This window comes from Amphiprion ocellaris, chromosome 20 (genome assembly GCF_022539595.1).
Source record: "Amphiprion ocellaris isolate individual 3 ecotype Okinawa chromosome 20, ASM2253959v1, whole genome shotgun sequence".
Lineage (NCBI taxonomy): Eukaryota > Metazoa > Chordata > Actinopteri > Pomacentridae > Amphiprion > Amphiprion ocellaris.
Genome location: NC_072785.1, coordinates 11,548,207 through 11,610,406, shown reverse-complemented (window position 1 = coordinate 11,610,406; position 62,200 = coordinate 11,548,207). Strand labels below are relative to the sequence as shown.

Here is a 62,200-nt window from a genome sequence, read left to right as displayed (position 1 = left end):
TGTTTGCTTCTTTACATCACTGTTAGCAGTTTAGGCTGTTAGATTGTTCCAGATAAGACAAGCACAAGATACTTCAGAGCCGTTCTACCACGAGCCTGACAGGAAGAACTCCAACAGCTACTGAATGTTCCTGTGGTTCCCTCAAGGCTACAGGAGGAGTCCTACGAGGACGAGCCGGTCCACCTGATGTCGGCCAGTCGCTGTGGTTCAAAGCCAACACCGACTACGTGGACTTCTACTGGACCACATGGAGGCCTTCAAACCAGACCAACAAGTTCACCGACTCCCCGACTTGTGGGTCTGAGGACGCCGCCGAGCCTCGGCCCAGCCGGCCACCTGTCTGTGGGTGTTTGAGTGCTGAGAGGTTTGTGGATGCATGTGAACGTGTCTGTGTTGAAACGGCAGCTTTTGATTCAGTAACGCTGGTAAAAACCAAGAGCTCCTTTATTTGTGACTTCCACTAAAAAACTGATGAAAATAAGTTTGCCAGGGTTCTGACTGATGACAGATTATTAAATAATGAAAATAATCGTTTAAATATTCCTTTAAACAATCCTTTTAGGTCTACATTTCCTTTACACTGATTCCTTGGTATATGTACAAGTATTTTGGGTGGAATATACCATTAAGCCCAATGTTCAAGGGTTCTTCTGGGAATATACCATTAAACCAGCCTTTTAGGTAAATGTTCCAGGATGTTGGGTAGAATATACCATCAGATCAACCTTTTAGGTCTACATTAGAAGATTTTACAGTAGAATATTACTCCAAACCATCCTTTAGGTCTACATTTAAGGTGGAATATTCCTTTTAACCAGCCCCTCAGGTCTCTGAGGATTTTGGATGGAATACTCAGTTAAAGCAACATTTTAGGTGCATGTCCAAGGATTTTTGGTGGAATGTTCCTTTAAGGTGGATGTTTGAGGACCTTGTAGGTGGAATACTTCCTGAAACCAACCTTTTAGGTCAACATTCAAAGATTTAAGGTGGAATATTCCTTTAAACCAACCTAAATTTCATGTTTTGATCATTATCAAGTGAGAAACCTCAATCCAGACTCCTCATAATGACATTTGAGATTTATGCTGCTGTTATTTGTTTAGTCCAGACTAAATGACAGAAATCCACAACTGTAATTTTATTTCAGGACTCGGTTATTAAATGTCAAAACAATCCATGTGACTCTAAAAACTCAACAGCTTTACAAACTCTAAGATTAAGCTCTCCACAAGGATCCAAAATAAGTTGGACTTCTACATGAGAGCTTTAATTATTCTTCATCTACTTCCTGAAAAGTTTGGTCAATAAAAAAGACAAAATCTAATATTTTCAGCTGAACTAAAGACAGACTTTGTGATTTTTCTGCTCACGTGTTATGTTGTTGTAAACTTACTCTTTCAAATAAATAGCCGCCTAACCCCCTGGAAACCAGCGTTTGTCCTGTTTTTGTGTTGCTCCTTGGCGACCCTAGACAGCCAGGTCGTAATGTTTTTTGAGCAACACACCATACTATGACATTTTTACAATGATGGTTCTACTATGAAACCAGTTTGACATGTTCAGGTGTTCTTTGTGTGAAAACTCAGAGATTTCAGGTATCAGAAGGTGGTTTTCAACTTTGTTAACTTTCTGCCTCAACTTTAAACTAAATTTCCTTCACTAACCCAGCCCTCTGGACTTCCAGTAAGCTGTGTTCCTATTGGCTGTCCAGGTGGCTGCTTGGTGTTATCAGGAACACCTGAGCAGCTCAGTGTCTTCCTGCTTTATTTAGCTGCAGACAAACATTTCCTCAACTTCTCTGCACCACTGAACTGGGTTTGGCTCCATTGCTTTAGTTTGTTCTTTAGGCGTTGGCTTGCAGCTTCCAGCCGTAAAATCGTCTTTAATATGTTTCTTGGTGTGTTTTAGGGCTTTGTACTGGATAGTTGTCTTGGTAAATGTGGTTCTTTAGCCACAGTTAGCACATGGTGCCAATGTGTGCAATAATTAGTGGATTTGGTGCAGCTGAGTTGTGTCTTTGTCTTGGCTGTAGTGAGTCTTCAGAGGTTTTTGGTCAGACACATTCTGTATTCTTGTTTGAGAACCAACGTTGGTTGTCTAGAAGGTAAGAGTTCCTGTCCTGATTCTCTGTTCTCAGAGGTTCTCTGGTAGGCTGCAGGAGACTTTAGCGTTTGGGTTGTGCTACTTTGGTTTTTTTATGGTTTCATTTGGACGACTATCTTGAGGCCCCTCCATGTGGTTTAGTGAGGTTTTCTGCAACAGTTCTACAAAGCAATCTGCAGCAGAAGAGACTTTGAGAGTTTTTAGGAAGTTGTGGAGACCAGACTTTAGAGCAGCAGAAACATTTGTCAGCAGTTTGAGCAGGAGAAGGTGAGCTTCAGAGTAGAAATGAGATGGAAACCTTCTTGACCTGTGTGGTGAGGTCCTGTACCAAGAGTTTGAGCAGGTTGTGAAGAGTCTGTAGTTCTTTGGTCTGAAAGCACAAAAAGAGTCGACTCTTTAAAGGAGAAAACGGGAGATATTGTTGGTTCTTCTGTCGCTCTGCAGTTTCCTTAGACTGAATATCAAGTTTATATTTTAAATGATTTACCATGTGAGCCCAAGAAGACTTCAATAAACTCCCTCCATCCTCTGGACACAATATATTTTACCATGTTAAATCTTTTTTTTGAAATGTTTTTGAGTTTTAATCATAGTTTTAGCATAGTTTTTTTTCTCTTTGCTTGTTTAGTTTTGTCATCTGTGCAAAAGGTGCTAAACAAATAAAGTTGAATTGATAAACTGAATAACTGACTAACTCATGATTGTGACAACAGAAGTATTTTCATTGTGATTTAAGGGTTTATTTCATTTTTAAGGTTGGGGTTAATATCTAGACAGAAAAAGAAGATTAAAGAAATAAACTGCGTAACAAAAAGCAATTAAATCAAAGGAAAAAAATTAATACAATAAAACTTTTACAAAGTTTTATTATTAAAAAGTATTTTTTAAATGTTTAATATTCTTCTTATTTAATTGTATTTTTTAAATGTTTAATTATCGAAAATATTTTATCTGTAATTTTTAATGTGTTTTAAAAATTTTGTTTAATTTCATAATTACATGTATTGTATCTTGTTTAATTATCTGATTCAATATTTTGTCTGTTTAATATAGTTAAACATTAAATACAATTAAATGATATTAAACGGACAAAATACTGAATCAGATAATTAAACAAGATACAATACATGTAATTATGAAATTAAACAAAATTTCTAAAATACAAATATTAAAAATTACAGATTAAATATTTTTGATAATTAAACATTTAAAAAATACAATCAAACAAGAAGAACATTAAACATTTAAAAAATATAATTAAACAAGAATAATATTAAACATTAAAAAAATACAAAAAATTAATTAGATTATTAAACCTTTAAAAAGACAAAACATTTAATTAAAAAATTTAATGTTTAATTAGAAAATTACATCTTAAAGACAATAAAACTTCAAATAGGAATTAAACAGAAAATACAATGAAGCATTTAAAAAGAAAATTAAACATTAAAAGGTGGTAAAACATTTAAAAAGAAAAACTTTAAAGATTTCATCGAAAAAGTAAATATTGGGAAAGAAAAAAAATTCAATCAAGCCAATAAAACATTTGAAAAAACAACAATTAAACATTAAAAAGTCAAAACATTTCAAAATCAAATCAGACATTAGAAAAGAATAAAAGGTGAGAAAAGAGCAAAACTAAATGTTTAAGAAGAATCAAACTAAAGACAAAACATTTGAAAAGACACCAGTTAGACTTTAGAAGATCAAATTAAACAGAAGAGACAATAAAACGATCAAAAAGAGCAAAACCAGATAAAGATCTTCAAGCGTTTTCTAGTCTGGAACGAAAACATCAAGTTGTTTCTTCGAACATTTCCTCTTTCTATGTTCTTGGTTTGATTGTGGATAGATTTACTAAGAACTCATTTCAGAAATCTGCTTTCCAGATAAAGTCTACTAGTAGTTGAAGGCATTGATCAAACTAATGTTACCTTCTGATCTCCACAAACTTTACTGTTCAGTGAAGAGAATCAAAGTTTGTTGAGGATTTCTAAAAAACCCACAGGTGAAGGTCTGAGAAGAACTCAGATGGATGGTCTAAATGTGAAATCAAGACTCATGGTCACAAGTTTTAAGGCTTCTGTTAACCAGAAAGTTCAAACTAACAGAGAAGTACTGAGAAACTTTTAAAACTTCAGTCGTCAGACTGTCTGAAGGTTCAAACTAACAGAGAACTACTCAAGAACTTTTAAGATTTCAGTCCTCAGACTGTGGAAAGGTTCAAACTAACAGAGAAGTACTCAGGAACTTCGAAGATATCAGTCCTTGGACTGTCTGAAAGTTAAATCTAACAGAGAACTACTGTGGGACTTAGAAAATTTCAGCCCTCAGACTGTGTGAAAGCTCAGGTCCTGAGGACTCGGGAGGTCTGGAGGCTTGGAAAGTCTTGGAACTGAGGGTTCCACCCTCCAGCACAAAGGCTGAAGTCCAACCTCCTGAGAAAAACGGTCGAGTCGAGACTCAAGTTAAAAAAAAAAAATCAAAAATGGCAAAAAATAGATGATAAATGCGCAAAAAAAAGAAATTTTAGTATCTGAGCGAGTAGCTCAGGGGGATAAGAAGATGGACTACCAAGCGGAGGGTCGCAGGTTCAAGACCCACCACCGGCATTTTTCTTTGTTTGTCTTTGTCACACTTTTGAGAAAATTTAAGAAGGGTCTGGTCTTGAACCAGCGACCTGCAGCTCCATAGGCAAATCCTTAACTCACTGAGCTACAGATCAGATGAAAAGACATGATTTCGTCGTCCCTTTGACATCGTAGTTTCCGAAGTGACCACATGGGCGGAGCCAAGGCGGAGTCTGGGTGGAGTCAGGGCGGAGAGTAGGCGGGGAGGTGGGTGGCGGCCTCCCCCCTCTACTCCCCCACCTCCCCCCACCACCCACCACACCTTCCCCCGCCCCACGAGTTCTTCGAGTCTCCACTAGTTCTTCGAGTCTCCATGGGTTTTCCCGAGTTTCTGGAGTTTCCACGAGGTCGGAGGCAGAACAAGTTGTCATGAAGAGGTGTTGAAGTCGGCCAGGATGGACTGACTTTTTACAGCGACTAGAAGGACGACGACTAGAAGAGCAGGTCTTTAACCACCATCCATAAAATCCATGGAGTCAGCTCCAGAGAAATGAAAGAAGGTCAACTTTTATCAACCTCCATCCAGATGTTCAACTTGATATCTTTACTTTGAGATTTTTAGCACCACAAACCTTTAGTATCACACTTTATTATCATTTATTAGGACTTTAATGGAATCCACAAGCAGATTTAGTTTTTGTTGACAAACTATTCTTGTCATCGTGGGACTGCAGTATTTAAAACTGTTCCTTCTATTTGTCCTCATGTTTATTAGTTTTAGTGGAGAAAGTTATTTTAGTTGTCGAGTAGTCTCTTAAAAACCAAATAATAAATTGGATTAGTCAAGAGGTTTAAATTTCTTACTTTGTCATATTTTAAATATGACAAAAAATATAAAAATAAAGTGTCTTGAAACAATTTGACCTGTACTTGGCGTTATACGAATAAAATTGAATTCAAATTGTATGTATCTTGTAATGTTGGAGAAATTCAGCCATATATGTTGGAAAACACATTTTCTTTGTCCATTAATCTGTTGATTGTTTTCTCCAATAATTAATTTGTTTTGGTTTATAAAATGTCAAACCCAAATATATTCAGTTTACTGTCATAAAAACCAAAAAGATTTCCATTCATGATGCAGGAATCAGGCAGTTTTTCACTTTTTATCTTAGTCAGAAAGATAGTTGATAATGTGTGAATTGTTGCAGCTTGTGAGCCATAGAAGGTTGTAATCCTTGGGTCCGAGTGTCAAAAAACATTTAGAAACAAACATCAGCAAAGTACTCAAAGATTTGAACATCATTTGCATGACAATGTCAAATTAAAGGACATTTATTTCCAACGTAAATGTGTGATATTCATCCTCTGGAGCTTTCTCTTCACATCGTCTTCCACCTGGACTGGTTTGGTCAGGAGCATGTGCAACAAACATTTGAAAAACTGCACTTTAACATCAATGAATGACACTGAAGTTTAATCTCTACATAAATGAGACTGAGTCTGGATGTGCTGCTCTGTCATTAACTCTTAAGTTTAGGGAAAGTTAAAACAAAAGAGGACAGTTCAGATAAGACTTGAGAATGAGCTTATTTTGAACAAACATCTCAGACTTTCTGAGCTTCAGCACCTATAGCAAGATATTTTAACCACAAGCAACTCGAGATCCAGAAGTTGGAGAGAGTTAGCTTTAGCTGAGCCAAAGAACATGTGGGATGCTAACCTAGCAAACATTTCAGACTTTTCTCTGTGAATTCTGAGAAATAATTTCCTATTTAATGACAGAGCTACACATCTTAACTCAGTCTCATTAAAACAGACTCTAATTCAGCATCATCCATCCATATTAAAGTGCAGTTACCCAAAATGTTTGTTGCATGAGCTCCAACAAAACCTGTCCAGGTTGAAGGCCACTTTGACAAACAGGAAGTGGAAGATTCCAAGCAGATTTATAGAAGTGGGAACCGGACTGTACTAAGTGTAGTCAAGTATAGAGGGGTGTTTTGTGGGTTTTTAAGGCTGATGATTATTAGTGAGACACTTGGAGTAGATATTCATTTGCAGTAAATTAAAGTATTTAAAATCTTGGAGTTAAACTTAGAAGAACACAAACTCTAACAGAAAACTTTGAGACGTTGTTTTGTTTACAGATGTTAAGTTAAAGGAGTTTTATTCGTGACTTATAACCAATCAAATCACTCCAGAAGACAGAGCGACCACAGGTAGATTAAGGTTCAGAGCCAAAGTAGCGCCATTCTTAAATTTATTTATTACCGTAAATCGGTAAATAATAAAATACTGATAATCAGTAAGTCAGCCCACAATTACTACAATTCTACAATGTATGTCTCTTTCCTTTGACTTGTTATTTGTACAACATACGATGTATATGATGCCGTTTTTTCATACCAAAGGCTATACGATGATGTTTTCTAAGAGACATACCATGCTACTCTGTTTGTTTTGCCACTAGGCCGCTGCACTCCTCCTCTGTTGTTTTCTGGATTGTACTCAGCTGCATGCCTTCGTCCACCCGGCCTTCGTTGACTCGTCCCGCCTGCCGTCTCTGGAGCTGAAGTTGGATTGGAACAGACCAAAGTACAGTCCAATCACGATGCCAGCTGCCTCTCAAAAGGCTCCTTCATCTGGCAGGTGGCAGCACTTCTTCTGAGGGGAAGCTGAGCTGGCCCGGCAGAACTTTGGAGATGTGTTCCAGTGGTTGGTGGATGTGTAGGGAGACATAGAGGGACCTTTGACTTGTTCAGAAAGGAAAACAGGGAATCCATTGGTAGTTTTAGTTTAGGGTGCTACTGCGGTGTGTTTTTGGGTTGTAAGAGGTGAACAGGAAGAGTTTTTTTTTTTGGATTGATTATCTTTGACTTTGTTCCTGGTTGGAATGCCCATCAATGTAACCGCGAAGTTCATTTTTAGTTCTGATTATTTATTTTTATTTTACTAACACCAATTTGCTTTTAACCACCTCACATTTTGTGTTGTTGTAAACTTATTCTTTCAAATAAATACTCGTCTAACCCTCTGGAAACCAGCATTTGGACTGTTTTTGTGTTGCTCCTCACCTACTTCAGACAGCCGGGACATAACGTTTTGTGGACTAAAGGCTATACTATGACATTTTTAGAGCAACAATGCTATACTGTGATGTTTTTTGAGCGACATGCTATACTATGCCGTTTTTTGAGCGACATGCGATACTATGACGTTTTTTGGGTGACATGCTAAACTATGATGTTTTTTGGACCAAAGGCTATACCATGACATGTTAAGAGTGACATGCTATACTATGACGCTTTTTGGGCGACATGCTATATTATGACGTTTTTAGAGCGACACCTTTCTGGAGTGTTTTTCACGGCTCACTTTACATTATTTCATCATATGGCACGTTTTTACAAGTTGAAAAATCGCATTTTTTTTGACATAGCATACTATGGCGTTTTTTTGCGCCAAAATTCATGATGATTTTTTTGTCAAAGAAAACCTTTCTGGAGTGTTTTTCACGGCCTCCTTTACATTATTTCATCATATGGCACAGTTTTTACAACATGTTGAAAAATCGCATTTTTTTTTCGACATAGTATACTATGGCGTTTTTTTGCGCCAAAATTCATGATTTTTTTTTTTCAAAGAAAACCTTTCTGGAGTGTTTTTCACGACCTGCATTACATTATTTCATCATATGGCATGTTTTTACAACATGTTGAAAAATCGCATTTTTTTTTCGACATAGTATACTATGGCGTTTTTTTGCGCCAAAATTCATGATGATTTTTTTTTTCAAAGAAAACCTTTCTGGAGTGTTTTTCACGGCCTCCTTTACATTATTTCATCATATGGCACGTTTTTACAACATGTTGAAAAATCGCATTTTTTTTCGACATAGTATACTATGGCGTTTTTTTGCGCCAAAATTCATGATGATTTTTTTTTCAAAGAAAACCTTTCTGGAGTGTTTTTCACGGCCTCCTTTACATTATTTCATCATATGGCACGTTTTTACAACATGTTGAAAAATCACATTTTTTTTCGACATAGTATACTATGGCGTTTTTTTGCGCCAAAATTCATGATGATTTTTTTTTCAAAGAAAACCTTTCTGGAGTGTTTTTCACGGCCTCCTTTACATTATTTCATCATATGGCACGTTTTTACAACATGTTGAAAAATCGCATTTTTTTTTCGACATAGTATACTATGGCGTTTTTTTGCGCCAAAATTCATGATGATATTTTTTTTCAAAGAAAACCTTTCTGGAGTGTTTTTCACGGCCTCCTTTACATTATTTCATCATATGGCACGTTTTGTACAACACGTTGGAAAATCACATTTTTTTTCGCCATTGTATACTATGGCGTTTTTTTGCGCCAAAATTCATGATGATTTTTTTTCAAAGAAAACCTTTCTGGAGTGTTTTTCACAGCCTCCTTTACATTATTTCTTCAGATGGCACGTTTTTACAACATGCTGAAAAATCACATTTTTTTTTCGACATAGTATACTATGGCGTTTTTTTGCGCCAAAATTCATGATGATTTTTTTTTTCAAAGAAAACCTTTCTGGAGTGTTTTTCACAGCCTCCTTTACATTATTTCTTCAGATGGCACGTTTTTACAACATGCTGAAAAATCGCATTTTTTTTTCGACATAGTATACTATGGCGTTTTTTTGCGCCAAAATTCATGATGATTTTTTTTTTCAAAGAAAACCTTTCTGGAGTGTTTCCCAAGGCCTCCTTTACATTATTTCATCATTTGGCATGTTTTTACAAGTTGAAAAATCACATTTTTTTTCGAAATAGTATACTATGGCATTTTTTTGCACCAAAATTCATGATGATTTTTTTTTCAAAGAAAACCTTTCTAGAGTGTTTTTCACGGCCTGCATTACATTATTTCATCATATGGCACGTTTTTACAACATGTTGAAAAATCGCGTTTTTTTTCGGCATAGTATACGATGGCGTTTTTTTGCGCCAAAATTCACGATGATTTTTTTTGTCAAAGAAAACCTTTCTGGAGTGTTTTTCACGGCCTCCTTTACATTATTTCATCATATGGCACGTTTTTACAACATGCTGAAAAATCGCATTTTTTTTCGACATAGTTTTCTATGGTGTCTTTTTGCGCCAAAATTCATGATGATATTTTTTTGTCAAAGAAAACCTTTCTGGAGTGTTTTTTACGGCCCACTTTACATTATTTCATCATATGGCACGTTTTTACAACATGCTGAAAAATCGAATTTTTTTTCGACATAGTATACTATGGCATTTTTTTGCACCAAAATTCGTGATGATTTTTTTTTCAAAGAAAACCTTTCTGGAGTGTTTTTCACGGCCCACTTTACATTATTTAATCATATGGCACGTTTTTACAACATGTTGAAAAATCAAATTTTTTTCGACGTATATGTTGGAGCCAAAATATTTGGGCGACATGCTATACTATGACGTTTTTAGAGCGACATGCTATACTATGACATTTTTAGAGCGACATGCCATACTATGATGTTCTTTGGACGACATGCTATACTATGACATTTTTTGGACCAAAGGCTATACTATGACATTTTTTGAGCGACATGCTATACAATGACGTTTTTTGAGCGACATGCTATACTATGACGTTTTTAGACCAAAGGTTATACTATGACGTTTTTAGAGTGACATGCAATACTATGATGTTTTGTTGAACGACATGCTATACTATGACGTTTGTTGGACCAAAAGCTATACTATGACGTTTTTAGAGCGACATGCTATACTATAATGTTTTTAGAGTGACATGCTATACTGTGACGTTTTTTGAGCCACATGCTATACTATGACGTTTTTTGGACCAAAGGCTATAGTATGACATTTTTAGAGCGCCATGCTATACTATGACGCTTTGTGGGCGACATGCTATACTATGATGTTTTTTGGGCGACATGCTATATTATGAAGTTTTCAGAGCGACATGCTAAACTATGACGTTTTTAGAGCGACATGCTATACTATGATGTTTTTAGAGCGACATGCTACACTATGACGTTTTTAGACCAAAGGCTATACTATGACATTTTTTGGACGACATGCTATACTGTGACAATTTTAAAGAGACATGCTATACTATGATGTTGTTTGGACGACATACTATACTATGATTTTTTTTTGGACGACATGCTATGCTGTGACGTTTTTTGGACCAAAGGCTATACAATGACATTTTTAGAGCGACATGCTATACAATGACATTTTTTGAGCGACATGCTATACAATGACGTTTTTTGAGCGACATGCTATACTATGACGTTTTTAGACCAAAGGTTATACTATGACGTTTTTAGAGTGACATGCAATACTATGATGTTTTGTTGAACGACATGCTATACTATGACGTTTGTTGGACCAAAAGCTATACTATGACGTTTTTAGAGCGACATGCTATACTATAATGTTTTTAGAGTGACATGCTATACCATGATGTTTTTTGGATGACATACTATGCTATGATGTTTTTTGGACCAAAGGATATACTGTGTTTTCAGAGCGACATGCTATACCATGATGTTTTTAGAGCGCCATGCTATACTATGACGTTTTTAGAGCGACATGCTAACTATGACGTTTTTTGGACCAAAGGCCATACTATGACGTTTTTAGAGCATCATGCTATACGATGACGTTTGTTGGGCGACACTCTATACTATAGGATTTTTAAATTGACATATTACTATGAGGTTTTTTTGTTTTAGTCCTTTTTGTTTTTTAGCAACATACAAGAATTTGAACAGTTTTAAAAATTACTATACTTTCACTTGTGCAATGAAATATTATTCTATGGCATTTTTTAGACGACATATACTCTGATGTTTTCTTGAAAACATACTATTTTGACAATATACTGCACTATGACATTTTTTGAACCACATATCATACATGACAATTTTAGGCAACATCCTATCATTTTGCACTTTTTGAACCATATAATAATCAGTTGGGTTTTTTTGCGGACATGCTATACTATGAACTACAGGCCATACCATGTTATTCTTTAAAAGTATACTATGACATTTTCTGAACTACATCCTATACTATGGCATTATACACAGAGTGCTTTGGTTACATGTTGATTTATAATCTAGATTTTTTTCTGTTTTGTTTTTTGACGGGATTACCACAGACCTGACCGTGAACACCGTTGACACCCACCCGAGGGAGTCGCTGCCTAAGATCTCAAGGCTGCTTGGTCATGGTCTTTCTGGCCCTGCTCCAGAATGCCTTCATCAACTAAATCTTCTTTTGAAGAGGCCCTCAGATGCTGCAATCTCTGACCTTAAGGAGGAACTGCTGCTTTCACTCTGTAACGAGACGGCGGTTATTTTAATGACCCAGCTCCTGTCGGCTTTGAAAGAAAGACAATTTAATACCCATCAAAACAGAACTACAGACAGTTAAATCTGAGCTGTCGGTCAGTATTTCAAACATCAAGTCTGACCTGGCTGCCCTAAAGCACACTGTGGGTGAAACGGAAACTTCACTCTCCACATCACCGACGACATCGTCACACTCCAAAGCAGAGCACCTGTCTGCTGAACTTTTAAAAGTGGACTATAAATGTGAAGAATGTGAGCAGCAGCAGCCTGTGAGCAGCAGAACAGATGTGATCAGAAAAAAGTTTTCTTTTTCATTTTCTTTTTTATTTTCTTTCTGGTTGACTTGATGCTGTCAGATGCAGATGTTGGAGCTGATTCTGATCTTTCAGGATAAAAAAGCTGCTTTTCCTTCACAGACTTTTCAGGAAATTATTCTCTCAGGTTTTCTCTGCGATTTATATTTTTATTATCTGTGATTATTTCATTATTTCTTTATTGTAAAAATAAAGTTTGAGGTATAAAGACTCATTTAGTCATTTTAATCCTGAAATCTTTGATGTAGCAGAACTAAACTTCCATTTTTCTTCTTGTACTTCTGATACTAGAACTAAACGTATCTTCAACACGGATCATCTGCTTTTAATGAATCAGCAGCAACATCACAACAAATGAGACAATTTTCAACAAATTAATGAAACTGATGTCATTTAAAACTATCAGAGTCTGTTTTAGTGTCAAATTAAAGCTGATTACTGACAACTAGAACATTAACGTTACTGTTTTAATCACATTTAAGTTTCCTGAACGTTACATTAATGTCAACCAGCCACAGTTTTATGAACTAAATGAACCACATTACAGGAACACAACACACTTCAGCTGTTTACATGAAACTCAACACATTAGCTTGATGCTACGTTAGCTTTAATCAGGCTACGACTGAACTGCTAGCTCGGTTAGCATCGCTAACATTAAAGCTAATATTTACTATGCTAACTTTCTTCTCTGGTCAACACACACTGAAACAAACTCCACCAACATCTGGAATGCAAGGCACACATTACATCTGACACTAAAGCTGCATATAAAGTGCATTAAAAGCGGCACCGATACGAAAATAAACATTTACTTACCGAACTATTAGAGTCCTTTCATTGTCTGCTGGTAGAATCAGCCGAAGGTAGAAAACTGGTTAAAACAAGCCAACGGGCAGGAAAACTCTCTGTGGAAAATGTTGTGCCGCTCCACCGATAAATAAACCAACAGTTATTATATCAGAATTAATCCGAGGAGAGCAGAGTCTCTGCTGCCTCCTCCATAGGACCTGTCAATCATTCCAGACCAGACTGTCAATCAAGTAACCCCGCCCCCTGGCTTCGCAAAACTTTAACGCTCTATAAAAAAAAAATCAATATTGATTTATTTTAAGCTCGGCCACCTGATCTCTCATTTTGACGATGAAAACTCACGAAAATAATTTATATACAGTCTATGCACCGTACTCTGTTTGGCTCCACACTTGCTGATGACCACTTCCGATCTCAGAAAATGAAAAAACTGACCTTTTTTCGTTTCTGTCTCTTACTGATTTTACTTTCTTGTTATTCTAAATATAAAACAAAAATCAAAGCATTTAAAAAAAAAATCGTATATCCCTTTTTGATCACGAAAAGGAAAAACGCCTTGTATTTAAATTTAAATTTTTGTATTTTAAAACGAAAATCAAATAACCACTCGTTTTTTGTTTTTCAATACCCGTTTCAGAACGGAAAATCCAATTATCAGATCCGTACACGGACCCTTTAGTCCTCACTTGTTTATCCATTTTTATTAACAAATCAATTTATAGTCCATCTCTTGACAATATGAAGGCAAAAGAAAATCACAATTTGGCACGCTGTAATAAGTGCATTTTTATACAAATATACTCTGCTACTCCACTACTTTATACTCCGCAGTATACCCTTTTTGTTTTCTAGGGAGTTTGTGCAAATGAGAGTATAAAAAAGGTCAGAAAGTTCAGTAGCTACAAAGTATAAAACCTTTATTATTCATTACAAAACACAAACACCGATACATACAACGGTGTGAGTACTACTCAGTTTTCAACATCCAGTATTATACAAAGGCAATGTACAAAGCAAATGAAAAAATATCTTGAAAATCCAAGTTTTTCTTTACAGGCCTTGAAGTTTGCTGTGAAGACACACGAACAACAGTTTAGTATGAAAATAATAACTGTTTATAGATCAGTTATTAGTACCCAGTAACCCAAATAGAAAAAATGAAACTTCAAAAATGTGTCCCACCTGTCCTCAATAGTTCGGTTGGATGGATAATACACCTTGAAAGTGAAGCCACTTCTTGGGAATGATCCCTGCAGAAATAAAAGAATAACAAGTTATTAATAAATGCCACAGGTGCAGCTGCAAAGCCATTGTTTATCTATCAAAGAATAATTTGAGCCATTGATTGAGATTTCTTCTGTTGCATACCGGATTGACTGTAAGGCAGTCAGTGTTTGAGATGTTAAAGGGGTCGTATTTGTCTGCAAAGACGATGACATCGGGTACTGGGTACACACGTAGGGAGTAGTCATATGCCCAGAAAACAGGACTGACGTACAGAGGCAGCGGAGTCAAGTGACCCTGTGATAGGATGGTCTTCACAAACTGGGGGAGAGGAAGAGAAGACGGTTTATTTACAGAAATAATACATTTTAACATTGTGTTTTATCAGAAATATAACCACTCATTTTTGTAACAACATTTACAAAGAATTACTGACACAACACTGTGTCGGAGTGCAAGTCAACCTCTGACAACACAGCAAATTACTACTGTGCATCTCTTTCTTGAGAGGACTTTCACTTAGGTGTGAACAGGTTTTTCAGAAACACTGAAACTCACATGGTTTGGAATGTCAAGATTGTTATTTGGCAATCGGACGCAGTTCCTGCACATCTTGTTGACCAGGTCCTCCCTGAAGACAACGATCTCCTGGGTGCAGTACTGGATCCTGACAGGGAAAAATGTACAGTCCAGTAGTGACAGTGACAAGTCTGGACACAATTTCCACTAAGTTTGAAAACTAAACGCGGTGTCTATTTGCATGTAAAACTATTTCATATTACACTGAAACCCTGATCAACCAATTTAAAAGCCACATGTTTGTTTCACCTGCATGGGTTTGTTGTGAACACCGAAAATGGCACCCTCTGTCTGAACTCCTCCGTAATGTGGTCGGCCAAGGGAGGCCTGAAGGAAACATATTTATCCACATTTGTCCACATCTCTGAGTGAATATCACAGAATGATGTTAAAAGCCAGATGTCTCTGAAGGATTACCTTGGCAGGATGCTGCCTGGACCAGGGTCTTCAGGTCCAGGAACAAACACGAAGCGACTACTGCAGGTTTAGGATGAACATATTTATGTCAAACACACTGAAGTTGAAATAGTTATGAACAATCTTGAGCAGAACCAAATGAGAAATCTAGTGAATCCTACCTGCTGTGGATGCTGGGGTACGAACATATCGCATCAGCAAGAGCCTTCAGTGATTCTAAAAAAGAAAAATATGTATTTTTATTCATCCTGGCAGATTTTAGCCTGAACAATCACTAATCTGGCTCTCTCACAACTGGGTGGATTTCTGGCAAGTTAAAAACTTTAGCTGGCTGTTATGTAGTATGATTAATTCCACAGTCTAAAGTCCCCCATGGTTGCCCTCATAGCCACTATAAATTTATCAATGTAGTAGTAATAAACATGACGAAAAGTGTATTGTGCATTAGTGAAGCTAAACTTCTTCAACCCTCCACAACGCAATGTAATTTTCGTCGTCTTACTTTCTGTTCATATTAGTTGCACCAAGTAATGTTGTGTTCAGCTGTGAGATTACATCCTTTATTCATTACCTACTTCCTATTGCTTTTGTATTTGAAGTGCATTGAATCGTAGGATTGTTAGCAGAAAGCCGTGGAAATCTCATTGGTACTGATTTTTTCATTCAATCGAGGCATTTTTGAGGATGCTAGTAAGTGATGATTTAACACACCAGGATTGAAACACTAAAATAAAAGTAGACAGTGGATGGGGTGAACTATGTGGATAATCTGTCCAACTTTACGGACCAATTTACAAGTCTGTTATGATAGATTAGGGTCCAAAAGACTCACCTTTGAGTGATTTAATCTGTGTTTTCCCATATGGGGCAGAAGAGAAGTTTCCACAGAAAATGAAACAGGTGGGAGGCATGGCAGCATACCCTGTACGGAAAGACAGACTGACAATGTAATTGTTGTCTCAGAAAGTGTGTATTCTTGACTTGTAAACTGTGCAATATAAGACCTGAGAACATGATGTTGAGCTTTTCCATCACTTCGACACTGTCCAGCCAGACGTCAGAGATTATTACAAACATGGCGTCTTCATTCTCCTCTTCCAGCTGCTTCAGCTTTGAAGAAGCTTTCACTGAAGTGGTGGATGGACCCCCGAAGAAGTTCAAGTTGCCGTAGTATGCCCTGGAATTTACACAAGGATCGTATTGTGAGGAAGCAGAAATACATTCCAGTGGGACTGAACAGCTCATTCAAACATTGTTAAAGAAACAGCATTCAGATTGTGGGAGCAGCATTTTTTTGATAAAGGCAAAATGTATCACAACATACCATTATAATACTGCAAAGGTGCCCTGACCCCAAACATGCTAGTTTGGGACAAGCAGCGGCAAAAATTAATCACTTTCATATTATTTTTCCAGTGTCAAAGATATCTAAAAATTCTTTCTAAAATTGTGACTCATATCACATTGCACATCTGTCAAGAATAATAACATTTTAAGATCTTTTTGCATATCGTTCAGTCCTACTTAGTCCAGAAAATAAGGTTGGATTAACCTGAAGACTGAAAATTAAGTCAAAGAATTCATCCCTTAGTAAACTGAAAAAAAATGTGTGAATAACTTAATGCTTAAAGCTGAATTAGTATAACACTTTTTTAGTTGCATATTAAACTGCAATTGTAGTTATTCTTCACAGTCTGCTACTGAGGAGTGTTGATCATGTTGTCAGATTATGTCTGTGTGGTTCACACATATATCATTAACAAGAATCTCTGACTTTATAATGGAAGTACATATAGAGTTTTTACCTTCATTGACATCATCAATATATCCATGACATATTTACTGCATATCAAGAAGAACAAGGTAAAACGACTTCATGGATGTGACACTGGATACTCCTTTCTCTGTAGCCTGAACATGCTCACCTACACAGACCAGACTAGGCTTGACTCACATCTCATTTCAATCTGTAATGTCAGGTTGCACATCTTGTTACATTGACTAAAAGTTTGTTTAATCACTATTTAACCCACTGACCTTGTAGCTGACGAAGGCTCTGTTGGTGGGAACCCAAAACCATTGACGTGGAACACAGAATCCTCATACCAACCTATAGGATGGAGGGTAAAACTCCACCTCAACAACAGACGTGTAGCATGTGGCTCCCTATTTAATTTTACTAAGTATTTTTATTTTCTTTACTACAGCTGTAGAAGTAGTTGAAATGAATTTTACCTTCTGCCAGCACAAAGCAGGATTCTGTGTACAGCCCGTTGTGAAACTGGTGAGAATGGAGCTAAGGAATGTATTATTTTTTTAAAAGCCATAAAAAGCACTTTTTGTTTATGGGCTGCCTAACAGATGAAAGGATATTGCTTTAGACATGTCCAGTTGTATTGTTCCACTTGGGTCCTCCAGGTAAAATTTACCCTGAAAAAGGTTTAGAAATGTTTTCAAGAGCAAATGGAGAACAAAAGGTTTTCAGACAAACTGAAGAGAAAGATACAAGTTTCACCACTTTTAAAGAAACTGGTAAAATTGTGAACTCACCTCTTTCAGTTGTGTGATCATCCCAAGTACAATCACCTCTCCTAGTTTAGCTGTGCTACCGAGCAAAGCTTCAATTGTCTTCAACTAGAAAAGACATAACAGCATAAGTGGTCGGCCAAATGCAAAAACAGTAAAGCAAGTGTGCAAATAACTACATTAAACACACACTTTATGCAGAAGCCCTAACACTGGTCTCAGATTCTGTACCTGAAATTTGTTCTGACCCTCTTCAACAGCGGCCCCTATCGCCGGAGGGGTGAAGAGCTCATGTCGATGTGTACGCTACAAAAAAATGATGTCTGTGTGAATACAACATTCAAACCACACTTAGTAGAAACAGCAGCAAAGAGAGGAGGTAAATTCCTCTGTGGTGGAATAATGAGTCAGATCTTACTGACCTGTTGTAAGATTGTGTAGCGTTCCCTAAAGAGCTCAGCTTTATCTTTGGCCACACCACACAGACTGGGGGCTGGATGGCTGGTCATACTGATGCTGAACGAAGAGGGCAAGAAAAAACTTTTAAAACTTAGCCTACAATCGTAGGTACCGAGGAGGCAAATGGTTGTACTTCTGTATCATTGAAGTGATCATTTTTGACACAAAAGAGAAACAATCCTTTACTCACGGTACAAATTTCTTCTTCTCCACATTGTAAATGTATCTGGGCACATCAAAGGCTCCAATGATGTTGAAAACATTATCTCTGGAAGAAAGGTCACAGAAGTCAATTTTAGTCTGCTGCACAAAAAAGCTGATTATATTATATTCTACTTCAATCTGTAGGTGTCATGTCATGATTGCATTATTATAATATAACACAGATTTGCGTTTGGTCCATGTAAATCCTACAAGCAACTCTAACTGGAATGATTTCTAGTTCAAACACTCTTGTCTGTGCACTTTCTAATCCACCTCCTATCATTACTGCCTTAACATTTGTTGTTCTTGAAAAAGCCCAGTGGATATATCATCAAGTAACTTTTGTCCATATAGAATTAGTAAAAAATATCAAGTCAACAGAACTAATATAATGATGTAAGAGGGTGGACTAAAATGTTTAACTTATCTATCAAATTCTGAAAGTCAATTAATCACTACTGCATTTATCAGTATAATTATTGTTAATTAGAATTAGAATAGAACAACAGAGAATACAACTTAACAAAGAAGAATATTGTCTTGAACTCATTTACATAAGTTAATTAAATCATAAGCGCACTGCACATGACGAGACTGATAATGTGAGTATCCTAAGTAATAGGACAACATCACACAATAAATAAAATAATCAATTAACCAAAACACAACAGACTTATGAATAAAGAAAAAACTGCAAGCCTCACTTACATGGTTTCATCACAAGACTGAGTGCAGTCCTGTACGGCAACTTCCACCACGGACAGCTCGATCATACTACAGGACACTATTAGAAAACACACAACACTCAAAACCTGAAAACACTTCAGACAAATACAAAAACGCACACAGCAGACTGTGTACTGAACACATGGTACCTTGTAGAGAACAGCTGTAATGTACTTACATGGCTGCTTTTCCACCGCATCCAGGACCCGTTCAATAACATCATCGAGTTCAGTGTGACTGACGGACTCCAGCACTTCTACCAGGTACCTGCTGGCTTCACTGGAACAAAACACAAGAAGGAAACATGGCAATCTAGACAAACAACAGCCTAGTCAAGTTAAATCATCCCTATTTATGTACTTAAAAAAAGAGCCATTGAGCGAAAACACAAAGTAAAAGTGAGTGAGTTTACAAAACTAAATACATTATTTAAATATCAATATTAGGATCTCACTGTGCTATTGACAATGCAGGTTTACCTATCATGCAGTTCTCCACTTGTCAGAGCAATGAATGTAGCTCCTACATTATGTCAGAAATGTTGCTAATGCATGACACGTGATTTCATACACCAGGGTTATATTTTAAAGTTTCCAACCCCAGGATACTTGCAAAATACAAAATATATTTAATTTACGTACTAAACCCATCCGTAGTTCATGTTAATTACAAGTGCAGTTTTCTAACGTAAACAAGGATATTAGAAATGCTTAACAAATACAGCCTAAACATCAGACACAACAGTGCATTAATGCCTGTAATTCTAGAAAAAAATAACCAGTAACGATCATGTCTGATCACGCTGTAAACTCCAAACATTTCTTTTGTCTAAATTATTCGATTCTACAAATTAAAATCCCAGGCATACCTTTGCAATCACAACAGATACTAACTTCTGTGTATTTGCGCATTATGACTGTAACTCAGATAAAAGCAGCTGTCCATGTATCTAAACCGGGCTATTAGTTTTTGACAGAAAATTACCTTTTTTGGCACAACATATGGCCTAAGCAGAGCATATAGTATGTAAATAAACTACACAACAGCATAACACCTATTGTTTGTAACTAAATAGTGTAAATTAAAGACGGTTTTGACCGCGGTCAGCTCGTTGCTGCCTATTGAAGTGTCAGAAAAGACGCTGCTGTTTTCTCGAAAGCTTCCGACATCAGCAAAAACAACTTTAGCAAAACAGCCGTGATAGAATTTAATATTTACGGTCGCAGTATAAGTCCTCTCATCTTGAAGCCAGCGGACACTTTGGCCTTTATTTTCCGAGCCACCTCCATAGTTCATGCCGTCTCCACTTCTTCTTCTTTCTGCGCTCAAGCTTTGGCGCTAAATGTCAACTTCCGCATATGTGTCGTCACTTCTGTTGTCGCCATAGATACAACCAGACAGTGTATGGATACGTAGCCTGTCTGTTTCCTAAAATTAAAACTAAGCTAAGCTAAGTTAAAATAAAATAAAATAAATAAAATTAAATAAAATTAAATTAAAAACTGTAAATACGAAAACTACTTTTAAAATATGCAAGACTGTTAAAGTAAATTAACTGTCAGTGCATTTTTATTGAATTGACCACCTGAACTGCCTCACAATACTTTTTTCAAAGCTCACCACCTGATGTTTATTCATATAACGTTATACACTATACACACTATCACAGTTTGTTCTAATGTGTGTGTATATATATATATATATATTTTTTTAAAAATTTTATTTATTTATTTTTTTTAATTTAATTTAATTTATTTATTTATTTATTTTTTTTTAAAGTGGATGCTACTTTGACTACCTAAACTCCATTGCACACCACAAACACCCCTTAATGGCAGCAGCATTCTGTCATGGCAGTGACTTCTTTCAGCCAAATGATTTGTCCTGCCTCACTGTGAAAACAGTTAATGGAGGCCTGCAAGTTTTAGTAGTTCTACACAGTACTGCATTCTTCTGGACAACAACTCAAGATGTTGTACATGGAATCTGTAGTATGGGGTCTCAAAGCCTATAATAACCCTTTTGTTTACAACCGCTGTGAAGTTCACCTTTGAAATATGTTAATCTTCTTGTGCTTCTTCTTCCTGATGTTGCTGTCAGCTGTTACAACTGTCCTCTTCTGCTCCTTGTCGACCACCATTACGTCAGATTGGTTAGCCAGCAGCTGCTTGTCAATGTGAAGCTTGAAGTCCCACAGGATCGTAGCTCTGCTGTTATAAATCGCTTTCATTGGTGTGTCCCATTGGGACTTTGGGACTTCTGACACACACTCAGCACAGATGTTCCTGTACACTACCTCAGCCTCTCAGTATCCACTGTCCCAGCTTGCATCGTAAATAAACTACATTTCACTGATCTCAAAACAATCCAAATGGCTTAATTTGTCTATTAACAGGACGGATCTGGCAACTATTGCTGGCATCTGTTCAAGTCAGTGTTATACTTTTGAAATTTAATCAGGTAAATGCAAAGGAGTAGAGCGCATCTGATTAATTCCAACACAAACAATATTAAATTAATTCAGCAAAGCCTGCATAAATACAATCAATAAATCTTTTTGTTATTCTCCTTCGAGAAAAGTAACCCTGGCTTTCTGCAAACTGCTGCATTCCCAAAGGCCAGCTGTAGTCTCCATCTGCATATAAACAATTAAGCCTCATGGCTGGGATGGATTTCAACATGTAAACAACCACAATGGATGGCACATCTGCTGTGTTAAAACTTCAGTGTAACTCAACATCAGAATTAAAAATCACTGTATGAACTGCCTTAGATGGTTTGAGCTCAAGCAAAAAAAATTGTGCTGTTATGGGTAAACACACATCCTACATGATTTATATTTAATTAATTTAGAAACTCTGTCACATGGACTGTAAAACCTCATGAAGGAATGGAATCAGGTCAACTCACCTTTTCCAGCCGACTTAATGTACATATAAGTTTTGTTCATTTCTCGTTCATTTTCTGACCCACTTTGGCGTCATTATAACTTGAGATTTCATGAGTTCACCTTAATCATTATTTTACATTTATATGACAAAAACTAGCAAATAAGTAAACTTCCCAGAATGTATTGTTAGAGAGATCAAACTCCTCAGATTCTTGTTTTTTGTAGTTTGAGAGGACAGAAGTGGTAGAAACTTGCTGCGTGTCTTTAAAACAAGTTAAATTAGGTTATGGTTTAAATGATGTAATTATTTCATAATAATTAAAAATATCCTAACCTTTAATTTAGTCTCTACAGCCACAGACTTCAAATTCGTCTCACTGTTACTGGGAGAAACATTGTTTGTTGCTGTTGTTTTTGTATTCACTGTGGTAATAAATAAATAAACAAACAAATTCATAAATAGTTTTTATTAGTTATTTTAACTGAATTATTTCTGCATTTTCATAAAAAGACTAAGTTCAGTGAATGGCAATTATTAGGGCAAAAACTCACAATTATAAGCTGAATGAATTAGTTTGTAAGACTTTTTATTTTTCTAAGTGTTTTACTACAGCTCACATTTGGAGACCCAGGGTATAAAAGTAAGTTCATTAAGGAAATATTATTTCATCCCGTTTTATTTCACAATAACAGACTTTCAAACTACAGTCTTCGTCTATCTGTCAAATCATAATAAAATAAAAAAATCTACAATTAACTTTTTGTTGTTGAGTTTAAATGTGGTGACATAATCAAAAAATAATGGGCAAAGTTTAAAAGTTATATATTTTCATTTGCAGCATTCTGACTCTATTCTGAAAAACGGCTGTTACCGGAAATAGTCTTTTATTTTGTAGTCGTGTTTACACAGCTGATGACAGGTTTGTTCTGTTTTTACGTAAAAGGTTTAGGTTTTCACAACATGGGAAAAAAATCAGACGGCAACTAAGAGTGTCCTGTAGCCGGTGAGTATGTTTTTAAAATATATTTGTTGAAACGTTTGTTTTAAACGTCTATTCAATGTGGACGCAGTTTGTTCACGATCTTATCTGCTTATAACGTTCAGAAGAACAGCGGGTTTGTACAAATATTTCATAATTTACTGTTTTTATCTTAAACCTATGACAACAATATGAAAGCTGGTCTTACGTGTTTCACAGTTTATGCTTCAGTCGTGTTGTATGTGTTATTATTATATTATCTGTGTTATGATGAGATTCTAACCGCAGCTGAGGGTGTCGGGGACATTTTTAGACACATTTTTATAATTTTAGGTTCAAAGCCATGCCTTCTTTTTTCTTATTTATAGCAGAGCGTCATGGATCCAGCCTTTGAGAGGCACTACTCGGAGCTGGTGGCCCGGGAGAGGAGCGGACACACGGCTGTGGTGGAGGGGAACCTGCTGTATGTGTGGGGAGGATACATGGTGAGAAAACACCACCACCAAAAGCCATGTTTAAGCTTATTTAAAGGCATTTCAGTGTCATACACAGTAAGAAAAATAGGTAAATTCCCTCCAGTACCGTGCTTGAGTTGTGCTGATTCTTGTACTTGAGTATTTTCCATTTCATACCATCTTATAATACTTAATTACATGTCAGAGGGCAGTATTGCAGTTTTTTCTCTGCTGCAGTCAGATGTTGTTAAAGAGAAGACACTCCAATATCACATGATGTTGTTAGACCCAACTGTAGATAGATAGATAATAAAATAAGATTGATCGATTCTTTATTCATCCCCTTGGACAAATTCCAAGTATCCAGTAGCTCACACATGTTACATACAAGACAGACATGGAAACAATGTACAATAGAAAACGCAATTAACATGCAAATTGTGTTGGTAGAACAAATAGCAATAAGGTCCCAGGAATGCTGGTGTTTCCAACAAAGGTACAAAAACTGCTGGTACTTACAATAATGTGCAAAATTGCTGCTACATAGAGTAAAATAAAATATTAAATACAATAAAATAGAGAATTATAAAAGCACAAAAGAGGTGCAATGTGAAAATAGAACTGACTGTAGTGAGGGGTCCTGGTGGTCCAGGATTATTGGTTTATTCACTGAAAGTCAACTCGGTGAGTGGTGTTGCATTTATAGCAAGAAAAGCACAAGAAAAGGCTGCTCAATTGTTGTATTATTTCCAATGGATAAATCTGATAAGCCAGCAGCAGTGGATTTGTAGTAGGATCGCAGTCATGTGATCATCGGCAGGCAGCTGACGTAACATTCACTTGTCATGGTTGCAGTGATGATACAGAAATCTTTAACAAATCCATGGATCCAGACTATAAGCCGCATCACTGTCAAAATCTAATCAGTTGGTCCTTGTTTCATTTCTGACCTTCCCTGAAAATTTCATCCAAATCTGTTCTTCCATTTTTGAGTTTAAATAGACAAACTTCCGCCGATCACCACATAAATCTGCCGCTTTCCTTGATGGAGTAATGATAATATAATAATAATAATAATAATAATAATAATATAACAATAGGGTAAACTGAGGTAAGAACCCCCCCTACATAATTCCCCTCCTCACCAATTAGATACAGTCAATTTTCATTTCAGCTCTTTTCTTGGATGATCATGGCTACCATTAAAATCATTTTACTGTTCTGATAAAGACTATACACGTAGGTCTGAGGCTTCTTAACATTTTGACAGTACAACATATGCCTCTATGTTTTTAAGGAAAGTACCCACCATTAACATAAGAGTCATACAGAGGGATCCTTTAGTTAAAAAAAAAAATGAATTCATTAAAAATATATTTAAATGTAACAAAGAATATGTTGGGTAAGAAATTCACTGTGCTTAAATTGTGTTGAGGTTTGCACTTGAGCATTTTCCATTTTATACTTTATTCACACTTCATTACATCTTAGAGGGCAGGATTGCACTTTTTGCTCTGCTGCATTTCTGTGACAGCATTTTCCTTTCTGATCTATGATCCACTGTTAAAGAGAAGACAACCCAACATTAGATGAAGTGGCCAAACATCACTCGATCAATAGTAATGCATAAATAACAATTTAATAAATGGCTAAACTGACCATTTAGATACAGTCAATTTTCATTTCAGCTCTCTTCTTGGATGATAGTGAATTAATTCCAAATAGCATAAAAATCATTTTACTGGTCTGAGGAAAGCTAAAGAAGTGAGGTTCCGTAACATTTTGATAGTACAAAATTCAATTGTGTTTTTTGTAAGAATATACAAACATTTTTTTAAACATTAGAGTCATTCAGAGGCTTATCCTTTGGTTTAAAACAAAAAAACATAATGTTACGGGGGGAGCTGGAGAACCCAGGCGCAGACACAGAGAGACTGGCAGACAGGTGAATTAAGGAAAGAATTTTATTAAACCAGAAAACTAAAACAATACATAAATGGAGAACTGAACTGGGAGGAAACAAAGCTAAACCAAACTACTACTAACAAACACTATGAATTCAAAAACGGAAGAGCACTAAACTGAACTGAAATAACAAAACTAAGCTAAAGAGGGGTACTTACAAGATGGAGGAACTGACAACAGAAGGGGCAGGGAAGCAGGCTCAGGAAAGCTGGGGCGAACGGAGATGAGACTGGAGTTACTGGCTGGAGACAAAAGCAGGGCTAGCGAGAATCCGAAAGAAGAACTGAGTCCAAGTGAGGGAAATCCAGAGGAGGGGAAAACAGAGTCCGAAAACAGAGTCCACGAAGGTATGTGGGTCAATGATCCAGCGGGGAGTGAATGACAGCACAGAGCTTAAATAGCTGGAGGTGAGGTGGAGAACAGGTGAGTTGAGTGAGCTGATTGTCACAGCTGACTTTCATCTCAGCAATCAGCAGTTCAGGCAGTGAGAGCAGGAGAGCGAGTGAGTGAGAGAGAGAGAGAGAGAGAGAGAGAGAGAGAGAGAGAGAGAGAGAGAGAGAGAGAGAGAGAGAGAGAGAGAGAGAGGGGCGACAGAGACAGGGAGAGAGAGATGACAGATGCAGAGGAAGACAGACAGGTCAAAATAGATGCAGAAAACAAGGAGGAAGAAAGAAAGAGGGAGAAAGAGGGAGAAGGAACAGGGACAGGAGCAGAATCATAACAATTAAAACCAAAAACTTATTTAAATGTAACTGGAAAGAAAAAAATTGGCCCTGAAAGATACATTTACTTTATTGTTTATTGTAATGAACAGTTATTTATTTATTTATTTATTTTTTAAAATCATCATTATAATAATTTACAATGATAAATTGTATTAACTTTTGTATTTTACTTGTGTTTTCTCTTCAGTCTGTTGCTGATGATGAAGTTTTCCTACCCAATGATGAAATCTGGGCCTATGATCTAGAAGGAGGTATATGGTAAGAAGACTACATAAATTCCAAATATGTCTGTTTGCAGTCAAAACAATGAATAGTAGTGCGTGTTTACTCGTGACAGTCACTCTGCCTTCTGGCGATTGTCATCAACTCATATAACCTCCCTGCTGTGTTTGGATTGACAAATACTGTCCTGGAGTTGTCTGCTGTTACATCTGTGGCACTAAAAATGTGTTTTGACGTGCGTGAATGTGAGTAGTTTATCTACATTCTTTCTTCTTACTGTTTTGAAGGAAAGTGTTTCACATGTCAGGGGAAGTCCCGCCTTCCATGTCAGGGACCTGTTCCTGCTCCCTGAATGGACACATGTACATATTTGGAGGTTGTGATGACAATGGACAAACCAATCAGGTGAGATGGAGACTAGGACTGACTTAAATAAGATAGAATAAGACAACATAACATTAAATATCATAAGATAACATAAGATAAGATAAACTTTACTGATCCCTCACCGGGGAATCAGTAAAGCTTTACACAGATGAGGCATTGAAGAAGCAGGACAAGACTTACAAAAGTACAATGGGGCAAAAAATAAAGATCTAACAAAGACCTCATAAAGACAATGTACAAGGCATGATGAATTTTACATAGGGATATATCCCGACATCAATGTTTACTTCACATAAACTACATGCCTTTTGTCCCTGTGAGGCTTTTATTTTATCTGTAAGAGTATGGGCACAATGCTACATGTCAAATTGACAGTAATTCGATAATTAGTTTGTCTCTTTTCTTAATATTTATTGTTCACATAGCAGCACTGCTGGTAAAAAGTTAACTCTTCCACCAGCAAATGTTGTCAAATCTGAAATGTTTTGAATTACTCCCATTTAGTAGAATTAAAGGTGCCCTGAAGCGTTTTCTAACAGACATTCAATAGTCATAAAACATTTGCAGTTTTTAAAAATGATATTTAAAAATGTTAAACCCTGCTTTGTTAACATGCATATTTGTTAGCTTGCAGTCTGTGTCACAAACATTTATCTGCAGTGCTGCTAGGGGTTGAAATCTTCACATGGGTCCTTTAAATCTATCAGAAGCAGATGCATTATCAGCCCCTAAAATATTGATGAGCGTTCCTTATTGGAAAAGAGTTAGTAAATATGCATGAATAGACCGAGAGGGTCAACGTGGCCTCAGTCAAAGGTCACTGTTTGAACTGAAAAAAAAATTACCTTGAAGCGGTGATCACTGTTTGACTTCCAACAGATGTACTGTGTCGACCTGACAGACGGCAAATATATGTGGAAGAAGATCATACATGAGTTTGGCTCTGCTCCTTCACCTCGAGACAAACTGTCCTGCTGGGTTTATAATGGAAGGTAAGATTTGTGAATTGTGAAGGCTTTTCCACAGACTGTAAATAGAAATCAATATATTTATATTTTTATATATCATCTATGGGCTGTCGCCACACGGAAATCTTCAAGTGGTTTGTTGCGTAAAGACCATGCGAGTCTAAACGCTGCACTAGAAAGTATTTTTTCTTTTGTTGCAACTTTCTGTCCTGCACCGGTACCCACCTACCCAAACCATTCACCCTTTATGAGATTGTTTCCATATTACATACTGTGCTGTCACTCTTCCTTAGGAACCTGGAAACCATAGTATTCAAATGTTTATATTCTTACTGCTCTTCTTATACCATTTGACGCGGCGACGACTGAACATCAACCTGCATGACAGCAATTGTGAGCATTTCTGTTTAACGTTCTCCAGGATCATCTACTTTGGAGGATACGGCCACAAACTGCTGACTGATGTTGACAGCAGGAACAGAAGCTTCATTGTAGATGAAACATCATGGGTAACATGTTTTATTGATTTTATTGATTTTATCTGTCTGAAAAGTTTGGCTTTTCCAGCAGGCATTAAAGACAGTTTTAAAAATGACACGTGGTTGATACTGGTATGTTTTAATTTGTATTTATTCAAGGTTTTGTTTAGAAATTTCAACATCTGGTGACACGATTTTCTTTTCCCCTGTTTTGTTGTTTTCAGGTGGAAGATGTCTTTTGGGGATGGAACAATGAGGTCCATATATTTGACCCCATTCAATCCAGCTGGAGTGAACCACAGACCCAAGTAAGTCAGTTAGAGTTTAGTTAAGCTAGCCAGTACGTATTTTATATATATGTTTATATCACGACATTTCAAAATAATGTTATATTGGTAAAAAGTAAAGAAAGCCAATGCTTCACTGTGACATTTCTCGTTTGCAGGGCCGAGCTCCTGCCCCGAGGGCAGCTCACGCCAGCGCCACACTTGGCTGTCGAGGATACGTTTGTGGAGGAAGAGTCATGGTGAGAGTCCTGGATGGATTTCAGTGCTACTCTTCTGTCATACTGATTAAAGACAGCCATACATTACTTGTTCTCTTGTTTTTAAATGCAGGAAACTAGGACGAGTGACATTCATTGTTTAGACCTTGAATCGTGGACGTGGTCAGAAATGTAGGTACCCATACACGGAATGTACCATTTCAGCCAGTATGTGGTGTAAAATATGTATGACCAAACCTGCACTTAAAGTAATATTATATGAAGAGCTATGAGGTTATTGCTGTGTTTGTTTTTAATAGTATTACACTAAATATGTTTTCCAGACTCCCGGTGTCCACAGCTCCAGTGGGCAGGTCATGGCACACGCTCACGGCTGTAACAGACAACGCATTGTTCCTGTTCGGAGGTCTCAGCGTGGACTGCAAACCAATGAGTAAGAAAATGTGTTCACTTTTATGTCCTACTTCCTTTCGTCACGTTATGTCTTCAAAGTGTTTTTCAATATTACATGTTTTCATCAATTAGGTGACGGATGGCTGCTTGACATTGAAACAAAGAAATGGAGAGAAGTGGAGCATCCCTTTAAGAATAAACCAAGGTAGCAAGTTATGAATATTTCACATTTATTACTTTGTACAGGAAAGTGTTACTATATATACTGAGCAGTTTCTTTAATCCCCTGTCTAAGGTTGTGGCACACAGCGTGTCCAAGCAAAGACTGTGATGTGATTGTGTTTGGCGGAAGTTGTGACTACATTCTGCTTGTCGACACAGTAAGTCACAGAGAAGCCGCTGTGGAGGCTGAAAAACAGATGTGACATTATTCTATTTTTACAAAACCTTGTGCATCATCACATGACAAATAAAATCCTGAAAACAACTGATGAAGTTTTGTAAATGGGCATTGACGCAGGCACGACTCTGAAACCATGTGGAGAGACATAGACATATGTGGCATGTAAAATTTATATGGGGGTAAACTGAGATGACAGGATGAACCTTGAAATTTATGCATTCAGAATAGAAGTTAATTTTCAACCACCCCTATACATAACGTAGAATGTTTTCATGTTTAAGAACTGTGCTCCAAAGCTGTAACTTCTAAGTTACCCTTTAAATATTTGTGGATAAAAAGATTCTGTGTCTATGGGCGCTACAGTTGACAGATGGAGCATGTATAATAAAGAAAAAATACATAGAATGTGTACTTGTAGAAGAAACTGCTATGTGATGAACATATAGTCCTGTAAATTATTCACGACTGCAAATGGACTCAGAATGGACCTGAACAGGCCTTTCATATCTCTTTTCAGGGTCACTGCAATGATGCACTTGTCTTCCAGATGCAGCCATATCCCCTGTTCAGGTAAAAAGCCACTCTATTGTATCAATATCTAGGACATGATTTTATAAAAAAAATAACTGCAGAAGGTAAACACAAATAATATGACATGACAGAAGTGAAATAATAATAATGATTAACAGATGACTATGGAGCATTTATGCAGAGGAACAGCTCTCATTAATAATATTAGTTTCACTTCTGCTATGACAAGTAAAAATACTGTCACTTTGTAGGTCATGTTACTTAAGATATGTATTTTCTCCCAAAATAGAAATGAGAAATGACAGATTTTTTTCCACCCTCCTGACAGGATTTGTCAGGATTACATTGCAAAGAATGTGAGGACCTCCGAGATGCTCAGAAATCAGCTTCCTCTCCTTCCTCCCAAACTCCTGAAGTCCGTACAGAGGAGGATATCGTTCTACAGGCCTTCAAAGAAGCAAAATACTACCTAATAAACATGTTAAATGCCAACGAGAATGCAATAACCTACAAGATTTTTCGAAAGTACTGTACTCCCCTTAGTGTGAACTTCACACAAGGCAGATTTTATTTGTTAAATACACGGTGCAAAATATTTTATGGTGTTTTATGTTATTGTTTTACAAATGAATATTTTATTTTGTACAGTCATCCTGCTGAAACGCTCCCAAACTGTCCCTGTGATGATTAAATGACGCATTGAAATGTTTTTGCCTCGTGTGGATTATAAGCCAACACTCGTGAGTCAAATGATGAAATGACAAAACACACACAGTTTTCTTTCAGAATATATTTTTACTTGCAATACAAAACTTAAAAAAAAATTCTCCTCCATTTCTGATTAAAAACCATCTTTCCTCAGATGATGACAAGAACAGTTTACAGCTGACGTACATCGTTCACTTAAGTGTTCAAGTTTGTGTTCTACTGTGCTCCACCACTAAGTGGCAGCAGGCTTTTATGTTGAAATGGAGCTGAATTGTGTCCGCAGTAACACAGCTGGGTCCAACTGAAAGTCTCTGTGGTGCTACATTCCTCCCTTAAAAGGGTGGGAAAGTGCAGGAACTGTGGTCAGGAAGGAAACCTTAAATAAACATTCCCTGCTCATACCTTTGCAGGGTTGCCACATATGAAAAGCTATAGTGTTCTGAAACTGAACTGTTTATCTTTACATACAGCTTTGCCCAGTAGGCCACAGGAATGCAACTGCTGCAGAAATTTACAAAACTGCTGAACTTAATCAGCCAGAAAATGTCTGCGTTCTCTCATTTACCTATTAACAGACAGGTTAAAAGAGTGTAAGTAATAGGTAACAGTGCAGGCTCGGTGGGAGGCCTGGCCGGACTGATGGGATGACAGTGACACCCTGCTGCCGCTGCAGAAAACAGACGGAGGAGGCCTCTGTCAGTTAACAGGCTCCGGCCAGCATGAGCAGAACCTCCTGGCAGCTGTTCAAGTCAGTGCTATAACTCTGCAATTACAGTGCTTCACGTTGTTAAATAAGACTTGGGTAAACGCAAAGGGCCAGGAGTGAAGCTGTTTAAGTTCAAACCAAACAGTGTTAAATTTATCCACCCTGCATAAATACAGATCACGAATCCTTCCCAGGAAATTTGTCAAAAGCAACCCTGGTTCTCTTTATAAATGTCGTATACTAACTTTACCCTATGAAGGCCGCTGCAGAGGACAGTGCTGCTGCATTATCCTCAGCTGGAGGTCAGCTAAATTCCCTCTCAATGGTGTCCATCAGCTCCTCTTCTGATCCATCGTACAGGATGACTGGCATGGTGAGAGAGGAGCTATGGCAGCTGCCAAAAGTCCTGGGAGACAGGAGGAAACACGTCACCGGGATGCTGATTAAAAACAGAAAATCTATGAGCCACACCATGTTTTAACTTGAAGTTTTTCCCTGCCACATGCATCATTTTTTTCTGAGAAAACCAACCCACAGCAACATCTAACATTCAACTGCCAGTGGAGATGCCCAACTGTGAAAAGGCCACTGGCATAAGATTTATTTTTGTTAGTTTTGTTTAAGGCTGCAGTGGAAATATTGATGTTGTGTTTCTTCACACCCACTTTAAACAAAGCAGCAACAACAGACACTTGTTTGTTTCTGCTCAGCCTCTGACAAATCTGATCTGCACTGAGAATAATGGGGTTGGTATTTCGATCCCTTTAAGGTGAATTTGATCTGGCAGTGGTCTTTTTTCTTTACTCCACTGAGCTCGGAAATCAATTATTTATTCGAGTTGTCTACTTACGATTGTTTTTCTGATGTGGAAACAGCTTCCAACAAAGGCCCTCTTGTCAGGAAGCCCTGTGAGGAGGACTGGCATTAGGCAGAGAGGGAAGAATGGATATTATATGTTTTCTGCTCAACACTGGACAACAGTTCAGACTAATTGTTATTCTAAAATCATCCTGCTGGTCATCATCTATAATAAACGGGTTTGCATAATTAAAAAACAATCAGAAAAATCTATCTGCTTAAACATATATAGAAATATAATGGTCCTTACGCTGTGCTGAGTGGGGCACCCAGATGTGTGTTTTTTAACGTGTGTGAAGGCAGAGTTGCTCCTCTTGTTTACATCTCTTGACGCACCGTGAGAGACACGTGGCTCCTCGACTCTTCCCGACAACTCTTCCTCTGCGTCCTCCTGGCTAAAATGGCACAGTCCGTATGTTTTGGATCGGATGAAAGTCTTCTTCGCGGGAGTTTTCTTCCCAGAGTCCCTCTGTCGCTCCTCATAATCGGCCAGAACCGTGTCCAGTTCTCCGTCAATATCATCCTCCTCTCCAGAAAAGTTCGAGTCGTGCCCCGCGCTGTGGCAGTCCGGTTGCGCACGGTTACGCGCGCTGCGTAAAATCGTATGGATTTTGAGCGGCTTGAATGGGTGGCTGTCCTGTTTGGATGAAGTGACGCCAGAGCCCGTTTTGGTCACGTTCACCTCGCTGACACACGCAGGTGCGACTCTCTTCCCTCGACTCGTACCGGTGCCCATGTCCGTGCGTCTGGCTGTTTTGGAAATCTAAAGTCTCATTTCCAAATTCCCCTTCAGGCCCAGCAACAACTTCCAGAGTTGAATATTAACCAACAAAGGCTTGATCCTTGGCAGTGTTTAAGGTCAGTTTTCAATTAGGTTTACGATTGGAAGACAGTTCTTTGGCTCAATATCAGCTCTCAAGGCTGGTTTTCCTTCAAATGTTTCGCTCCAGGTCCTGCCGAAATCATCACATATGTCACTGGAACGGAGCTCAGTCAGTCTGTAAACTTTGGAGTAACTCCACATCAGGATGAGAAACAGTGTATCCGTTACATAACACAGTTTGGCTCAGGACCCCAGGGAGAAAACTCCGCCTTCTTATAGAGGGGAAAACACACCCTTTATGTTGCTATTATTTCTACTAGACTAAAATAACCTTCACTTTTACTTTAGAATCTCTCCTTCTGCCTGTGTTTTCTCATTTATTATACAATTTAAGCAAACTTTTAAACAAATTACAACGTTTTTTGCCATACAATGAAGCCATTAGCTTGACTGAGAAAGACATTACATAAGACAGTATGAACAAGCAAAGGCTAACAAGGGTAATTAGTTTGATTTATCTGCACCACATCAGCGACATGACCACCTTATTGCCCTTCTATGTTCAGCTAATAGATTTTATTGAGGTAAGTGAGGTCAAGAGTGAGTGAGTTCCTGTCAGCCTGACGCTGGAGGCTCCCCAGTGACTGACTGGACCACGAGAGAGGGGGCATTCCTTTCCAACAGCTTGGGCTTCCCAGAGATTCCTCAATAAGCTTTTGTTTGGTCCACTTGCACATACAAAAGACACAGCGGGGGCACCTCAATGCCAGAGCTGTCCAACAAGAACCCGGAGTCCACCCGAGAAAAAAAAAGAAAGAAAATGTTGTTTGCCATCTTTCATTAAGTGCCTCTTTCGTTTTTCTTGCTTGTATGTACATGTGTGTGTGTGTGCCAGACAGCTGTGCAACCCTTTTCTGTCTGGAGGACGACCAAGTCAAAGACACCTGTTGTTTAAGCAACTGAATGTAAAAGTGGGAGAAAAAAACTGAGCCCTGCAAGTCCCAGATGTCTCATCGACAAAATTCCTGCTTTACTGTGGGAGAATTCCTTCTATGTTGCTGAAAAAAAGCATGCTTAAGATGTAAACAGTGAACAATGAAATAATTATAAGATTTCTTTTGCAGAACACTCTAAGTTGCAGTTGTTTAGCTACATTTGATGGCCTCCATTTCAGTATGACGAACCAGTCACTCTGCATTTAAGTGACGCTATCCAAAGATGTGATTACTTTCATGAAAAAGTTTTCTCAGAGTTCGCCTTATAGGGAAACAAGCTTCATAAACAAAACTGCAAAACCAAAACATCCTTCTGACTGTGCAATAATTGCATAATTGTACGTTACAGTTTTTGTCTCTCCACAAGTCCAAAATGTCATTAAAACCTACGTAAGTTAATGCAGGAGTCTTATTTTTAGATATTAACCAGAAGTAAAAGTACACGAACAAGCTTTCTTTCCAACCCTGCTTCTCACGGACTCTTGTTTGTGTTATTTTCAACCCCCATTTGTGTTACTCTCCTGGCCCGCACTAGTGTATCATTAAAGACATCAGACGGCCACATCTGGAGAAAAATTCAACAGCTTCCAGACGAGGGGGAGGATCCGCTGCAAGATGGAGGCCACAGCCCAGCTCGCTACATAACTGTGGTTTCTCTGACTTCCTCTAGTTTCAAGAGTATTTCTCCACCATGGACGGAGACTTGAAAGACTGCAAAAAGTGTCTATGAAACTCTAGTTGTGGATTCTGTACAGCTTTGCATATCATATCCTTCTCAAACTCTCACTATAGTCTGTCTTTTTGTTCCGTTCTAACAGCAGGATGGCCTACGTGAGAAACTTTAATGACAATGACTCAGCTGCTCCATTTGAGAGGAAACAAATAACAGTATTGTTCTCATGTTTAAGCTTAAAAATGATGCCACATGTCTGTAAAGAGTAAATCTCTGGAGAGTATTTAACAGGCCAGCTTCCTGCTGATAGGTATTCCAGTAAAAATGTCTGGGCCTCTTAGCCAACCAGGTAGAAAAACAGGAACATGACAGGATCAAAAAGAACAACGCTTCACTATATACAAACATGCTTTCTTTGCTTAAATCATTTACAAACCTTATTAACTTCGAGACTATCCTTAAATATAAAAGCATCAGTAGTTCCCTGCAAAGAAACATACACAAAAACATATTTTTTTTCAAAGGGCTCTATCTTATTATATACTGATTCATTATTGTAGACAATTTAAAAACTTTTTATGACTAAAGCTGCTCTCACAATGATCAGATTCAGTTTTTAAGTAATCCAAGCGTGACGTATAACTTCATCCGTTGAAACTGGCTCTTGTTTCAACGGATGTAACATCAGGAAAATAATGTTACACCAGTGTTATGTTGGTGTAAGATTGTACCATTTTATCAGATCTGCTGTTTCTCTGTTTAATCCTGGAACCATGGGGTTATTTTGCCATTATTATGTATATAATTTCAGTGCTATTTTATATTTTTGCGTTCAGTTATATAGATTTTTAAGGTGGTAAAGGACACAATAATGTCACATCAAAACTACCATTAAATAAATTTAAAAATACAGCATTAAATATCTGAAGAAATACCTAAATAATTGCATAGGTGTATGCATTTTCTTCTGCAATGTATGATTATTTTATATGTGTTATAGAGTTTTGCATGTGTGTGAGTAAGAGGGGAACAGGGGGTCTAATTTTTTATTTCTCTTTTATCTTCTCTCTTTTCTCACGCTTTACAACTCCAATTTATTAACATCTAGTGTACATAACTGATTTTGTACAAGGTCAGAAAGCAAAGTTTGGAATCAAATAAAAGCTCCATTGAGACGCTGCACAGACGTAATCAACTGAACAGATGAGCAGAGCCGGGACAGGCGGATATTGTAGCTCGGACACAGTGACACGAGGTTGTCAGGGCAACAGGCGGTGCAGCCAAGAGGAGTTGAACTGTTGTAAAAGAATGAGGGGCATCTCTATTTATCTTTGAGCGATCCCTATTGATCTGCCAGATTACTAAGCGTTAAAAAGGTTTTTGTGTCGACGTCAAAAGTACGTCACAGAGATGAAGGTATGATTTCTGGTAAAAGTTCAAGGGGTAACATTTCCTGTCTCCTCTGCAAACCTTTTATTTTCATTCAAAGACAGTCTTCTTAAGAAATATTTCTTCATCAGGTTACGGTACGAGACAAGGTTTTGTTTCGCCTCCTGATTTCATTTATGCTCCTCATGTGGTAGGACACATTTTAAAATGACTGTTAGGATTATAAACAGCAGATGGAGCTAGCATTCAAGAAAAGGAAATTACACAGTTTCTTCTATATTGACTCTTACTGGTCTAGAAGGTCCTTGTACAGTAAAATGGTAACTCGCACCACATTGTCAACAACATCTTTCCTTCCTAGGATAAATATGTGAAGAAGAATCTGCTGAGCTCACTGAGGAAAAGTGGACACAAAAAGGCACCTTGTGTGTGGGTTCACCATATATACAGTACAGTGTTGATGTCTTTTTCAGTATTTTCAATAGTTATATAAGAGAAACAACATGTGAAACACTTTGCAATCATTCTTGACTGGATTTCGAAAAAGTGAAGATCTAATTTTGAACAGTAATGACTTAAAAGGAAGCATATTTAATCATTAAAGTTACTAAATATTGCCAAGACAAGGAAAAAAATATGGAAATAAAAGCACCATTAATGAATGGCAGAATGTGAAGTCAAATGATTAATTATATCAATTACAGGAAAAGGTGTTGTAACAGTTACAGAAGTAGAGATTACTGTTCTGCAGCAATATAACACTATTATTAACAGTCATTTTAGCACCATAAGCTAAAGGTCAAACTAGAGCAAGCAAGGCTGTGGCAGTAAAACCTGTGAACTGAGCAAGAGTGTGTTTTACTGCTTATGAATCCAATTTTAATGTGGATAATGAATTGGTATGTTCCTTTTTCCAGTAGTACTTTCACATAAAAGAAAAATGTTTCACACAAATACAGCCAACCATTTTCAGCTACGCATGTTTCACCACATCTTCAGGATCCTCTCTCTTCCCCACACTTTGCTCTGCTTCTGTAATTGTTGTAATCATGTGCTGGAAGGTCTTCTCAGCCAAATCTGTGGTCACTACTGCAGTGACCCATTTTTCTGTCAAAAGGCCATGCAATCAACAGAAAACAATTACTGCCTCTCTCTGGCGCTCAAAGCACTCAATACCAGCATCTGCTCACTTCCTAATTACCTACTAGGTAAGAGACTTCACTGGGAGAGAAACTCACAGCAATCAATCCTTGCATTATACTTGGCTTGTTTATCAGCATCCTAATGTGTCAGATGGAAACTATTTCAGTTTTGTTTGATTAGCCTCTTCTTTATATATGTAAGTAGATTTTGGTTTCGCTTTTGCTCATCGGCCGGCGCTAACCTGGTTCTGCCTCCCCAGCACAGGTTTTAAATGCCTCTTCTTTGTTTAGTGCTGTCAGACAGTGTGTCATGGTGATTAGAGTAAGTTTATGTGAGGCATTGCTTCAGTCGGGTCCCGGCTCCAACATTAACGTGGAAAGAATACACCAAGGTAAAGCCATGGTACACTGTTCCTCAGAAATCCCTCATGTTCTCATTGGCTACATTGTGTGTCTTTGTGTAGTTTTGGTGGTGTGTTGGAAACACTCGAGTCAAAATGAAACTTTTAAATGGTGGAAATGAAAAGTTTAAAAGGCTTAGAGAAGAGTTTAAATGCTTTGAAATTCATTTGTGTTCTCTAGAGGATATATCCTAATGACTCTCGTGATCCCCTTGTTTTCCTGCATTATCACCTACAAATAAAGTTTCTACTTGACATATTACGATCAGATTTTGTAGGACATACATGGTCTTCATAGTTAATCCTAATGAGTAAGGCTATTTTCTAGTATCAGCTACAGATATTCCATCCAAAAGCAACCTTTTAATAACTGAAAACTGTTCATGTGATTATCAATAAATGTAACTCCTTTAACAATACCGACACTGCTAAAACACTGTTTCCACCCTGACAAAGGCATCTGCTGAACAGCACCTCAGACAGTTTTTTGTCAGTGATTTCCTGTCTTTTCTCTTCTACTCTCTGTCAAAACAACACAGAGAATATGAAAGTTGATCTGATTCCTTCCCTCGGTATTTCTGTTCCAAAAAACATTTTGAAGGTAGAGGAAAAAGCAGAGGAAGCAACATGAATTTGATGCTGTCCATGGTCCTGACAGGCCCCAGATGGTACTGAACGGACAGCTGAGCTAAAAACCTTACTATTTAATTGATAAAGGCCAGAGGGTAAACAGCTATGACGCAGCTTTTGTGACTTAGAAGAAGCCCACAAACCTTCGTAGTTTCCAAAGTCCTTTAAAATTGATGTAGATCACAGTAATGTCACACATTTCTCGCAACTTTTCAAGGTTTTCTATGAAACAAAAGTCTTTCTTTTTAACTGATCGTCCATAAGAAAGCATCTGCAGGTGGCTGAACAGTAAAGTCAGATCCATGTTTGGCTTTGTTGCAGAGTTGCCAGACAACAAGAGCATGTGGTGGGTTGCTTTTCACAGTGTAGTATGGGATGCACCGTACAGTAACACAGCTCAGTGTTTACTGTGTATGTGAAGGCTTGTACCCGTCCTCAAACAAGGCTGCCAGAGACGGGTTAAAAAAGTGTAGTGTGCTGCTGAAGAAAGTGTCATGCATGTGCACCTGCCTCCTCCCGTTTTCTTGTTACATAATGGGACTGGCATCATTATATGGCCTGTCTATGCCAGTCTAAAAATACGGTTCAGGACTCCCAACAGTATGTGGCATTTATGTAAGTGAAGAGAACAGGAGAGGGGTTTGGATCACGAGCTGTTTCTATGACAGTCCAGAGTCAGTGTGACAGAGAGGGCGAGCGAGCAGGAAAGATCCAGACTGGAGTGAAAAGCGAGCGGGAGGGAGTTATGGGTGAGTGTGGGGGAGTGTTGAGGCAGAGAGAGCGGCGGTGGGGGTGTGGAGGCAGCCGAGGTAGCTCAGCTCTATTATCATGCAGACCTCCCTGCGAAGAAACTTTCACTCATCTGCGGCGAATTTCCTCCAACTGTGGTTTATCTTCCACCGGTGCAACAGTGTGTTACATAAACAACCTTCTGCTGTTTAATTTTATAACCCTTAAAGGTATTATCCCAGTAAAGTGCACTGCAAACGAACAGTACTCTCAAGTGGACCGAGAGAGGAATTTAAATCAATTTTTGGCTAAACTAGTGATGTAATTCATCCACCAATGAATGTTTAGCAACATTTAAATCATGTATTCACAGTTGTGCCACTTCAGTCAGTAATCATATTTTAGCAAAGCAATTTTGGCAAAGGGTTAGAGAGTTTTTATGTAACATCTAATACTTAAGACATAACTGAGAGTTCCCTAAACCCCACATCCTGAACACTATCAGATGAGCCTGGCATGGTGAATAATAAATGCTAAATGGTCTGCACTTTTCTACCTTACACTGTGAAAAAAAATTAATTATCTTTATTTGCATCATATTGGTGAAATTAGGTAGGATTTTTGACTGTATTTTAACTGTCTTTTGATGTATAAAAAAAAGAAAAAATCTTCCAAAAAAATTTGTTCATACTTGCAGATTTTTTTATATTAATCAGAATATTAACATTAATCAATAATAATATCACTTTACAGTCGACAGGTCTAGTTTAGTCTTTTTTGTGTATTTTAAAAATATGGAAAGGAATCCATAAAATTAAAAGGAAAAGTTCTGTAAAATTACAGATTTTTTGAAGTACTAAAAGCACTTTACAATGTCTCCCATTCACCCATCCACACACTCTCACCTACTGATGGTGATGGCCATTGAGAGAAACTTTAGGTTCAGTGCCTTGCTCAGGGACACTTCAGCATTATAGGGGCCAGATATCAAACTGCCAACCTTGCACGTAGTGGAGACGAGACTTTCGAGAGCGGTGGCTTTTCTTTACCCTTTCTAAATGCAAGAACACCAGAGCAGAAGTGTAAGAAATGGATAAAAGCTTATGTTTGCCTGCCCTAAGGCAAAGTATAATTACTACCTGCATTACAGTACTAACTTAGCATTACTTCTGAAGCCAAAGAGCATATCATTTGCTTACTCCCTTGTTTTGTTGCTTCACATGTTAGGCTGGAAAAAGCCCCATTCAGGGGAAATTCAATGTCAGTTTTGCTGTTCAAGAAGGATTTTGATTCGATGTAAACAAGACACACTTCAAAAGTTCACAAAATCTAAGCTTGTATTTTCACATATTCCTGTGGATCAAGTTATTGATAAGAACCTCAGCGAGGAATCTCACATTGTTTTGCTGCTAACATCCCACATAAACCTTTACTGTCAGGTAGCAGCATGTGAATGCTCCTTGTTTATTAGAGTGACACTCTCCTGTGCTCCCACTGCTGCGTCTCGTGCTTACAGATCAGACTCCGGGGAGGGAATCTACTCAAGTGTGATTACAGCAGCATTATTGGCTAAACGTTTCCTCTAATTAACATGCAGTTAAAGCCAACTGCTAAGGCCTTACTGTCATTTGCAGCATCTATAAGCCATGTTGATTCTTTAAGATTCTAATATCCATAACATGCTGGCATACTGACAAAGAAAATATCTTTAGATATAGGCATGTCATACAGGCATGAATTGCTCCTTTGTGCACAAGCTGCAAAAGTGGTTTCGGATACTAATTAAGGATGACTCACCTCCCAAGTGACCTCTTGATCAACTCGTACTGCGAAGAGTATTTCAGTGCTATTTATAGTACAAGAAATGATACATAGTTACATATGACCTCACTTTTTGTTTTGAATCATGATAATAAACTTGCCAACAATGATCTTATTGAATTTTATTTGCTTTGTAAAGTACAATATCCAATATTATCTGCAAACTTTGCCATTTGATATATTGTACGAGCCTCATTCTATTTATTTTTTCTCTGCAGTCCCTTGGCAGGCAGTGAAGGAAGAAGAAGGGCCATTGCTTAAGTAAAAAAAAAAAATATAAATAGTACATTTTAAAAATAGACACAAGTTCTGCAAAATTGTACTCAAGTAAAATGTTATTAGAGAAAAATGTAATTAAAGTAAATGTACCATTTTACAGGTAGCAGGGCACATGTCAGAGCATATTAATATTAGAGGTGAAGCATAACTCATTCAGGCTGAGTAAAAAGTAGAATAAAATTGAAAATGTCACAGAAAGTACAAGTAAAATACCTGTTTGAGTAAATACACATGATTCCTTCACAGATTACAGTGTAAACATTTGGATTTGTGTATAAAATCATGAAACTAACACAAGCTTTATGATATTAAAACACTAAATACAGGCGTCCTGCGATGGTTCTAAGTGAGCCACTTTCCACTGTCTTGTCTTGCTTTCGATAACATCTAATCTGTGACCTGATGCACTGATGCCAAACTGAACACTAAACCTTAATTCCTGTCGTGAGCTCCTGAAACAGAAGGGTGCACTCTGTGTGCAATAGAGTTACCCATTCTTGACAAATTACACCTGGTAAGCAAGTCTGAAACACGTTACCTCAGTGTTTGTAAGATTTATGAGCACGTCTGCATCCACATCTAAATCACTTGGATCTGGCAGACACGGCAGAAAGTCCCTGAAAGGAAAGAAGAAAAAAAAGGAGGTTTTCTCAACAGTTTTTTGTGAAGACGTATGCACTTCCCCCATCGTTCAAAAGAGGTTGTAAAAGTTAACAACCTCTGCATATAATGAGAATGCAGTAAACACACTCTGACATATGGCAGGTTATGCTGATCAAAGCCTTACGATGGGTTTAGATGGGGGCCATGCAGGAGGCGACTTAAGCATTTCTTCACTTTATGACATTTTCTTGTCTAAAAATCAGGAGCAAGGCTTGTAAAGTCACACTAGTTATACTATACATGTTGAGAAATATGTTGGCATAGAGATGTAAATTTGAGCTTCTCTTCATTTTTGAAGGAGAGGACAGCTTCTCGTGTGAAAATGCACAGCAAGTCAAGACATTCCTGTCTTCCTTCTCTGACTCCAAGGTATTGTTCATATGTACTGATTTGGTTCTCCGGCTGTCTTGCACAGAGCTCATACGATGCAGTTGTTCTGCTTGTGTTATCAGAGCTCAGCGGACCGAGCTGAATTATTCAATGCTCCCAGCAGCATCTCTCACACACCGACCTGGTTTACATCAGGAGTTTACAGGTTGGACAGGGGGCTGGAGACTTGCAGCCCTGTAGCCTTGGCTATCAACCCAGGTCAGGAAGAAACTTCTATACACAAGATTGGCATTTGACAGCCTTGGAAATTTCAAGTACAGTGTAGCTTTAAATTGAATTGAATGTGTCTATGTCACACTGAGGCTTTCTAAATGTACATTTTTAGCGTTCTCTTTCACCAGATTTGATACAAAAATGACAGTTACTGTGACACCAGTCAAACAGATTGCAGGACTTAACTTTGAGCTCCATCCAGAAGCACAGTGCTAGTTCTCCCACCTGCCAGGCTGACAGAGGAGAAACGTTATGCCTGTTAAACAGACCACCAACATCCGAAAGCTCAGCTCAGTGACAAGCCTGATGGTGCTCATAGCTCTGTTTTGACCTGCCAACACTGTTGAGCCCAAATGAGCTTAAAACGCAGCATGAAACACAAGCTGTCGACACTCATCTGCGAGTGGGAGTCGGCTCGCCACAAGCTCTGGATTCAGGAGTTGTTGAGAGGTGACTGTACAGATCTGTTATGTTTGAAAAGTCGTATTTTGGAGCACGAAGTTTTTCAGAATTGTAAATGTAAATTTAACATCTTCACATCCCCCTGAGCCCTGACTGAGTGCAGTGCACAACAGTTTAGGGGAAAAAAAATAAGCCGACTTTAACCATGCTTTTCTTTAGTTTTTTCCCTCTTGTAACTAAACTATAGGTGGAACAACAGATGCCAAGCACTGGAATAAAGAGTTCATGAAATTTCCCCCTGGGGGGGGATGAAAATCCAACAAAGAAAAATTGAATTGGGCAGCTTCAGATTCAGGGAAGCCAAGGTTAAGGAAATGCAACAAAACAGTGTAGTGTTTTCATAGAAAATCAATACAGTGCTTCTCATTAATGTCCTTATACTGCTGTGCAGAAGACAGGTCAGATTTTTCAACATTCAGGGAACAGTGAAGGAAAGAGAGATCAAACCCAGTGCAGTCTGGGTTAGTGGCAGAGCACCTTGCACACACTTTATGGCCGAAGAGAAAAAAAATGCTCACTTTGTGAACTGTACCCTAAAACACGGCATGTTGGTACAAAAAAGCACTGAAGAGATGGGTGCTATTATTCCTCCTTTTCCACGAGCTCCTTCAAGTTTCCAGCCTGAATAAACTGCTCAGTTTGTTGGAGATATTTAGGCTATGCAGTTAGTCATATTCGTGGCTCAGACTCCCACTTTCCTCTGACCTCTGGCTGACCTCCCATTAGCAGCAGCTATCACAGTCTGACATGGATATCACTGCTTTGGGTCAATATTCAAATCACATCTCAGATGTGGAGTGGCCTTTCCTGCCAAGACTCTGTTAATCCTTTCTGGGCAAAAACGAAAGAATTATTTCCAGTTGCCTAAAAAAGGAATCTCTTTCCTAAAACACTTTCAGGATGTTTTCTTGGAATACCAATTAGAATTGAGAAATGAGTAACCAGGTTGCTCAGTATAACTAAGGACCTCTCTTGCAAGATTGATGTGAATACCGATGCTTTACACTAGACATGTTTGCTGAGAGACATTTTCTTTTCTTCTATTAATCCTCTATTATTGTACAAGCCACTAACCTTTTGCAAAGACACACCGCTCTTTATGAAGCTTTCTTGTGTTGCACAAAAGCTTTCTTTAATATTGGCAGTTTCAGATTACTTGAAATTCAAAGAGTCCTTGATTTCAGAAAGAGGTAAACAAATGCAGGCTTCTCATTTCTGGTCTCCAACAATCAATCTTGCCAGACAAATTATAATACGAATGCTTGCCGTCTCTGACTTTTTAATGTTTAATCTGGCTAATTTTAAAATAAAAACTCTGTGAAAGGAACCTAAATAAGCACTTAAATGACAGCACTTGATGTTACTTATTTTGTTTCAATGTGCTGGCTCTTCAACTTGCACATTTGGATAAGAAAGGTGAGATTGTTACTTGTATTTATACATAATATGTTTTAAAATTGCAATAAAACAGAAACATATTTTAGGATTAGTCGATGAGATTGTTACATACCATATGAGATAAAGTCTTATTTAGTATAACTTGTAACCTCCACTCTGTTGGCTTATGTTACAACTTTATGACTACTTGATTCCACTTGTATGATCTATTTTGTGGTGAACATTTAGCATTTGCTGTTTGAGGTTTAATGCATATTTTGTTATTTACATGGATATTTATAAATGCAGCATAATGCTCAGGAGCATCCCTGCTGCCAATAAACACAGCAGAGGGTCAGGCTACCTCTTGTGCAGGTGTTCCAAAGCAAAAGGGACCACATATCACCTCTGTAAGTGCTACCAACAATATGTCACAGTAAATTAAATTTCCGACCCACAAATGCTGGAGCTCCTGCTCGATCCCCTCAGACGCTGACCTCTCTTTGCTGGTCAGTGCAGTCAGGCAGGAGAATGAAGTGAACAAGCCCTGGTCACGAAAGGCCAACCCTGCTTAGCTGTGGATCTGTGCTGCCAGGGCTCACATCAGAGGTGTTATTACCATATAAATGAGATAAGGTCTTTGGTAATTGCTGGTTGAAATTAAAACCAAATAGTGAGACATCGGAGACAGTTTGTCTGCATGTGGAAGGAAATTGGGATGTTTTACAGTAGATTGGCTTGAGCTTCCTGAATTAATGTATTTATGACTCTTGAAATTTAGTGACACAGATGCAGGAATCTCCTCTATAAAACATCATCCCTGTATGTATGTTACCTTTCAAATGCAAAATATTCCCGAGCAAAAAATCTGATTTAAATGACACAATAAAACGAAAAAAAAATACGCTTATGAGAGCTAATAAAAACATTAACATTAGCCTTATTTAGAAACCCGTTAATCCCATTAATGCTATCTGATTATAAAAAGCTCTAAAAGACTAGTCACATTCAAATTAGTGCCCATATTAGCAGCGAGTAAATTAGATCTTGATAAGTGTTGCTAATTACATCTGCAGCGAGGTGTGTGTCATCTGCTGCTTTTTATGAGTGTTGTGCCATATTATGTTATGGGGCTTTGGTGCTGGGAGAGGGGCAATGGCATTTATTAGTTGATGGAATAGCCCACCTGGGATAAGAGCAGCCGTGACATTTCAGCAGTGGAGCAGGGCAATTACCCCGGGTGTCAACAGCAATAGAGCAAGCTGGCCTTCTGTTAGAGCTCAACTCATCAAGGCTTTGATTTGTACATAGATTTCTCTGGTTAGACATTTAGAGATAAAAAAAAAGCAGCTCTTATCTTTTTTTGTGTTTTAGGCCACAATTAATGGATTCAATCATGTCCAAAAAGGATAAAAACTCATTTGTGTTTGTGTATTTTTTAATTATTGCAAGGGTCAGAGATGGTTAAAGTACTGGAAGAATAAACTTTGCTGGAATCCACAACTATTTCACTGAAATTACCACAAATCCTGCAGATCTCGGTGCAGCACGGTTACACTTTGATTCTTCCCAATGTGAAAACTGACCACCATGCTGACCATCGGATAAGTTAGCTTAGTTTAGCAGGTTAGCTCTCTACTGGCACAGGCTGTCTGGGGCCAGTGAAGCTGTTTACCTGTGTTTCCAGTCTTTGCTAAGCTAAGCTAAGCTAAGCTAAGCTAAGCTAAGCCGGTCTCCACCTTCTTATCTAGTTCTTCTCATCTATTTTTATACAAGACAGCAAAAAGGCATATGACTGAGGAAAAATGTGTAAAATGAAAACATACTTTTGGAAAAATGGAAATAAAGGCATATAATTGGGGGAAAATACATAAAATTCAAACATTCTTAAAAATGGCATTTAAGGGGTATAATTGGGAAAAATTGTGTAAATGAAAACATAATTTTGTAAAAATGACATTTAAGACATGTAATTGGAAAAAAAAAACATTTGGAAATATAAAAACATACTTTTGGAAAATGGCATTTAAGGCAAATGATTGGGGAAAAAATGTGTAAAATTAAAACATACGGTCGGAAAAATGAAATTTAAGGCATATAATTGGGGGGGAGAAATGGAAAATGAAAACCTGCTTTTCCAAAAATGACATTTTCACTTAAAAAAAAGTGGTTTGCAGTAAACTCAAAATAGGCCCAAATGTATTTGTTTAAAAATGTTCATTCTGTTTAACAGTTTCAGTCTCCACATATGGAAATTTCACTTAAGTGTCCAAGCTGTCTCTCATTATGGATGTCTGAGGAAATAAGATTTCCTTATGCACACATTAATTTTAGCTTCTTTTTAAGACAGTTTGAATAATTTGGTCTCATGCTCTTCGTTTTCTCCGTTACAGAAATGAAAAGGGGTTTTGGCTGCATCTGCAAAGTAGTTAATCAGAAAAACAGAACAAAAAAACCCCACACCATCAGTACCTTACTTAACCTTACTTTAGTGTATGCCTCTGGTCTAGAGCAGGAAAAGCACAGGCAGTGGAAGTAGTGTAGGTGGACTGCATTTAATCATCATTTGATTAGGAATAATTGGTAAACTATTTATCATATATCTCCTTAACGAGCTCTGTGATATTATGAAGGGTCAAAAATCCCTTGCAATGATAACTCGAGGGATGAATGATGATTTAATGGAAAAAAAGAGGTGCATAGAAAAGTAAATTTACCATTTTCTTTGCATTTTTTAATTTGGCACATGTGATATATACATTATGTGGTACAGCAGTGCGCGGCGCCAGATCAGAATGAGTTACCGTGCCATCTTTGCGACCTTTCACTACCACGAAGTCACGAATAAAAACCTCCACTAATCACGGCACTGTGTTTCAATTACCCCCACATCATAATGGCACTCTCCTCTTCCCAGAATGCCACCGCCTGAAGGTCATGGCAGCCTTTCAGTGTTGCATGCTGTCTAGGACTTTTCGAGGTTGACCTTTCACTGTCTGTCACTTTGCAGGATGACACCGATCATTATGCAAGGATTTGATTGCATGCAAGGTTACATCATGAGGTCTTGGCAACGTTTCGTACAGTATATTAGTCATGCAGTTCATGTTCATTGTTGAGTCTGTCATCGTGTCTGCTGGCTGAAAGAAAGACGCAGAGAATGACAGACTGAGAAAAGAAGGAGTGTGTTTAAAAAAGCAAGGAAAAAAGCAGGAGACCAATTCTTGCCCGTGATGACTGAGCTTTAACTTGACTGATTCGTTCCTGACAGGATCTTCTCATTAATCTTTTACATTTTGCCTGCAGTTATCATTACTAAGAAAACCGTCAGACTCTCTTTCCTTATTTTGACGGAGACACTTACTTTCATCTTCACTACATGAACAGGGGGAGGCTGTTGTTGTTTACCAGCATCCCACCCACCTCTGGATTTCTGCTGTGTTTAGCAAGTCATCAGCTGAGAGACACGTCTGGACTGATTAGCACCTCCTCTCCACTTTTGTTTGGAGAAAATGTGAACTCCAGCTTTGCTACTTGATTGCGTCACAAAATCAGTCAGGTTGCAGTTTAATGCGAGTGCAAGGAAATGAAAATCTAAAACAAATCATTCCTGGCCTCCAAGTTATGTCCGCTTTAAAAAAATGAAAATATCTGTCTATGCGTGTTTTAAAAAGATTAGCTAAACTTAGTGATCTCTTGTCATTTTCTTCCGTCTGTTCTGAATATGAGATCAGATAAACATGTTTAATGATGTAAATATAATAGCAGTTATTCACTTTTCAATTTAGAAATGGTCTGCCACAAGCCCCTTATAATACTACCAGTCTGTGTGGCCGGATAAGCCAACCAGCAGTAATTTCATGTTCGTATAGTAACAATAATAATACTAATAATACTCCTAATAAACTTTTTTTCTGTAGCACCTTTCAAAACTGGAGTTACAAAGTGACGAACAAAGCTTTAAAATAGACAAAGCACTAGAATGCAGCTATAGAACATTAAAAGAAGACAAAACACATAATAAAGAGCAATGAAATACAACAGATTAAACTACATGCCTGTCTGTATAGATGAGTTATTAAAGGCTTCTAGAACCGAGGAACTGACTGTGCTGTTCTGACTTATTTTCCACAGTGCTGGGGATAAAATAGTGAAAGCATGATTCCTCTTTGTTTTGAGCCTGGACTGTGGAAGTGTTAACTCTAATTAATTCTCAGTTCTCAGTGGTCAAAGTGGTCAACAGAATCTTAAACTGAATTTTGTAACAACTGGGGAAGTTTAATTAAGCCAGGACTTGTGTCGAGTGTTTCTGAGGAATCTGGCTGATTTCCGATTCAACTGTAACCAGGTGGTTGCTGCGTCATTGAGGAAGGTAAATACTGAATTCCAATAGTCCAGAGGCGGCAAAATGAGAGTCAGTTTAAGCTTTTAACAATGTTATTGGCTTGATCTTAACAATGTTCCTAAGTTGTAGGTGACATGATTGGACCAGAGTCCTGATATGTTGGTTAAAGTTGAGGTTATGATTGAAAGTAACTGACTGGCTGACTGAGTTATGTTGGTTTGTAGCAGTTCAGGGTAAGGGCTGATAATGTGCATAATCAGGACTTTAATTTTTCTGGATTCATTTGTAGAAAATTAGCAGCAATCCAGCATTTGATTACAACAAGGCAGCATTGTACAGAGTGTACATTTTCATGATTATCTGGGATAAATAAGATGTATAACTGCGAGTCATCAGCATAGCAGTGGTAGACCACTTTGAAAAATATTACAGCCCAGGGTAAACAGATACAAACCAAATCAAATGGGTCTGAGGACTGGGCCCTGAGGGATACCACTGGAGATGAGGGCAGAAGAAGAAAAACTGTCTACTGTAATTTAAAAACTGTCTGTTTGGTATAATGAAAGTATGAGAGTGGTATCCATCCTCTCACTTCACTCTCAAGTAAGTAAGCTAATGAGCCAAAATGTTCAAACTCTCTGTTTGGAGAGAGTTTTAAGTTGATATTTGCTGCTGAATGCACCAAAGTAGTTGGTTTAATCTGTGGTTTTTCATACCAGGCTGTGAACATGTTTATTTCTGCTATGGAGTTGGACATTTTACCATCGGGGTCCGTGGGGATTGGCTCATTTTTGGAGGCAGCCTCAAGTGGCAATTCAGTAGAGTTTTTGGCAGGTTGACTTCATTTTTCAGCCCCAGAGATATGACTAGTTATGATTAGGAAAGCAGAATGCAGAATAATTGTACTTCTTCAAGCCCTTTAAACAAGCAAAGTAATAAGAAAACTAGTGAAGCTTTGATAACTATAAACATGCGTAATCAGTGATGACAGCCTTAAAGTAGGCGCTACATCCTCACATTGTAGCGCATGATTCATTCACTGTATTTCATTCACAAATTCAGAGCACAGCCACAATTGGTGTTAGCACATTCAGCATGTCAGGGCTGCTGATCATTCACAGTGCACTCTGTGCATTATGAATATTCAGAGTGGTGGCCAAATGTCACTGAGTTATCCCGTAACAATAATGGAGCTTGAAGTCTGCAGACAAGTGGGCACGAACTGAGGCAAGCTAATGAATGTAGCTGCCTCGCCTTGATTAGTTTGGATGACAAATGTTTTGATAGACACGGCTCTCTGTGGCTTCAATCTACATAACATCATTTTCTTCTTTATGCTGTGCGGCAACTCCGAGTTCAACCAAAGGTAATGTGAAACAGGAAAGACAATGTTTTACAGAGCTAAAGATTTGTTTTACTTATAATAGTATTTATTTAAAATCTATTTTAGGGCAAAATTATTTCTGTTTGTTGAACAATAAAGATGTAGTTACACAAAAGCATTTTCTTTTTGTTCAATTTAATGCACCCATTTAAATAAAAGTAGATTAAAGAAGACAGCATAAGATTAAAAGATAAGAGTAAGTCTCAACATAAAATATAAAAGAAACAAACAAAAAGTCGTTTTAGTAGATAAATGTCCACAAGCGCAAGTTAGGATGTGCGGGGAAAAAAACACCAAACAAAACATCTGTTTCGTTGCTAATGCGGCATGGTGCGTGTTGCACTGAGCAACAGGAGAGACTAAACGATGTCATTTGAAGGCCTGGCATGCTTTAGAAACACGGTCCACTGGGGGAGTTTATTGTAAATACAATTTATACCTGACACTCTTTGCCATTCTGTCACAAGGAATCTCCAGGCGGGAGCATTACTGGGAGCTGGCGTCAGCCTAATTACTGGGAATAGTGCCTGTCAGGAATTTAGGGCAGGACCTGCAGTATGGCACAAACATTAACATAAAGAATGTTGAAAGAGATTTAATGGGATTTTCAGCTTTTTAGGTGAGCAAAATGACAGCGAAACAGTTTATAAAAGAAAATGCAGATGTGCTATAGTCATTCTGACAACAAATCAGCTCTTTTTTTATAGGTGACTGTAAAGCCTAAGACATGCTAATTCACTCTGATGAATAGACACAGACTCAAAAACTCACACACACATAGAACATTTACATATAGACACACACACATTTCTATGTATCGTATGCTAATGCATAACCGCAGAAAGTAGTCAGCTCAATAGTTACAAATGCCACTCCTTGTGAGAAGACATCTGGTGATGGTTATTAGCCTTCATAGTGAGCCCTAGTTTAATGCCAGCAATCATTTTAAGAGGGTAAATGATGCTTTTTATGATGGTGGATCCCTACTTTTGGAAAGTGACTCTTTATGTAACTAATTAGTGTATTTGGCCCGCCTGTGATTACATGCTTAACTCCAATCCAGCTGAGGTCCTTCATGTGTCCATGATGAAGACCAGATGAGATCCACAGTGATTCCTCCCTTTCTGGTCAGCTCAACTGGCCCTGATCTGGGTCATCTGGGCCTTTCGCTGGTCGGCTGGAGGCCAAGGGAAAGAAACAAACACACAAACAGGGATGCAAACAGACCCACTATTAGTAATTTGCATGCAAGCCAGCTGTTAATCCTGCCGGAGCTACTTTATATTGACTTCTCGTATGTAACACAGTTTCAAGAGTCCAGCTTCAAACAACATTGCATTAGTTTGCCAAGGTTTGCACTTGGAGTCAGAGAAGATCATTAAATATTAAACCACCACAGCCTGCTACAGGGTGAAACTCTGTTCATGCAATAACAAGAAGCCGGTTTATTTTCCCGCATGTTGCAGTGGAAAGCTTAATTTCTATGGTATTATTTTTGCACATACAGATCTAGACAAACAAGGATGCTAAAGTGTGGAAGTAACTGAATACAGTTACTTATGTACAATCTGGATATATTACTTCTTGAATTTTTCTGCTTTATGCTACTTTATATTTCAGCTCCACCGGATATCACAAAGAGAAATATTGTCCTTCTTTCTCAAAGACCGTTGTATTTACTCGGGATGTTTCCAAATAACAATTTACATATCATAGTAGTATAAAATGCAATGCTTTGTTAAAGATATAACCTGTGATTCCAAACATTTTATGGACTGTGATTCCTTCAGATGTCTTTGAGTTATTAACACTTCCACCTGGAGACATTCCCCCTTTATATTTCTTAAGTGATTTAATTTAAATAAATGATGGAGTATGGAAGATGCAAGCTTATCTTCACCTTCACCACCAAGTCCAGAAAATAAAAACTCTTTCAATTTATGCACCACCACTTTGTCTATCTATCTTTTAGTTCCAACACTCAGTATTCTTATGAAAACACCCAAATTTATCTTGACTTTCTGAACATAGGAGTAAGAAGATAACATAAGTCTAAACAGCAGAAGTGTCTTGGTCAGTTTTGCCTTCAGATCTTGCATCCGTCTAAATATCCCAATTATCTTTCATTTTGTATATGTTTGCATTGGCTTTAATCATCCTTATTCACAGCCTTTCGCTGCTTCAACATAGCTGAAAAATGTCAGCTGGCACAAGATGCAGTAAATAGACGATAGACTGGATGCAAAAGCATTCAATTAAACCTCAGAAAAATATAATAAACTTAAAATGAAGATATAAGTCGCTACAGGGGTTGCAGCAAAGTGAATTCCTTTTGGGATAAAAAAGTAGAGGGTTCTCTGTTGTGTTGGTGCATCAACTTTTCTGTATACCAATGAAAATAGATTTCTACATCAAAGAGGATTTTACATTGCACCTAAATGGATTCCCTACAGGGGCAGGCGAGAGATGCTAAATTGCACATTCCTCATTTCGAGTGTAGCATTAATTAGACATAGTGAATAATGAGCTGAATATATAAAATGTTTCCTCAGTGCCATTGTGATACTGACCAAAGGAAAAAATAAAGTGTGGTCAGGAAGCCAGTGGAAAATAAATGGACTATGAGGATGAAAGGCTGAGTGTTTTCACCATGTTGTGGGTTTACATGGGGTCACATGTTCACTTGTACTGCAATAACGTTTTTACCTTTCATTTAGTCACACAGTAGAACCGCTGTATAACAGATTTTTGCTTCTTATCGGTCTGCCTGAATAACAATTCTCAATAAAGTCAGCTTTGCTCTATAACTTAGAACACCATCTGCCAGTGTATCAGAATAAATGCAAAAGGACAGTTAACTTCACTCTGCTTTGGATTCACTGAGGTTTTACTAAAACTGATGAAAGAGACGGGAATATAAGAGCACATTGCCTGAGGGCAAGATGACTTCATGTCATTTATTAACTGAACTTTGACTGGGTTTTTTGTTTGTTCAGTTTGTTGGTTGTTGTTTGATTTTGCTGAATCCCTGAATTCACAAAATTAGGATGGATTACAGCGATGTCAGCATTTAGTTTACTTAAGTGCGTGATGATGTTCCTCGATGCAGTAGCACCTTATATTCACTACTGTAGTCACTTTACCACCGCCATGATCACTTTATTCAAATCAAAGTTTACAAATGCACAGTGCACTTGGCAACCACAGCTGCTGTCAGTTTAAGTATGTTTGTTTATTTAAATTGTGATAGTTTTTCTACATTGTGTCCATTTGGTTAAGGAGGACCAGCAAAGTAAGAAATCCATTGTACAGTGTAACTGTATAATTTATTTTGTAAATGACAATACACCTCTTGAATGTTGAATTATGATGTGAGTACACTAACAAATTTTACTGAAATAGATAAATTGGTGAAAAATACTCCTGCTGAACATCAACTTCTGAGCATTGTCATTAGCGTTTAGCTCAAAGCAACAAGGTGGGCTAGAATTGCTACATGGCTGGACAAGACCATTTTTCTCATCTGGTGAGCAGATAAAATACATTTTAAATATGGTCAAATTTGGATACTCCTTTGTTGCACCCTATTTTTCCACAATGCATTAACCAGCTGCAAAAAATCTTGGCAAGAAAAATGCACTTCAATTAACATCCGGTGTATCATTATGTAATTTTGTATAGTGACCACTTTGCACATTTTGCTACAAATGTATGCAACTATGATTAATATGCAGCATACACAGTATAGAGTTCAAGTGTGGTAGGCCTATCTATTCTGGATGCAATGTATGCCTTGTTAAACCAAAAATACCAGGTATTTTTATGTCTTTCACCATGTTGGACAGTGATTTCTAAAAGGCAGACACGATAAAAACCTTATATTCATGATTCTTTAAAAGCACAGTTGCTCTTGTTGGGCCATAAAGAGTTGCTTCTTTGCCCTACAAGATCCTCGAAGCCCTCTTACCTAAATGTGTTTGTATTTTTTATATTTCAGTGCCAGCTTCTATTAGCATCATGTCACTAAGTGCCCTTGACTCCAGCCAGGCAGTGGAGAGCCTGTTCTTGAGATTGTATTTGCAGTTTGTGGGCACAAAATAAAGCTCTGAATGGCGTAGAAAAGATGAAACGTAGTAACTCCTTCATTACTGACTGGCTTTTAGGTAGATAAGTTGAGCCAACCTGAGGGAGACAATGAAGCCAACTTTGAAGAAATCCTCTCATAAGATAAAACATGTTTGTCTTTTTGTTTTTAAACCCGATTTTATAGTAAGACTTTAAACAGAATTCGAATTGAAATATCTTGCCTGCCTGCTTTAATAGTACAATGCCATATACAATGTAATATCCCATGGTACATTACAGTAATATTGGTAAGACAGTTTGAAGTATTGTTATTATGTCTCGTGTGATGACAGGTCTACTTAGAGCGCTGCCTATAATTCTTTATAATGACAAATTAGCTGCTCAGTGAAAACCTTGTGTGGGTGGTTGAATCACACAGGGATTATACTGCATGTGCAAGTTCATTAAACTATTCAGCTATATTTTTATGTCATTAAACTTTACAACTTCACTCGAGAGTGAAAGGTACCCTTCAAATATATCTCGTAGCTGCAGGGAGGCCTGCGCTTTTCTTCTCAATTGGTTTGTTGGTAATTTCAGGATTGCATTTCAGTGCGTTCGATTATCTTGCACATTCAATTGTTACACATTAATACTGTATGCTCGGTGGAGGCTGGAGGTTTTATACTATCAATAATATATTAAAAAACCAAAGCATATGCAAGTTGAGGTTACTGTTAAATGTGTTAAGAAGATATTTAAACCTTTAGCTTAAGTAGCACTACTGCAGGACAAACAGAAGTACTCAATTAAACCTGCATTGAAATGTCACTTAGCATTAGTAAAGTATCAAAGTAAATAGCCATTTAAATTACTAAATTATTATATCCTATATAGTTTAATTGCATTATTATCATGGATGCATTAACATTTGAGCAACATTTTACTATTGGATGTGGCTAAGACGGAACTATTTTCTATGCGGTATTTACTACGCTTTAGTGCAATTTTAGTTCAACTGTAAGTTCATTATGTGGTTTATTTGTAAGCTCCTAATCAGTACAGTAACTAGAAACTCAAATCGTCAAATGAATGTAATTGTAATGGAGTAAAAGTATGATATGTCTTTTGGAGTAAAAATATTTAGTACCATTAAATGAAGAGGTAAATGATCAGTGTCTAAAAATGGCACTTAAATCCAGCAGATGTCCACAAACACTGGCACTGGTAAATAGTTTTTCAGCTAAAATGTGCTTTATTGTAATTATGAATAACAGAAGAAAGGATTCATCTTAGTAATTAATCATCACATGCACAATCAATACGTACATACTAACGCAAAGTTTCAAAAAAAAAAAAAACCCCAATCCTGCATAATCACAAAGTAAAAAAGAACAGTAACTTCCTGTCTGTTGATTGGTGCTTTATGATTTCTGTCCATATTCCACTAATTAGTCCCCACTGTGACTGAGCTCTGCTTGGAGTCGAACACAACAGGTCAGAAGTGCTTTGGCATCCAAACACAGAAAACCTTGCTTGTTGGACCCAGTAAGACGTCCTGTACTTGGGTCAGCAATCCTTCTACCCCCTAAAAAGTGCAGCCGGAGCCTCTTTGGAAAGATTAATGACCATTGATCCCCGGCACAAGCCACCAGGGCAGCAGACCACTGTTTTTCTCCAGTCCCCACGAGCACTAAAATCCTCATTACACACTTTCTGAGTCTTTAGGTTACCCCTCTGCTCAGCCCCAACCAAGCCCAAGGACGGCTTCGGGCGTTTGCTTTGTTTTTGTTTTGTTCAGCGAAGTGTGTTGACGTGGCTGATGTTTGCTTATTGGTGCATTTTAGCAGTGTGCTCTATTATGAATTCTGTAAAGGCTGAAATTTATGTTTACAGCATATTTTTAAAGTAAACTGTGTAAAAAAAAAAAAAAAGCAAGGTGAGAAAGCGAAAACCACTGATGACCACTGTAAATCAGAGAAAACTACACAGTCGGAGCGACATACAAAGTTGTCTAGACACTCTGCGGTAGAACCTCTCATTTGCTGATGAAACAGGAAGAGTGTATAATCAGCAGCGTGTTTGGAGAACTTGTAGCCCATATTTCCCTCTTTCTGCAAGATCTTCCCTAATCAGATGAGCATTTCAAAAGCACAAGGGGCACACAGGGTCACCGCAAATATAGACTGAAACGGCAAATTACCATTTGGCAGGAATATTCCTCCTGTAAATCAGCTCCTACTCTATTCTGATCTGTTGGTAACTGTCTGACTTCTGACCCAAACACTGTCTTTGATGTTGGTAGAAGGACTGAAGTGAGGGTGATTAAAATGTTACAGCAGTAGTCTTTGGCAGCAGGTTTTCTAAACAGGAATCTTTTTTGAACCAGTTAGTATCAAGTTAACAGACTGCTTTTTTTCCAAACCCACTAACAAACAGTTTTTCACGGGTTGTTCATGACTAATCAGTTCCATAGTGAAACGTTTATAAGTTGATGACATTCCCTCATGTTGTGAGACTAATCTCACTTTGGATGATATTAAGCCCAGCAGGGAAGCTGCAAAAAAAAAAAAATAAAATGATTGAAGGCTTTTAGTGTCTTTCTCACTTTATCTAATTGTAATATCCCTCTCCACTGCCTCCATGTCAGAAATGAACAAGTCAAAGATACACAAGTGCTTCATGATGTCTGTATCTGTTAAATGGTTAATGAGGGAATCCTACATTAAATATTCAAATGAAAATAGTGTCTTTTACAGTTTTAGCTCATTAAATGCTGTCTGTGTTTTGTTTCCGCTTAGTTTTTTTGAACCTTTGAGATCTTTCAACAGAGCTGACAACACTGTCAACTTCATCCTTTTGGTGTTGTGGGATTGACGGTTATGCACTTTGCACAGTTTAAGTGAAAACACTCAAGTTCTGCACAGTAAAATACCCAAAAGAAAACAACAACCTAAATCAACAACAACAACAAAAAAAACCATACTCAAATTAAGGCTCCAAGTCTAGTGTGATGAGAGTACAGCTTTGAAGCCTGTAGAAAGAGTTGTCCAGAGATAAATCACTTCTTGTGAGAGGAGTTAACCGCTGATGTCTACAACAGTGCTGACTGAGTATACACACCAAGAATGAGGCTGAAACAAGTCTAACAAATCCTTTCAATAGAACCTTGTAAGTAAAAACAAATTGGTGGATCCAATCTGAATCATTGAAAAGAGAAAAAAAAAAATTCCAAAGCTCTAGCTGATATGCAAAATCACAATGAAATCAGCAGTATGTTTACAATATCAATAGAGGTTACACTGACCTACTATAATAGCCAGTATATGATCCCACAAAACCCACAAGGCTACAACCACTGCATCTGTTGTTTCAGCACATGTTCAACAAGGGGTTCAAGTCCACTGGTGACTAGAAGCTGCTATGGATTTCCTATTTCAACCTAAAAATAGTCAGTGTTTTGTTTTTACAGTCTGACTCACCAGGTGTAGACTTTGAGGACTCCTTCAATAACGTCCATTATTTAAATAAAAAAAAAAAAAAAATCTCCTTCACTATGTGAAACAACAGCCTCAAGGCAGTGACTAACATGGTGAAATGGGGCAAGTTTTCATGAAGATTTAGATTAGCAGGCTTGCTTTGTGCTTTTAGTGAATTCATTTTAATGACTCCGCTTGCTGCATGCAAATATTTTGCCAGGGTATATTCTACCCACCACTATTTTGCAGGGGCACCATCACTGCATCCTGGGCTTAGCCTCACCCAAGAAAACTGGGCCTGGTTTAAAGAAATACAAACAAGCAAAGCATTTTTTCCCCCCACTTATAGCAGAATGATTATAAGTGAAGCTGGACCATTCTGCACAGCAAGGTCTGGCTATGAGAGACAATGTTATTGGAGCAATTTTAATCCCAAATCATGACTCTATACTCAATCAAGTCCTTTGCTCCCTTTCTGGAAGGGTTGGTTAAGGTTAGGAACTGATATTGGTGACAAAATTATGGCATTAAAAACAAACAACCATATTCACAGGTCTTCAACCCAATGCATGCCAGTCTGATTTGCTATACGTCCCTTCACCACTTTTACCTTCAAACCCATAATTTTCATCTCACCACTTGAACACATAAGAGGCACCTCCTGCATTGGTATTGGATGTTGGCATTGAGAATAAATCCTGTGGTGTTAAACTGTCTTATATCTGCCAATATTATTTTGTTGTTTGTAGTTTTATCCAAAGAATGAGAAGTGAAACCAGAGTAGTCTGGTGGTTCTGATTTGATAGCCTACACATTAAAGACCTTAAAAGCATACTGTAGGAGTCAGTTATCAATACACATAACTTTACTTACTTTTTGTTCAAACTTAACTTGCCAAACTAAAAAAACAATAGTTGCTAAATCTTGAAAGAAGAGATGAGAAATGTTTATTTGTGCCATTAAATGTAACAAGTTTTAATTTTCTCAGATTACTCTGGGATATGAGTTGACTGCCAGTATTTTAATCCCATACTGGATACACTTAAACCATAAGAGGTCAGCGTAACCCTTTCAGTACCCCGCTGTTCACCTTTAAGCCTGCATGAAAAGAGGCCTGTGTGAAGGTTCGGGGAAACCATCTGATGCACCTCTTTCTCTTCTTCATTGTCAGGTTAAAGAGAACTAGTACAGCAGTAATGTTGCTGAATTATTGATGTTGTTCTAAGTGCATCCAGATGAGTTGATCAAACTCAAGCATTGACCTACAGTGCTGACATTGGTGATTTGAAATTGGTAATGGCGTGTGGATAAGTTTCCCATAAAACCAGCATGAGGAAACACGCTGTCACAGCAGTTCCGGTCATTAGGACACCAAACAAGGAAATGCTCTGATGGACACTAATCATTCAAGATCAAATGCATTTCATTTAACCAATAACATCTGCTCACACAGCCATTCTGGTAATTCGCCATATGTTCTGCAGCATCAAAGTGGCGATGATGAGAGATGGATGTGCAACTATCTGTTGCCAAAGCAGAGGAAAGCCACAGAAAAAAATCTAAATCAATAAATTCCGATGACGGTTGTCTCAAGCTTGAACATGCAGTATACGCCTTTCAGAATTAAGATCCTTGAAAGTGACTTTGAGAGGCCTAAACCCAACTACTTATTCACATGAAATTGCATTCTTATGATTTTTGAACATATGGTAAACCATGAAATAGCTGTCACGGATGCTCAGGCACGAAGACGCTTGATTTCAACAAAATTCGCTTTACCTGTTGTTGTTATGGATGTTTACCTTGCTCAGTTGGGGGTAAAAAATAGGAGGAAAACAAACAAAGCTATCATTTAGAGTTCAACACATGCATCTCTCATATCATAACAAAAGGAAATCAGATTCATTCATTGAAATAATTGCGTTTGTTCCTGTTTTTGTCCCAAGTTAATTAGCAAACATTTTAGCTCTGAGTAAAAAAAAAAAAAAAAAAATCTGCTCTTATTAAGTGGGATAAACAGGGGCTGTCAGCACATCTTTACAAGTCTTATGTGTAATACAAATAAGCTCGGCTGCTTGTAGGTGCTGAAGCTCTGCAAGGGTTTTCATCCATAGCTGAACAATTTTCTGCTCCTCTGGGATCCTTTGCATCAATTCAATTTATTTCAGTAAATGGACCAATTCATCAGGGAAATTTGGTATGTCATTTGTGTTTTTCATCAAGCAATACCTTCCTCCGCTTCTTTCGCGAACACAAATGGATTAAACACTTATGCAGACATCTTGAACCTACAGTACATTTGCATGAGGGGTTATTGTGTGTTTCCGGCATGAAGGAGAAGGGCTCAGTGCATGTTTAGAGGCTTTGTAATAATGAATATAATCAGCTGCTTACTGCTCCCTCACTGTGAGCTGATATCGATTGTCGAATTAAGGGAGAAAACACGTTTTCTGACATTGCGTGAGAAATTAGTTTGACTTTAACTAGGTTTACATTTCAGTGACTTAGCAGACACAACGGAAGAAGCTTGGAATTCAGATTCAGGGAGGTATAATAAAAATGTTAAAAATGAAGTCACATAAAAATCCAACAGGAAGCAGCTCAGGTAATAATAACAGTTGGTGCTTCGTATCCTTCCAGATGTCTGTGTGCGATACGCTGCTCCCTGCTGGCCCACACTGACAAGCTCATGTCATCCTGGTGACATTTCTAGAGCCTTCACATTTCATCAGGATGGTAATTAATCATTGGCGAAACAATGTGGTGGCCTGGAACACCGGGGCTGCCACAGCGGAGAGCGAGTGCTGCCAGGGGCCTCCTTGGCACATGCCAGGGTGCGACAGGCACTGCGTTGCCATGGTGAAACCTCTGCAGCATCGAGGACCATCATCCCACTGTGACATCTGCTGGGAACTCAGGCTGCAGCTACGAGGCAGGATTCACACACCCAGGCTGTTCCATGTCTTAATTCACCTAATTCACATTTTCCCCTTTGCATCGTATTCCTGTTATCTGTGTTGTTGCTGTCCGGGCAGCTATCACACCTCAGCCACACAAACACACTAATAAAACAACAGCAATGACAAAAGCCTTTTAGAATTATTTTGCACTCCTTTGCTGTCATGTGGACCATTGATTTTTTTTTTCCATTTTACTGTTTAAATCTTTTAAACTCCTATGCTTATGCTCACAGCAGGTGAACTTAAAAGATAAATTCTGAAAAGCAACCATTTTCAGATTTTTACAAACCAGTGGTGCTGGTTAAAAAAAATAATTGATTTGCATTTATAACATCTTTGGGTTAACACAAACCTATTAAATCACTGTATTTTGCCAAAATGGAATATTGGTGATGGATACACAGTCTCTAGCAGCACCCAAACCATAAATCTTTTTTTTTTTTTAAGTCACTAAACATTTCCTAAAGATCACATTTAAAGCCCATGCAGTGAACTTGATAGCAGTTAGTTGTTTATATGTCAAGCAGACAATGAGATTTTACCTGAATCTGTTTATCTGACCTCCTGGTGACTGTTAGCTTAATGTTCTCTCTCTTTTAGCCCTGTTTTTGGTCTCTACCAATGTTGAGAAAAAATATGTGGCTCTTTAACTGCTAAATGCTTCTCAATGCTCACCAGTTCTTCCCGCAAATAAATGGTTTTGTGAAAGCTTTGTGGCTTTATATAGCTGAGTGCTGCTGCGTAAAATGAAGGTAAGCGACCAGTGAGAGCTAACCAAAGCAGTAAAGTTGCTGGTGGACACCAAAACAAATATTCAAATCTCTGAGAGGAGTTGCAGATTTGGGAATAATTGTAGGTTTATTGCTGTGAGTGACTTCTTTCACATTGGCACATTATTTTCAGATTTTAATTGATACATTGTTATTGTAAAAATATCAATTTCAGACACGTCATTAACGAAATAAAGTTTTCAGAAAAGACTAATTAAGATGAGATAAAAGACTTTCAAACTCATCGACTTCAACACAGTCCAAAAGCTATAATAGTACTATTCTATAGCTTAATGAAACGTTTTAAGTATAGGTTCCATTAAGAATCCACTCGTATAGACATATAAAGATTTGTTTGCTTGAGTTAGAATTTTTCCAAAAGCAAAAGTGTCTGTTTAGGAAAGGCAGATATCCTTTGTTGTAAATTGCTTCCTTCCCATCACTCTGACAGTGTTAAATCCACATTACCCAAGTCCTAAACTCTTCTTGTTATGTTGAAGTTAAGTATAAATAAAAATCAATGAATTACAGGTAAAAGTACTTAAGTTTGAAAAGTAAAAGTAGCCATAGCAAAGAAGAAAAGAGATTAGTTTCCTCTGAAATTTAATCGCATAATGGAAATACCCCAGTAAAGCACATCAGAATTGAATTTAAGGACTTGAGTAAATGTACTTGCTACCTATGGTGCCTTGTCAGGGCAGTAAAACATAGTGTACATAAGATAAG

At 37.7% G+C, this 62,200-nt stretch overlaps 3 protein-coding genes across 4 annotated transcripts; 1 reads left to right on the top strand and 2 right to left on the bottom strand.

The window, feature by feature from the left end:
• Nucleotides 1-14,074: 14,074 nt before the first annotated feature.
• On the bottom strand, nt 14,075-20,658 carry pole2 (polymerase (DNA directed), epsilon 2). Its single transcript, XM_023277375.3, has 19 exons — nt 20,528-20,658; nt 19,488-19,588; nt 19,292-19,367; nt 18,570-18,647; nt 18,343-18,436; nt 18,152-18,226; nt 17,945-18,028; nt 17,768-17,824; nt 17,630-17,678; nt 17,432-17,504; nt 16,399-16,571; nt 16,227-16,316; nt 15,556-15,610; nt 15,395-15,454; nt 15,227-15,304; nt 14,957-15,065; nt 14,543-14,719; nt 14,357-14,424; nt 14,075-14,243 (listed from the first exon to the last, which is right to left on the bottom strand). Exons 1-19 carry the CDS (start codon nt 20,596-20,598, stop codon nt 14,225-14,227), a joined length of 1,587 nt encoding a protein of 528 aa, XP_023133143.1. The 5' UTR covers nt 20,599-20,658; the 3' UTR covers nt 14,075-14,224.
• Nucleotides 20,659-23,081: 2,423 nt separating this feature from the next.
• Nucleotides 23,082-30,921, top strand: LOC111573293 (kelch domain-containing protein 1). Of its 2 annotated transcripts, none has more exons than XM_023277386.3 (14): nt 23,082-23,203; nt 23,548-23,664; nt 26,512-26,582; nt 26,834-26,951; nt 27,813-27,925; nt 28,323-28,410; nt 28,605-28,688; nt 28,826-28,906; nt 28,998-29,056; nt 29,209-29,318; nt 29,411-29,483; nt 29,574-29,658; nt 30,199-30,251; nt 30,541-30,921. In XM_023277386.3, the coding sequence occupies exons 2-14, from the start codon at nt 23,557-23,559 to the stop codon at nt 30,683-30,685; spliced, it is 1,188 nt and encodes a 395-aa protein (XP_023133154.2). In that variant the 5' UTR covers nt 23,082-23,203; nt 23,548-23,556; the 3' UTR covers nt 30,686-30,921. The 2 variants fall into 2 exon arrangements, with proteins under 2 accessions (XP_023133154.2, XP_035807368.2); XM_035951475.2 differs by having other exon boundaries at nt 23,090-23,203; nt 23,551-23,664.
• A 63-nt stretch (nt 30,922-30,984) lies between these two features.
• LOC111573296 (uncharacterized) lies at nt 30,985-33,524 on the bottom strand. The gene is made up of 3 exons (XM_023277391.3): nt 32,735-33,524; nt 32,477-32,544; nt 30,985-32,032 (listed from the first exon to the last, which is right to left on the bottom strand). Exons 1-3 carry the CDS (start codon nt 33,218-33,220, stop codon nt 31,930-31,932), a joined length of 657 nt encoding a protein of 218 aa, XP_023133159.1. The 5' UTR covers nt 33,221-33,524; the 3' UTR covers nt 30,985-31,929.
• Nucleotides 33,525-62,200: the final 28,676 nt, after the last annotated feature.

Coding starts and splice junctions, on each gene's coding strand:
- pole2 (XM_023277375.3), bottom strand. CDS start 20,598: ATGGAGGTGGCTCGGAAAATAAAGGCCAAAGTGTCCGCTGGCTTCAAG. Junction 18,648..19,291: donor CAGTCTTGTGATGAAACCAT/GTAAGTGAGGCT, acceptor CCTTTCTTCCAG/AGATAATGTTTTCAACATCA. Junction 16,572..17,431: donor GAGCCTTCGTCAGCTACAAG/GTCAGTGGGTTA, acceptor TGTAAATTCCAG/GGCATACTACGGCAACTTGA.
- LOC111573293 (XM_023277386.3), top strand. CDS start 23,557: ATGGATCCAGCCTTTGAGAGGCACTACTCGGAGCTGGTGGCCCGGGAG. Junction 26,952..27,812: donor ACAATGGACAAACCAATCAG/GTGAGATGGAGA, acceptor GACTTCCAACAG/ATGTACTGTGTCGACCTGAC. Junction 30,252..30,540: donor CAGCCATATCCCCTGTTCAG/GTAAAAAGCCAC, acceptor CCCTCCTGACAG/GATTTGTCAGGATTACATTG.
- LOC111573296 (XM_023277391.3), bottom strand. CDS start 33,220: ATGGGCACCGGTACGAGTCGAGGGAAGAGAGTCGCACCTGCGTGTGTC. Junction 32,545..32,734: donor GGTGCCCCACTCAGCACAGC/GTAAGGACCATT, acceptor GCCTAATGCCAG/TCCTCCTCACAGGGCTTCCT. Junction 32,033..32,476: donor TCCACATCAGAAAAACAATC/GTAAGTAGACAA, acceptor CCTGTCTCCCAG/GACTTTTGGCAGCTGCCATA.